This window comes from Medicago sativa, chromosome 7 (genome assembly GCF_051527215.1).
Source record: "Medicago sativa cultivar Bolivia chromosome 7, Bolivia_mono, whole genome shotgun sequence".
Classification (NCBI taxonomy): Eukaryota; Viridiplantae; Streptophyta; class Magnoliopsida; order Fabales; family Fabaceae; genus Medicago; species Medicago sativa.
The window spans coordinates 60,538,211-60,610,299 of record NC_140755.1 but is presented as its reverse complement, the minus strand read 5'-3'; the positions used below and the strand labels follow the sequence as shown (position 1 = coordinate 60,610,299).

Here is a 72,089-nt window from a genome sequence, read left to right as displayed (position 1 = left end):
TGATAATAAGGGTAACAAATAAAAATATGTGTATATGATTGAAAAACATGTGTGGGAGGAACGTGTGGAATCACTGCTTTGAATCTCAATCAGTACCCTTTTTTTCTTAATTATTCATGAAAGCTTCAAATCTCATGCACTCTAGTATACACAAGAATTTATTTATATTCTTTTGACTTAATTTCTTGAAATACAAAAGTCATCTAGTATTTTCATTAATTCAGACCAAGTCATGTCAATACATTTCGTGTATGTTTGATTTCACTTTTGAAAGTGTTAAAATTGATTCTAGATGGATATAATTGATTTTGAATTATTTCAATGTTTTCTAAGAGAATTGATGTGCCTACAAAGAATAAATTTTGACGTTAAGTTACAATTTATAGTTTTTGACTTCCAATGTTATTTTTTTTTATTCCCAAATTTATTGTTCAACTCATGACATGCACCGAGAAAAGTAGTAAAGATCACAAAAATGTCGCTCTATCTATGCCACCAATAAAAGCATAAACAAGCAACAAACAAAGGCAAACAAATACACCCTCTCCCGCCCAATACTCTTGGGCAATGGTAGATGACTCGATCGATAGGCTCTGATACCATGTTAAAATTTTGTGTCTAATTCATCTTTACAAAACTAGATTGTAAGGTGAGAAGTTCCCCATCTTTATAAACTCTTATCAAGAGTTTTATTTATCTCATGTGGGACTTGAGTTTTTTCCAATAACATAACGTGGAAACTCTAAAATAAGAGAATAAAACCACGACCATTGCCTAATGACAACCGAAGAATAACAATATATATATATATATATATATATATATATATATATATATATATATATATATATATATATATATAATTTACAACACATAGACTACTCTCAAACACCCACTGGCCGCAATACACTCACACCCTCCAAAGTAAATACATAACTACGTCTTACAACATATTAAGACAAGGATATAAGGGAAAAGAAAAAATTCAGATAGAAGCTTAAAATGATTCTGACTGGTGTATGTTGTAACGAAGAACTGGATCTCAAATACGTATCTTCGCTCTCCCTCTTCCTTTATAATTCTAAGCAATGTGAGACTTTTTCAACATGTACATTATCAAGCAACAACACAATATCCACATTGATTTTAAATGATACATTCGTTTCCATCAATTCCCTCTAGCTAAAAATTCAAAGTAGAACTTGTGATTGCAACACTTTCACGATACTACTCTTGTTTTCCGACGTGGAAGATCAGACCATGCTGCAACCAAAAAGCATACAAAAATTTTCTATACCTAGACCAAACCAAAAGCTATAATATCATTTGTCGGGGAGTCTAGGGAAGCCGGAATCAGATCATTGGTCCATGACTATAAGAGAGGTTGATGTCATATCTTCATCCAAAACCTTAAAACATTAGATATATGAGTCACCTCTCTTAAAAGTCCGGCATTTACTTATCTATACGTGATATGAGACTTAACCACTTATACCTAGAATCCAACAAGTTGGAGCATATTAAATTCAGTCCCAATATAATACTCCCTCCGTCCCAATTTATTTGACCCCTTGGCTCATTTCACACAGATTAAGAAAAATGTATAAATAAAGGGGAAAGTGGAATATATTGTATTGGGAATGATAAAAGTAGTATTATTTAGTGTTATATTGTATTGGGAATGATGAAAGTTGTATTGAAAATTGAAATGAGTCAGTTATTTTGGAACACTTTTTTTTAGAAAATGGGTCAGTTATTCCGGGACGGAGGGAGTATCAGTTTAGCACGAGAACCAAATTTGTTTTCAATTGTCAGCCTGCTACCCTTCCATGTCCATCGACCCCTTTATATAATTATGTAAGGGTAGTTAGGACTTTTCAAACCTAAATTTTATGTATTCTCTTTTTTTTTTTTTTTTGAAAGAATTTTTATGTATTCTCTTGTAACTCTTGTTTCATAAGTTTTCGCTCATTTTTCTCTCTCAAAAAAAAAAAAAAAAATTTCGCTCATTTTTTATTTAAATAAAACCCAAGAGAAAGGGTAATCTCTCCTGCAACTGCAAAAAATCCAAATGCCACACAAATGCCTCCATTCATCACTTTCATCATGAATGTTGAAAGCCACAAATATCCATGCTGCATGGGAGCGTGTGCAAGGAGATCCGGTAACAGCCACCAAGGTTCTTTTTCTTACTTTTTGTGGTCCAAGTCCAACTAATATACTGACAAACAGTTCTCCCTTTTTTTTGTTTGTTTTTTTTTTGAGAAAAAAAACACTTTTTTGGTTTACCCTTTAAACTTATTTTTAATAATTTTTCAAAATAGTTTTGTAATTTTATCTAAAAATGTCATTTTAAAAATTATAAATATAATATATTTTTGATTTTTTTTCTGCAATAGATCAAGTATAATCAAATATAGAAAAATAAATTGAAAATAAATATGATTTCAAAATTAATGATATTTAATAATTTATTTGACATAAACTATATTTTTTTTTGACATAAACTATATATTAAGGAACAATAGTGTAAAAAATTTAATTTTTTGTGTTAACGGTGCAAAATAATTTCCATAGACGTCCATTAATTAGATCTTGCTATTTAGATATTTGTACAAATATTTTAAAAAATTGTATTTTTTTTTAAGGAATAAAAAATTGTATTATTACATATTTAAATAGTGACATTTTGATTAAACGTTGGTATAAATTTATTTTACATATTATGAGAGGAAATTTATTTTACTTTGTCAAAAAATATTTTAATAGATTTAATTTACATATGACCATTATATACACATTTTATACATGCATAGTGAATGGTGAGGAATCCAAAACTCAATCAAACACAATATTTTGGTCAAAGTTGTTTGGGATATCGTATAATATTGATATCGTTTGGTTTGAAGATTTGGCCTTTCTTAAATATGAAATCCTTTGAACATAAAAAGGCATAACCAATTGATCTCAAGCACCTAAAAGACTATCTATATGGTCATCATTAACACAATGATCCGGTGAACTGCAGGATTATTTGGATAGCTCTAAATTTCTACGTAGATGTTGGATAGCTCAAATGGTTTAAGATAAAAGTTAAAAAGGATTGGAGGTCTTGATTTCTTAAATATTTTTTTATGTCAAAAAAGTAAGTTGTGAAAATAATCATTGAAAGTTGTTTAACAAAAGGATTAAAATGCTGAATTTAGAAATGGGGAATCTAAAATCATGTTTCATGGGACAAAAATGCTCAATATTTGATTAAGCAGGCAAGGGAAGGCTTGCTCTCATGCAAAATTCTACTTGTTCAATTTTTAATGATATAAATATTCTCTGTTGTGTTGGAAGTCACTAAACTCAAGAAGGATTTGTTAAGTTACAGTATTCAAACATTTTATATATTAAATTGGAAACTGAGATTTGAATCTCCATTGGGAAAATATATTTAATCATTCATGAATTATCCAACAGCTGCAATTTTTTGAAGTACTAAATTTGTTTTCATTCAATTAGTTACCTCTAGCTAGTTTTGGTTGGATAGCATGAAACATCACAATCATTTTTTCATTTACTCCCCTCCGTCCTAAATTATAAAACGTTTTGAACATTTTATACGTATTAAAAAATGTAATTAATTTTGTATGACAAAGAGATATTATAAGTTGTTTTACAAAATTGTCCTTAATAAATGATATGAAAAAAATAAATTATAGAATTTAAAGAAGAGAGAGTAATAAATAGTTAAATATATAATATGAAAAAAAACAATAATGATTCATTGATATTGTAAAATAACTTATAATTTGAGACAGTTTTTTTCTTCTCTAAACAATTGGACAGAAGATTTGAACGCACAACAAAATAAATATATATCATATAGTTATTTTAAAAAATAAACATTAGTTAATTAATTTTTTTTTTCTTTTGAATTTTCATTTATATGAGTGTGGCCAAATCTTATATCCAAACTCTTGTGACCACGAGCTTCTTATCATGTAAAAACAAAATCAGGGTTTAGGAGAAGGTTCAACTGGTCCAAGCTAAATGACCCCTTAGCAGAATAAGAATCCTAGAATATTTAGCCTGTTCATGAAAATGCAATAGAAAATTCCAAATTTGATTAACATTTACTACAAGTATGACAAGTAGAACCTTTTGATGAGAAGGTTGTTGGAGTTTGTCCCAAACAGCGGTCTCTGTATAATTCGCCACTGATTGGTCAAATAATTGCTCAAGTTAATTGACTTTGAGGTAATCATCATAACCAAAGTAACACCTAATTGAAATTAAATTATGTTTTGCTTGTTTTTTGAGGGGATGTTTTGGTTGTTGTTAGTGAGTAAAATGATTAATTAATTTACTATTCAAATTCTAAAACTACTATGTAAATCTTTCATTCACACCCCAAAAATGATAAATGCATATTTGGATGAAAACATTCAACTACATTTTGAAGTCTTTATATTGTGATAAAGTTATCAATTAACTTTTTTATTTTTTTTTTAATAAATTATCAATTAACCACTTGGTTGTTAAATTTCTTTGTTGGGCAACCAATAGAGAGACGAGTCTAGCGAAAATAACTAGTCTCATTTAATATGTCAAACTAAGGTTGAGATTCGCCTGATTGAGAAAAATGTTCATATTTAATAACTGACAATATTTTAAATATGAGATCGTCTGATATGAATTAAGTTTAAAGGAGAACATTATAAGATTTAGTAAATTTTAATTTTAATAAAATATATTTTATTTGTATTATTATAAAATCCAATTTTATTAAAAACGGTAATTGTCCACCTTTGGATCATTACTAAGAGGTTCATATTAGACACACCCTTAAATATTACCTCATCTACGGAATACGTTGAAAATCAAACATAAATATTTGTTTATCATGACTAATCATTTAGGAATCTTGAGAAATTCAAATGGTGAATTACATAGACATGAACTATAGAAAATAAACTTTCTTCAAAAAAAAAAAAAAAAACTATAGAAAATAAACTCGTGATCACATATTTAAAAGACAAGAACTTACGTTCATATATCTAGTCTTTGGACCATTTGGACCACACCAGTTTGGTGAAAATTCATATATCTAGCATCATGTACGTAACAAGCAACACACATTTGTCTTTAATTATATTAGAGAAATGGTTAAAAGTTTTCTTGCATATTAGACTAGATATACTCTTGTATGCTTAGTAAAGCAGTTTACGAACCAAAAGAGCAAAAAATAAAAAACAAGTGAATAAAACAACATACTAAGTTGAAAAAATTATCTTTTTAGAGAATTATATTTAAAGGCATAATGATACTTGATATTAACATCACGAAAAAGTTTCTGTCGTCGTTACATAAACTTTCTGAAAGGAAAAATTAACATAAAATCCATTTTTTAACGCCATAAAATTACACTTTTCCACTACAAATGTACATGAGAAATGTACACAAATACTAAGAAAGACGACATGGGTTTATAATATTAAATTTAATAAATAAACATTCTTTAACAACCACTCATGCTTTATTACTATTTGTTCACAAGGAAATTCCTGAATCTTAAAAAGAACAGTATAAATGTGCTTAATTTGACTATGAAAACCAAACCAACCAATGATTCACAAATTTGATTAAGACCAGTCAAAATTCGATTGAGAAAAAAAAAATTGCGTTGAAATCAACATTCAGAATATCTATGATTTTGGTGTTTGCGGTTTTCAGTGTAGAACATTATATCCTCCAAATCTTCTTGACAATGAAACACCTTCATCAAAAAAAATTATATACTATAAACACTTTCATTCAATTTAAATGTCTCACCATTAGAAATTAAAAAAATATTCCATAGATTTGTGATAAGTGATAACCAATGAACATACATCATTTTTCATCTACTACAATAATATTCATTCTTAATTTTGAACTTACAATATTAATATTCCTTATAGTAAACATTCTCATACAGACCATAACCTAAACCTAATAATTAGAAGAAAAATTAAACTAAAAAAAAGGAAGAAAATGAAACATAAAAATATAAAGATTAAAACCTCAAAAAAGTGGAAAAATAAGAATCTAAGTAACATCGCTAGGGTTTTCATTCTATCTTAAAATAAATCAAAGTACTAAACCATAGTATATGTGGAGTTTCAAACTTTGTCTTGAGATTAATAATAGTAGGGAAGAACAATAAAAACATAGATTTCAAAAGAGAGCATAATAAAGTTATGTCCTATAGTTGGAATTTGTAGTAGCTGAAGAAGTGTTATAAGCTGTAGAAAGATCTGTCCAAGGTGAATTAGTAGCACCACCACCAGCAGAAGCATTCCAATATTGTTCACTATTAGGATTATTATTATTATTATTGATGTTGTTTTTGTTGATCATTCCCAAGAATTGTCTAGATTGATTCTCTTCCATTTTCACACTAGAATTATTTGATAATACCTTAGACACACCACCATACGCATGGGATTGATCATTAGCACCACCACCGCTACCACCACCTTCAAATGGATACAACAATCCATGTGAAGAAGAAGCTTCTAAAGTTGACAAGAAGGGAAATTGATGAGTTTGTGGCATCCTCCATTGCTCAAAATTGCCAACAGGTAAAATCGAAGTAGAACCACCACCGTTGACACCACCGTTACCAACGCCTCCACCTAAAGAGCTTCCGATATGGAAATTTAAGTCTCCAACACCTCCCATTGGAGTAGAAAAACCATAGTTTAGTCCTATTTCACTTAGGTGATCACCTAGATGATGCAAAGGAGCCATGAATCTCATCGGTGGTGGCGTTGGGGAACTGAGTACCGCAGGAGAGTTGTTTGCAGAGCTAGTTTGGCGGTCTGAGCTTGCCGGCGACTTGGAGGTGTTGTTGCTGCTTGATTTAGACCTTTTGTTTCTTCGACAACCACCTCCAACCGGGACACTTCTAAGGGCACCACCCTTTGTCCAATACCTTCGACAAGCCTTGCAGAAGTGGCGTGGCTGCGAGAGACTATAGTTGTTGTAGTAGCAAAACTTTGTGTTGGTGGAATCACACCTTGGACATTTTTGTGATGGTTCTTGCATAGGTATGTTTGCCATCCTTGCCCTATCTGCCATCGAACCTGGTCTGATCGAGCCTCCATGAGGTTGCGATGGTGTCAGGTTCGATGGTTGAGGCTGTGGTGGTGGAATAAGTAGAGGACTGTTGACACTAGTGTTGGCCACTTGATGATTTTGTTGCTGCAAAAAAGGAAATAAAAATTAATGGTAAAGATACATAAAATCAAATATTTGGTATATTCAAGAGAAGGGTATAAACAAAAGTAAAGCTCGAATATTTATCTTTTGAGTTTATTTTTTTTTCTTTCTTTTTGAAACCTAATTGAAGAACCCTTGTTGATTTACCTGTTGATGCCAGTTGGCTGGATCCATATATGGTGGGAGAGAAGTATAAACCATGGTTATTCCTCTTGGAGCTTTATCTTTTGTAAAGGTTGAAAGGTTTCTAGGGAGAGAATAGTGAAGAGAATCACTTCAACAAGTTAGAGAGAGATTGTGTGTGTGTGTTTTGTTTGTGGTTGAGTTGAACATAGAAGAGAGAAAGAAAAAGCAAGAAAGAAAGAAAGAAAGAAGAGAGGGATCAAAGGGTTAAGGAGGTGGTGATGAGAAGCTAAAAATAAAGGAAGATGCTTTTGAGTACTTATATATAAAATTTTGTGTATATTTTTTTTTTCTAGTTAATTATTTTCCCTCCCATTCCCCGATAGCTCTCTTTTTGTTTTATTGCTTTTCAGGATTTTGAGAAGGTGATGTTTCTTAACCCATAAGCTTCTTTTTTGATGCCTTGTAAGTACAGTGTCCTTAGAAAAAGAGATTGTTATAGTGCTTCTCTCTCTCTCTCTCTCTCTCCCTCCTTGTGCATGAAAAAAGCTAAGTATTGAGCTTGATATGTCATGTTTTATTATAATAAGAGAGAAAATAAAAAAATAAAAAAGATAGGGTTGTGTGTATGCTGACCAACCTATACATTATGCTAGCAATTTGAGGTAGAATGGCCAACATAAACTTTAATTATGATTCTATTATAAAATAGTATAACATTAGTTGGTGAATGAATGATAGATTAAGGTAAAGAATGTGGTTCATATTTTTAATGATTTATTTTTATTTTTATATATATTGGAATTGTAATGAAATAAATAAAGGTGGTCTATTTGTGCTTTTAGTGTGTCCCGACCAAGTGAACCTTTTCTTGGTCTCGTCTGTTCCCTTCCCCACTCTTCAATTTCTTTTTGCATGGAAATATTTTTCCTTTGCAATTCACGCGCCACCATGTGAACATACCAGTCAAACTCATTTTTAACTTTTTTCCCTCATAATATATAGTAAGCAGGACCGAACCTTGGGGTATGCAAAGAACTCAATGGAATTAGGCCTCCCTAATGTATGAGCCTAAAAAAAAAAAAATTAGGCCTCTGAGAATTGGGTTCTCTTGCTTTTGGTGTTAGGTGGGTTTTTTTTTTTGGAAGGGTGGTTTAAGGTTTCTCATGTATACCGTAGTGATTTTCACCTTTAGGTGTACCACATATATACAACATCTTGTATTTATCTTTTAAAAAATTTAAATAGAACATTGTTCTTTAAAAAAAAAAATACATTTTTATTTTATTACGGACCTCTTTTCACTTGCAGAGCCGAGCCTCCGAATTCGTAGGAACTACCAGATAGTTAATAGCTAGAGTAAGTGTAGGTACCCACCAAATAAAATTACTATTTAGCTTGCAATTGTTCACCTAATGGATAATAATAAAGGGTAAATTAGTTATTAATGGTTGGTCAATGATTGCATCAATGTGTTGTATCCGATGTATAAAGAATGGGTAAAATAAGAGTGGTGATACACAAACCACCATATGTGGCATACCTCTTTGTACACCCCTCCACTTGTCAAAAAAAATATATAAAATATTCAAAAGACTGCCAGCTCAAAAAAGAAAAAACAAAAAAAAAATAAATCTGATGCTCTTATCCAATCATGTTGTATCCCTCCCTCCATCTCTACAGCCACTGTAGACCAAGATTTTCGGGTGTCAAGTCATTAATTGGACTTGAACCTTCAATCTACCGGACTTGCTCGATTTTATTCTTGGGAAGGGAAAAAGAGATTGAAAAACCCTTTTTGGATCCGGGGGTTGGTTACGATTCGGGAAGGTGTTAGGCACCCGCGTCGTTCACGGTACTCCGTGAGAACCTCTTTCTAACTTTATTTTTTATTTGAAAATTTCTTGCTTAAAGTCTAAATGAAAGAATGGAGGGAGAAGAAGTAGGAGTTTTTTGTTATTTTTATTTGATCGATTTGAAAGGAATAAAGCCTCTGCCTACGTACCCTTAAAAGGGATCAAAACCACCGTAGTTCACTCTTAAAAAATATTTTTGTGGGTTAGGTTGATTTTAATTATTTTTGAAAAATGGTTTTCAAGAAGGAGATTGAGGGGCCTCAAGGCACTAGAAAAAAAAATAGAAGTGAGGTTGTTTCATTTTAGTTAAGAAATTGAGTCTAAGTTTAATTAAGATTCATTTAGGAATTTGATTAAGAAAATAAAGGAAAAAAAATCTCTTGGATTTGGATCCAAGGTTTATTAAGAAAATGATTTGACTTTTGCTTATTTGATTTTTTTTTTTTGAGTAAAAAGATTTTTCTAAACTAACGGAAAGTTAGCGTAACAACGGAAAAAAATAAAGCGAGATAAAGCGATAAATAAAATGGTGTAGTGTCGGTGTGTGCAATTACTACGCTATTACATACCATCCTAGGGGCATTCTAAAGCAAGAAATAAAAAGCTCAAAAATAAATTACATCAACGCCTAAAATACACACTAAGATATTGGAAAATAAATAAATTGCAAGAATGATAAAAAAATGCATGAGACTATACTAAAATTAAAGCAATCATAATAAGATGATAAGAAACTTAAAAGCATTGCATGGATTATCAAAAGAAAGCGTGGTGTCAAAATATTAAAGAAATGCATGAAGTAGAAAATTGAAATATTAAAGCAAAATTAACAAAAGATATTGTGGAGTAGAAACATTTAAAATGCATGAAATAAAGCCTTTTAAAACACCTAAGCAAAATAAAAGCCCTAGAGATTAAAGTATTTAAAATGCTTGGAGCAAAACCCCCAAAGCGAGTTTTAAAATGCATAAGATGATTTTTGGGTTTAGAAGCCTATAATGAACAAACAATATGATAACACTATGCAAGATGCGAAGTATTTTTCAAAAGCCTAGGGAAAAAACTAAAAGTAAAAATATGCATGGGATGAAAATTTAGCTATCAAATGAATTAGATAAAAATGCGTGATATATTAAAAAATGATTTGAACAAAACATAAACAAATGCATGAAGGCATGTATCAAAATTGAGCAAACTAAGTATGATATGATAAAATGGTTCGACTTAAAAAATGCATGATAGTGTACCTAAAATCCATACGTAAGGAAAAGGTTTTTCAAAGAACATGGGGGGTACAGCAAGTAGCACAAGGGGTTCAACCAGTAACAGAAATAACAACACAATAAAACAAAAGAGAAGATAGCTGGGCCTAGCAGGAAAACGAAAATAGGCTTATTGAAATGGGTAGGGTTTGGATATGGAGCAGATCCATGGGTTATTGAAAAAATGGGTTAAAAAATGGAAGAGGTATAAAAAGATGATGTTGCTGTGCTTTCCACTCACTTATGCTCTACGTTCCTCTTTCTACCACTTAAAAGAAAAAACATGCTCTCATCTCCCTTTAAAACAGCTCACCGGAGAAGAAGAAGTAATGGCAGGCGGAGTTGCTCCGACGTGGTGGTCGGCCGGAGAGCCGCCGCGTCGGAGATTATTTTTTTAATTTTCTTACATCAAAAGCTCGTTCTTCTTCTTCTCTTAACGGATCCACAAATATTTTTCACCAAAAACCACACACAAAGCATAGATCTACTCATTTACATGCTGAACAAGGATGAATAACAACAACAAAACGGTTACCTTGGCCTTAGATCGGAGAAATAGAGAAAGATGAGACCGGAAAACTTCTAGCTAGCTCAGAATACTTCGTGTTTCCATTTGCTCCTTGCTCGATCCGGTTCTGTCCCTTTGTATCCGATTTGGTATGTTGTAGTCTCCCCTCGGTTTGCTTCCTTCTACTCGGTTCCGAAATGATTTTGAAACTTAGAAGTTAGAACAGTACTTGGACTGGTTCGATCTGTTTGAGATTTGTGTGAACCGATTTGTTTCAATGATATTTGCGGGGAGTGGGTTAATGACGAATTGATACTTGGTGGTGTGGATTTGGTTAATTGAAGTGTTGTTTTATTGAATCCGAGAAAAGAAAAAGTAATGTTGAATTCGATTGATGTTCTTGATGAAAGTTTGAGAAAAAGTGTGTTTGATCTGTTTTGATACTGGAAAATGGATTATTGTTTGTATTGATGATTTGGAATTTTGAAGAAGATTTGAGTTTGCTGATGTAAGGATGATTGTGTTTGTGAAAACGATTCTGGAAATGTTTATGTGACTGATAGTGAAATTGTTGTGGTTCTTGAGAAAGAGAGAAGTTTGATCTATATTTTTAATGGCTGCCGATTTTTTGTGTTAGTGTGAAAGTTTGTGCGGAGCCTCCTTTGCCAATGATTGGCAACACTACTTATAGTAAAAAAAACTAGGTTATGAAAGATGAATGGACTAAAGACCAAGTTACCCTTGAAGAAACTTGGAGACAAAGGAAAGAATTAGATGCTTCTTGGACCAATTAACAAAGGACACATGGACTTAAGACAAAACAATTATTAATAAAACAAAATAAAAATGACATTAAAAGCAAAAAGAATAAATGGTTAAAATGAAATAAAATAAAATAAAATAGAATTGTAAAATAATATAAAAGTGATAAAAAAAAATGTAATAAAATTTAAAGCTGTCGAAACTTCGACTGAGACGACTAAAAATCGCGGTGTTTTTAAAACACGAACAAAACTTTTTAAACAGTTTAATCATACGGACAAAAGGAATTTACCTAAAAAGGTCTATTTATCAAAGAAATGAATAAAAGACTTTAAAAGCACGCGTAAAAATTTAAAATGTCTAACAAACAAATAAAGCGATTTCAACTAGATAAAGCGCGAACAAAATTTTACTTGCAAGACAAAAGACTTTGAATTACTAAACAACGACTGAAGAAATTTTAACTGGTTAAAGCGAATAAAAAAAAGAAATTAAGCCGTTTTGAAATATAGACAAAAATGGGTAAAAACAGAGCAAAGTGGTCAAAATTTGGGGTATGACAGATGCCCCTATTTAAGTTTCTTCGTCACGAAGATTTGAAAGAAGACTTTTAAATCGATGGGTCGAAGAGACTTAAATACTAAGTACACCGAATTTTGACCAGTTGAAAAGCTGAGAATGCAATGAATATAATGATATGAATGCAAACGATGCAAGTATGAATGCGAAGTTGACAAAAATAAACTGACTGGGGAATAAACTGATAGGTATCACTGGGGAGAAAAGACTGTCTATTACCGACTTCTGTGGTAAAGACGAACATACAGAAGATAAAGCTTGAACGGAACATAAAGCTCAGACGGAAGATAAAGCTTGGACTGAAGATAAAGCTCAGACGGAAGATAAAGCTAGAGACGGAAAATAAGCTTGAGACGGAAAATAAAGCTTGTCTATTATCCACAGTCCGTGGTAGAGACGAAAATACGGAAGATAAAGCTTGTCTATTACCAACTGCCGTGGTAAAGACGAACATATAGAAGATAAAGCTTGAACGGAACATAAAGCTCAGACAGAAGATAAAGCTTGGACTGAAGATAAAGCTCAGACGGAAGATAAAGCTTGAGACGAAAAATAAAGCTTGAGACGGCAAATAAAGCTTGAGACAGAAAATAAAGCTTAAGACGGAAAGTAAAGCTTGTCCATTACCGACAGCCCGTGGTAAGGACGGAAGTACAGAAGATGAAGCTTGTCTATACTGATTAGTATTGATAAAGTGATTATTGGATGGGATCTACCACTTGAACACAAATTGATTGGTGACATTTATGAATTAAACACCTTGAGGATGACCTTTTTATGTATTGGATTAGTGACGCCTCTTGAACATAAGCTGGGGACGACATATTAAGGGAATGACAGGTAAACACAAGCTGTCCGTGGTTTGGGACTGACCTTTTGAAGCAAAATAAATGTTTGCGAGAATCCACTCGGCTTTTGATGAAGGGTTTGCGAGAATCCACTCGGCTTTTGATGAAAGGTTTGCGAGCATACACTCGGCTTTTGATGAAAGGTTTGCGAGCATACACTCGGCTTTTGATGAAAGGTTTGCGAGGATACACTCGGCTTTTGATGAAAGGTTTGCGAGAATACACTCGGCTTTTGATGAAAGGTTTGCGAGCATACACTCGGCTTTTGATGAAAGGTTTGCGAGGATACACTCGGCTTTTGATGAAAGGCTTGCGAGAATACACTCGGCTTTTGATGAAAGGCTTGCGAGAATACACTCGGCTTTTGATGAAAGGTTTGCGAGCATACACTCGGCTTTTGATGAACGGTTTGCGAGGATACACTCGGCTTTTGATGAAAGGTTTGCGAGAATACACTCGGCTTTTGATGAAAGGTTTGCGAGCATACACTCGGCTTTTGATGAAAGGTTTGCGAGGATACACTCGGCTTTTGATGAAAGGCTTGCGAGAATCCACTCGGCTTTTGATAAAAGTTCGCCGGAATCCACCAGGCTTTTGATAAGAGTTCGCCGGAATCCACCAGGCTTTTGATAAGAGTTCGCCGGAATCCACCGGGCTTACAGTGAATGACATCTCTGGACCAGACACACTGGGGTAGACGCTTTTATGAGATACAGTTGAAATAAGACACGAGGTGGTAAATGCAATGATATTTTGTATGCATGCAATATGTGCATGAATGTTTATATGCATGAATATATGTATGAATGAATGTATGAATGTATGACTGTATATGACAGGTGAACTTGATGAAACAAAAGAGGATAGGTAAGATGAGAGATAGATTGACACCGCAGTACAAACACTCGGTAATCTTCATTGGGGATAACATTACTGGAGATGAGTTAAACACTGTCAGGGTAAAGCTCATACTCAGACCACTGGTGGGGGAACAACCCATAACCACACCACTGAAGGGAGAATGCCCCATAATCAAACCACTTGGAGACAGAATGCCCCATAATCAATCCTTTTGGGGAAACAGCTCATCAATCAACAATTTGGCAGAAGTCGCCATCTCTAAGGGATAAAATACATCAATCAAACCACAGATGGGAGACACCGTCAATCAAACCATAGGCAGGAGTCGCCATTCATCAAGTCACCGGCAAAAGTCGCCATTTCTCGGGATAAAACCCATCAATCAACCATTCTGGCAAAAGTCGCCACTCGTAAGCCAGCACAAAGTGCATTCTTTCCATTTGGCCCACTTGAACTGTGATACCTCTGTCTTTTTTCATTTTTTTGTATTGTTTTTCTTTTTTTTTTTTGAAAGTCCCTAACTTTTGCCTGGATCGCCCTTTCAGGTTTTCAATCCACCGGGAGTATATATATATATATATATATATATTTTTTTTATGCCCCTAATTTTTGCCTGGACTGCCCTTTTCGGGTTTTCAGTCCACCGGGACGCTCATTTTTGGCTTAAGCCGCCCCTTCGGGTTTTCGACTTAGCGAGCTCTTCTTTTTTTTGTATTCTTTTTTCTCTTCTTTTTTTTGACAGAGGTCATCGCACATCACTTGTTCATAACTATCTTGCAGAGTTTAACTGTCCTTGGGACGAATGTTGATGTATGTTTCTACTACTCATAAGTTCAAAGAAGATGTACCTGTTGTTTATGCTTTTCAAAAGACAATTAAAAAAAAAGTTTTAAATTTTTGCTTTGAGTATTCACATCAAAAATAGAAGAAAATTATGCAAACAGAATAACTGAGAATTTCAAATAAATGGGCACAGGCTCAAATTAGATGTAAACGGAGTGGTGGCATGCCAAAGGCGTGGCTCCACAGATTTTAAAAGTTTTGGAAAATGGTAATTATATGGAAAAGGTACATTGAACACAATAACCACTATGCTCTCTAACAACTTTGAATTCCACTGTTCCGAGTCTTTGATTTGCAGATGCTTCATGTCGAAGGTCTTTTGACAGTTGAAAATGCCCCAGATGAATCATATCTGAATTGATGCAGTTACCTTGCCATAAGTCGGAAATCTTTTGTGGGCTGAAGTGCCCCAAGTGAGTCATGTCCGACCAGATGCAGTTACTTTGTCATGATCCTTAACTTTTGCATAGATCGCCCTTGCGGGTTTCAATCTATCAGGATAAACATTCTTCTCTTTTTTTTTTTTTTTTTTTTTTTTTTTTTTTTTGTATGTCTCTAACTTTTGCATGGACCGCCCTTTCGGGTTTTCAGTCTATCGAGACGCTCTTTTTTTTTTGCCTAAGCCGCTTTTTCAAGTTTGCGACTTATCGAGCTTTTTCATTTTTTTTCATCATTTTTTTTTTACATGTCTCTAACTTTTGCATGGACCGCCCTTTCGGGTTTTCAGTCCATCGAGACGCTCTTTTTTGCCTAAGCCGCCTTTTAAGGTGTGCGACTTATCGAGCTTTAACTTTTTTTTTTGTGTTTTTACAAAGTATTTCTTGACTGCATCGGTATTCACAGGACACACAAGTTCATCACTATCCTTTGTAATTAGGCATACATTGCCCCTAGAATCAGGTAACACATTTTTTAGCACAAAGCCACTTTCTTGACTTTCACGGGGACGAGCCTTCTTTGTCAAATACTTGCTTTATCCTTTTGACAGAACTTTGACCTCCATGTGGGGCACTGCTTTTATATTGTATATTGAGGGATGGTGGGGGGGTTGCCCCTGTTAAAGTGTGCACTTGAAGTACAATATCCCTGCAGGCAGATGGAAGCATCTCGTGCAAGTCTTTGTACATGAAAGTCCTCTTCTGGACAATCTTTCTTGATATTTGCAGCTTCGATGGACAAGATGCCCCAGTAGGCGAGAAATCACATTGGAAACTTCTTCATCATCCTTCTCTTCAGTCTCAGATACAAGGAACTCAAAGTCGAGAGAGAGCACATGGTTCAAGTGTTCAACGGGTTTATTAATGCATGATTTGATTATTGATATAAACATTTTGATTATGCATACATGTGGAAATGATTTAAAGAAAAAAGATTTTTTTTTTTGGTTTTTTGTATTACCATTTTTCCAGAAAAAGCACAAAATAAAAACAAAGTCGGGATCAAAGCGACCTTTTAATTAATGATGACAATACATAAAACAAAAAGCCCTAAACAAGTTCACTTCCATCTCGGGTGGGACGAAAGGATTTTTTTTTTTTGAAAAACATAAAGCAACAAACAAACATATTAATTAAACAGATGAGTAGTAAAAATAAACATCAACAAAGACCCAAATGAAGCTAAACATTCCATGTACCAACATCAGTTCCAAGATCCGATAACGGATTAACTTGCACCTTCAGATTCAAAACTCTTCAAAAGGTATGAGATTTTTCTGGATCAACTTCTGAACTATCTTCTGTAATGCACAACAATGCTCAATATCATGACCTGGTGCCCCTTGATGGAAAGCACAAAAGAGGTCGGGCCTATGCTGGGCTGACAACTTTGCTGGCATTGGCAGAGGTGCCTTGGGATAGACCAAATTCCTTTCAAGCAACTTTGGAAACAACTCTGCATACGTCATGGGAATAGGGTCAATCCGTTTCCTTGAAATCCATTGTCGAGGCTGTTGTTGATATTGCTGAAACTGGGGTTGATAACCCAAACTTTGCGGAGCATTTGTGACAGGCATAACAGCGGCAACAGGGTGATAAGCCGGATACAGTGGTTGAAGTTGACTTTCTGCCACACTCATTTTCTGGTCTTCCTCTTCTGAACCATTAGTGGGAACAACTTCTTTGATCAAATGTCCTTTTCGAACCCAATCTTCAATACGCATGCCCGCGGTCATCATATCCGCGAAATCGCCAGATGCACTTGCAAGCATATGCTCAAAATAGAACGGATCCAGTGTTTCCAGGAAAATCTCGGTAAATTCTTTCTCTTCTAGACGTGGACGAACTTGTTCAGCGAAATCTCTCCAACGTTGGGCATAAGCTTTGAAGGATTCATTATCATTCTGAGTCATGGCCTGTAGTTCCTTTCTGTTTGGGGCCAAGTGCAAGTTGTAGTTATATCGCTGGACGAAAGCCTCACACAAATCACTGAAAGTTTTGATATCATCATTGCTCAGACCCATGTACCATATCAGTGCAGCACCAGTCAAGCTATCTTGGAAACAGTGGATAAGGAGTTCATCATTGCCTACTTGAGCAGACATCTTTCTCACGTACATCACCAAATGAAGCTCAGGGCAAGTATTCCCTTTGTATTTCTCAAAATCAGGGACCTTGAATTTGGGTGGTATCACGACATTGGGAACCAAGCAAAGATCATAAGCATTTTTCCCAAACAGTTCTTTCCCACGAAGAGCTTTCAATTCCAACTGTATTTTGTCGAACTTTTCTTCGAGTTCAGCTATCCGGTCGTATGCAACCACATTTTCTAAGTGATAAGTTGGCCCACGGCCCTGCTGAATAGTATGAATCAAAGGTGATGAGTAAGTCATAGTAGCTTGAGGGAATAAAGGACCCGGTTGAGAGATAGGCTTTGTCTGTTGCACAAAAGGAGTTTGATCCTTAGAGATATCAGGACAAAATACTTCACCCGAACTTAAAGGTGTGCTCCAGAGATAACCTTCCAGCATAGCATGTTGAGGAGTACTAGCAAACACTGTTGAAATCGGAGTAGTGGAAGCAACCGTCTGAGCTTGAGTGCTGCCAACTGGAAGAGATAATGGCCGACTCTGTGCAACCGTCATCAAAGATACTAAGTTCCTCAAAAGCTCATTTTCGGCCCGGAGGGTTGTCACCTCTTCACGAAGCTTGTGGTTCTCTTGTTCAAGATGATCCATTCTGATTTGCTCGAGTGTTGTAGATACGAGTAGACTGATGGATTGACCTCTTATTGAGAAGACACAATGTGAGACACAGACTAGAAACTATGGATGCAAAATGATGCATGATATGTTTATGCAAAAAAATATACAATTTTTTCATCGAAGGATTTATCAAGGTGAATTGTAAACATCGTAAAGGAATATGGTTTCATTTGAGAATTGTAAAGATATTGCAATAGGTTTCCATTTCAAAAGGTAAGAACGAACCCAAGAAAGAAGTTCTTAACAAAAGCAAAAGCTTAGTTGAGATTTTTGAAGTTGTATTGCTCGGTGTTCATTCTTACAAGGTTCATACCTTTGATGTTTACAAAAAGCTTGGCTAAATTCTTCAATATATTTTTTTTTAATGGATGAAAAAAAAAGGTTTATGGATGAATGCATGTATGCATGATTATGCAAGGAATACATGATGAAGTTTAAGATATACAATGATGGAGCTTAAGGATAAAAACGCCATTTGGTAAGGACTAAGGTTTCCATTGCACAAGTAACAAGGGTTCTACCAAGGTTCCCGAATTACAACCGCCACAGAACTTTATCGGATACCGAGACAACACTCGGTCCAACAACGTTCGTAGGAAAGTCTAGTTCGAGTGTAGCATTGCAAGTAGACTAATACCGAGACATCACCCGGCTTAGCCACCGCACTACATCCTAAAAAAGCCAAGATGGGTTAAGGGTTACTAAAGGTCCTTAGCGTACAAATGGAAACTTAAAAGCAATAGAGTCTAAGCGTGACAACACCCGCCGACATATATCACTTTAAGCTCCTCCGCTAAGTGTGGTTATCTCACGTGTGACAAGACACGAGAATACTCTCGGTATGCCACTATGAGTCTACCACCCCTATCTTATGTTTCACTCGAGCCCGGGTATATAGCTTATTTTCTCACCCCTCACGTAACAAAGTAAAAATATATATACAAAATAATAAAGCATAAAAGATAAAGGAAGAAAGGTGGGCTAAACCCGCGTAGGATCCCCAGTGAAGTCGCCATTTTTGTAGACCAAGATTTTCGGGTGTCAAGTCATTAATTGGACTTGAACCTTCAATCTACCGGACTTGCTCGATTTTATTCTTGGGAAGGGAAAAAGAGATTGAAAAACCCTTTTTGGATCCGGGGGTTGGTTACGATTCGGGAAGGTGTTAGGCACCCGCGTCGTTCACGGTACTCCGTGAGAACCTCTTTCTAACTTTATTTTTTATTTGAAAATTTCTTGCTTAAAGTCTAAATGAAAGAATGGAGGGAGAAGAAGTAGGAGTTTTTTGTTATTTTTATTTGATCGATTTGAAAGGAATAAAGCCTCTGCCTACGTACCCTTAAAAGGGATCAAAACCACCGTAGTTCACTCTTAAAAAATATTTTTGTGGGTTAGGTTGATTTTAATTATTTTTGAAAAATGGTTTTCAAGAAGGAGATTGAGGGGCCTCAAGGCACTAGAAAAAAAAATAGAAGTGAGGTTGTTTCATTTTAGTTAAGAAATTGAGTCTAAGTTTAATTAAGATTCATTTAGGAATTTGATTAAGAAAATAAAGGAAAAAAAATCTCTTGGATTTGGATCCAAGGTTTATTAAGAAAATGATTTGACTTTTGCTTATTTGATTTTTTTTTTTTGAGTAAAAAGATTTTTCTAAACTAACGGAAAGCTAGCGTAACAACGGAAAAAAATAAAGCGAGATAAAGCGATAAATAAAATGGTGTAGTGTCGGTGTGTGCAATTACTACGCTATTACATACCATCCTAGGGGCATTCTAAAGCAAGAAATAAAAAGCTCAAAAATAAATTACATCAACGCCTAAAATACACACTAAGATATTGGAAAATAAATAAATTGCAAGAATGATAAAAAAATGCATGAGACTATACTAAAATTAAAGCAATCATAATAAGATGATAAGAAACTTAAAAGCATTGCATGGATTATCAAAAGAAAGCGTGGTGTCAAAATATTAAAGAAATGCATGAAGTAGAAAATTGAAATATTAAAGCAAAATTAACAAAAGATATTGTGGAGTAGAAACATTTAAAATGCATGAAATAAAGCCTTTTAAAACACCTAAGCAAAATAAAAGCCCTAGAGATTAAAGTATTTAAAATGCTTGGAGCAAAACCCCCAAAGCGAGTTTTAAAATGCATAAGATGATTTTTGGGTTTAGAAGCCTATAATGAACAAACAATATGATAACACTATGCAAGATGCGAAGTATTTTTCAAAAGCCTAGGGAAAAAACTAAAAGTAAAAATATGCATGGGATGAAAATTTAGCTATCAAATGAATTAGATAAAAATGCGTGATATATTAAAAAATGATTTGAACAAAACATAAACAAATGCATGAAGGCATGTATCAAAATTGAGCAAACTAAGTATGATATGATAAAATGGTTCGACTTAAAAAATGCATGATAGTGTACCTAAAATCCATACGTAAGGAAAAGGTTTTTCAAAGAACATGGGGGGTACAGCAAGTAGCACAAGGGGTTCAACCAGTAACAGAAATAACAACACAATAAAACAAAAGAGAAGATAGCTGGGCCTAGCAGGAAAACGAAAATAGGCTTATTGAAATGGGTAGGGTTTGGATATGGAGCAGATCCATGGGTTATTGAAAAAATGGGTTAAAAAATGGAAGAGGTATAAAAAGATGATGTTGCTGTGCTTTCCACTCACTTATGCTCTACGTTCCTCTTTCTACCACTTAAAAGAAAAAACATGCTCTCATCTCCCTTTAAAACAGCTCACCGGAGAAGAAGAAGTAATGGCAGGCGGAGTTGCTCCGACGTGGTGGTCGGCCGGAGAGCCGCCGCGTCGGAGATTATTTTTTTAATTTTCTTACATCAAAAGCTCGTTCTTCTTCTTCTCTTAACGGATCCACAAATATTTTTCACCAAAAACCACACACAAAGCATAGATCTACTCATTTACATGCTGAACAAGGATGAATAACAACAACAAAACGGTTACCTTGGCCTTAGATCGGAGAAATAGAGAAAGATGAGACCGGAAAACTTCTAGCTAGCTCAGAATACTTCGTGTTTCCATTTGCTCCTTGCTCGATCCGGTTCTGTCCCTTTGTATCCGATTTGGTATGTTGTAGTCTCCCCTCGGTTTGCTTCCTTCTACTCGGTTCCGAAATGATTTTGAAACTTAGAAGTTAGAACAGTACTTGGACTGGTTCGATCTGTTTGAGATTTGTGTGAACCGATTTGTTTCAATGATATTTGCGGGGAGTGGGTTAATGACGAATTGATACTTGGTGGTGTGGATTTGGTTAATTGAAGTGTTGTTTTATTGAATCCGAGAAAAGAAAAAGTAATGTTGAATTCGATTGATGTTCTTGATGAAAGTTTGAGAAAAAGTGTGTTTGATCTGTTTTGATACTGGAAAATGGATTATTGTTTGTATTGATGATTTGGAATTTTGAAGAAGATTTGAGTTTGCTGATGTAAGGATGATTGTGTTTGTGAAAACGATTCTGGAAATGTTTATGTGACTGATAGTGAAATTGTTGTGGTTCTTGAGAAAGAGAGAAGTTTGATCTATATTTTTAATGGCTGCCGATTTTTTGTGTTAGTGTGAAAGTTTGTGCGGAGCCTCCTTTGCCAATGATTGGCAACACTACTTATAGTAAAAAAAACTAGGTTATGAAAGATGAATGGACTAAAGACCAAGTTACCCTTGAAGAAACTTGGAGACAAAGGAAAGAATTAGATGCTTCTTGGACCAATTAACAAAGGACACATGGACTTAAGACAAAACAATTATTAATAAAACAAAATAAAAATGACATTAAAAGCAAAAAGAATAAATGGTTAAAATGAAATAAAATAAAATAAAATAGAATTGTAAAATAATATAAAAGTGATAAAAAAAAATGTAATAAAATTTAAAGCTGTCGAAACTTCGACTGAGACGACTAAAAATCGCGGTGTTTTTAAAACACGAACAAAACTTTTTAAACAGTTTAATCATACGGACAAAAGGAATTTACCTAAAAAGGTCTATTTATCAAAGAAATGAATAAAAGACTTTAAAAGCACGCGTAAAAATTTAAAATGTCTAACAAACAAATAAAGCGATTTCAACTAGATAAAGCGCGAACAAAATTTTACTTGCAAGACAAAAGACTTTGAATTACTAAACAACGACTGAAGAAATTTTAACTGGTTAAAGCGAATAAAAAAAAGAAATTAAGCCGTTTTGAAATATAGACAAAAATGGGTAAAAACAGAGCAAAGTGGTCAAAATTTGGGGTATGACAGCCACCGTCGTCGCTCCGGCCACCTTCGCCGGCGTCTCTCCTGCCAACGTAATTTTCTCCGGTCATCATCTCTCATTCAACTAGTTTTTTGTCTACCACTCTCCGGCCGTAGTCTTTACCACCGGCCACCACTCCGCTCGTAGTCTCCGACAACCTCTCACATAGAACCAAAACGCAGATCTGGGTTTCTGACGAACCAAAACGCAGATGTGTTAAAAAAATCGAACCAAAACGCCGATTTTTGACGCGGTGATTGTAGAGGAGAAGGGAAAATGGCAACGACGGTAGTTTAGATGAGGGGAGAGTGAGAGATCGGTGGAGGCGACGACAACGGTGACGGCAACGGCGGCCAGTGGTGGTGGTGGGTGGGTGAGAGGCAGAGTGAAAGAGAGAGAAGGAAGGGAGATCGGGTGGGTGAGAAAGAGAAGAAAGGGAGAAGGAAGGGAGAACTAAGAGAGAGAAAAGGGTGAAATTACAAAAATAGCCATGCCACGTGGAGGGTGTATATTGGGGTGTACATGGAAGGGTGTACATGTATCTTTTTCCGTAAAATAATCCATGTATTATAGGACGAAAAAAGAATAAGTCAGTTTGGAAAAATTATGGACATAATTTATTTTATAGATCTGAAAGAATCAACATGAAAATAAAAGATTTATGTTAAACAAATTGTAGTTTACGTCTTGTTATTTTTAGAATATCTCTTACTAGAATACTAGATTTGAAATTGACTTCATGCTTAGGTATTAAGGTCTCTACAAAGTGTTTGCAGCCACCTTTGTAGGGTTTTTTTTTATTAGATCAAATTTGTTAGTATCTCAAGCAGGTTGATTTGGAAGTATTACTGTGTATGGAAAAAAAATATATATCCATAAATATTCAATAATATTCTATCACATTCTTTCAAAAATAATAATAATCTATCACATAATAAACCCATGGAATAACATAAATGAACTTGTGGAATATCATGAAAATTTAAAGAGTACAATCAAAATAGTTTGTCACATTGTACAAAATTTACTTTGAACATAAATTGAAATGTCACATGCATAACTGATAATAGACTTATTGATAATGTAAACTAAATGTAAATCTACTGTGAAATTAAAGTGGCATGCCAATTACTCATGCTCTTTGTCTTCAAACTCCTCTTCAGGAGTTGTCATCCTATTGTCCACCCGCACAAAGAGTAGAGTGCAAGTAGTTATATGGGAACATACGAAGTGAGTAATCATTTCAAAAATATAATCAGATGAGATAAAGCATATCAAATACACATAATTGTTATAAAACAACAAACAATCACACCACATGCAAGACCATGAGTAATGCAACTGTCTTGATGAGTATTTGGCAAGTGTATCAAAACTATCGAAGTAATAAATAATTCGTATCCACGAAGACTATTGTTAACTTCTACTAAACAATTTCATTATCAATAAGGATGTATTAAATTTATATTTTTGCCCTAGGCAGTTGAAGTTGGGTTCATAAAACGTAAATGAAACGAAATAATTTGGTTCAAAACTTATGTTAAAACAGATGACTAAGCCTGCGAATCCTCTATTTTTCGTGTGTATAATTTATCTCTCTTTGCTCTCAATATGAATTCAATCTTTACGACAGATTAACTAAGTAGTTTTGATCAATCTCTTGACTCAAAACCCTTTCCTAAGTTATAACCTTTTAATCTCTTAAACCGATTGAATAACTGCGGAAGCGATGCTCACGTTCGTTAATCCCTAAGTCATAACTCGCAACTTCCTATCTCTAGTTTCATATGTAAAGTTACAAAATTACTATTTCTGGTTCAATAGCTAGGGCTAGTAGTCAATTAATACCTAAGATTGATTCTTGTAATTGAAAGAAGCTAGTGTTCGTAGTCATACAAACAATTATAAGAAAAGCATTGAACATAAATAATTTTGAATAAAGACTGAATTTCATTGATAACAAAGAGAGTTTCAACTACATGGTTCACAATTAACAATAGATTCATCATGGCTTAATAAACTTAAAGGATTAGCTACTTATAACCAATACAATCAATTACATAGAAATACGGGAACATATATAAATCATAACCAACTATGAGTTTGTGTGAGATCCACCGCATGCTCTTTAGTTTCCTGGTGCTTTCTATGCTCTGAATTGGTCTAAAAATCGAACCCTCTGAATTCACATCTGGCTTTTATAGCTAGTGTTCAGTAACACTCCAATCGTGCCACGTTGGGAGGCAATCTTGGCACAATTCCTTCATTAATCCTATGTGGCTGCATACTTTGGCTTCAGATCGTGGCATGTTTCCAATACCATCGTGCCATGATTTTTACAATAGAAAACTCAAGTCTCACGCTCTTCTAGACGTGCCATGATACAGGTCCATCGTGGTTCGATTCTTCCAGTAGCTCAACTCTTCTCCAAAATGTGTAAAACTTGCCCATTATCATGTTTTATGCTCTTATCACATCTTGAGTTGATTTCACCATATATAGCATGCATTTGACTCTCTAAGTGTTACAAAAAGTACATAAAATGACTAAAAACAATAGTGTTGACGTACAGTCATCATGTCTACTCTAACACGTGGATTTATTTTACTCCAACTTAGTGCAAGCAAAGAAGCCACCTCTTGCGCATCGAATAAGAGAGTCTATTGCACATGTACCAGTGAAACAGTAGGAACACCCAAGCGGTGTTCCACATTTCATATAACACATTTCTACTAGTAGTCTTTTGATGACAGATCTTCTTACATTATTTTCAGTAAGTTTTTCAGTCATTTTAGTAGCGAGTTGAGTTAATAAAGTGGAGTTTAGGGAAGTTTCTCAGGGTTTAAGGGACATTTTGTAATGTTTACATATCAAGTCATGTAATTCTAGGTCTTCCCTAAACCAAGCAACTCTTAGGTGTTTTGTAAATATTCTCTTGAAAAATCAGCAAAATGTAGATTTTTCTCTGCGCGTTTGTGGGTAAAGCCCAATTTTTCAACACAAACCCGTCTAGAAACTTGCCTATAAATACAAGAGCTTTCATTCACAATTTCTCATTCAGATATTTACAGTTCAAAAGGAAGGCAAACACTTGCAGCATCAAAAGGAGGATTCTCTCTCTTTAGTAATATGTTTTATTTCTTTTGTAATTTGTATTTAGTTGTCATTAATTAAACGCCTATTAATTTGGGTTCTAAGATGAATGTCTGTTTAATTATTGGATTCTTTTAATTTATTTCTTTTAGTCAGTTAAGTTTAAGATATATTTAATCTTTGTATGCAACATGCATAATGATTTCATAACCCTAGGGAGTGGGACATACTTAGGAAGTGTGACTGAACTTAAAGTGGGTCCATATTGGTGTTTGACTAGCTTACATCAGAATCGTTGCATATGAATTTATTCTTCCCCCTTAGTAAGATAGGGTTAGGCATATTCATTTAATCTACTAAGTATGAGTTACGATAAGTGGTGAAGTTCTAAGATTCGTGTGTAAAATTGGTTCCTTTAGATGACAACATAGGAATATATACTCTATCTATGCTTCAATCACATGTAAGAGTGTAAGTCCCCACTTATATTTATTTGTAGAGCATATGGAAACCTAGAGGATTGACGACCATTGGCCATATAGCCTACATAACCTTTAGGGTGATTGAGGAGCAATGATGACGGAGCATCATATGATATTTTTTATTATGCTTTTAGTACTTTTCTTTGCTATTGAAGACAACTAGATGATAATTAAATAAGTTGTCAATGGTTTGAGGAACATATTGTATTGTTTTCACTCGAGTCGTTGTAATTCACTTTTATCCTAAATCATGCAACTCCATAGATGTTTTAAGTGTTTTGTAGCAAGAAATCATGTAAATCGACAAATCAGGACATCACGTGAAGGATCAAGGATATGAAGATTGAAGATCAATGGTTAATTCTTAGAAAGTATTTGAAGACAATACAAAGTGAAGAAAATTCATTTCAAGTTTCCAGGAGTTTCCAGATGGAAGAATGTTAAATAAACAGGATGAAAATGCAAGATTTCACATAGGGGTTGCCTCGTGCGCCATTAGTGAATGGTCATGCGCCCCTATATGTGCCAATAACGCATGGCTACGGGCAGTAATTGCCTAAAACTTGTTTTTCAAGCTAAATTGGTGGAAAATCCCAAATTTATTCTTTTAACCCCTAAGCAATCATTTGCTATAAATAGAGACCCCTGCACACATTATTATTCATTCAGAAAGTTTGCGCTTCAAGGCAAGGTCGAACATCAAAGATCTAAGGGAGGATTCCATCATCCTCTTGTTCTCTCTAGGGAATGTTTTTCTATTGTTTTGTTTTGATGTTTGTTGTCATGTGCAACTAAACCTCTTTGATTAGGCTTCTTAGATGAACCCCTTCTTATTTGTTGGATTCAATTAATAAAGTTTTCTTTCAGTTATGTTTTCTTGTGTCTGATTTAAAATAGTTCTTGCATGTGCTTAATGCTTTTTCAATTGAGAATCTGTATCGGTAATCTTGAAAATTGATCCATACAGAATTAGTAGGATTGACAACCTGAAAGTATTTATTTGTTCGCGGTGGTTATAATGACTTATTTAATAAATATGTTAATGAAATTCATGTTTGAAATCTAAAGTTTTCTACCATCTTCTTTAGGGAACACCACAATATAACTAGGTTAACTCGGAATATACGTTGTCGTAAGATGTTTTAATGAAGTTTTCAAATATTAGATTCAATAAATCATCAGTAGTCATTACATAGCTGATTGTTTACTAAGTTAATTCCAATAAAGACGAAGCGGGGATTCAAGGATTCCTTAATTGACGTTATTTATCTGAATCACCAACCTAATCTTGCACTGGACAGGGCAAATTAAACCCTGCAACTCTATTCAAATATCTTTTAATTTTACTCTTTGAAATAAGTTTTACTAATTTCTAAGTTGAATGACAATCCCTGTAGAGAACGATAAACTTACTACTTTATTACATGTTATGATTTGGTGCACTTGCCAGTTTTGTCCATCAAGCAATATGACATCTGCAAGGACGTTAAAATCCTATGAATTAATCACTTAAATAGAACCCTTACTTCATAATTGATAATTATTTGCATTAATGCCAACAAGAAAATAGATGGAATTCGAAGAATCCTAATCGCCGCTAAACTCTACATTAAAAACCATTTATTTTCGACAATAAACTCAACTGTTTTGCGCTATCAAATCAATCTTGTAAACTTCCCCTATTTATTTTCTTTTTAATTTACCGTTTTTACAAGTTTAGTTAGTTGCCTAGTCGGAACGACAAACCCTGTGGAGAATAATCTAATTTAATGTTCTAAATAAATGATTAAAATATTATAAAAAAATATAGAAAATATGAATAAAATATTGTGCTGGGATTAGACGTCGTCAACTATTCATTCAATTCGTTCTCTTGATCGATTATATACTTTCTAATTCCACCTATTCATCATCGTATGTTTCCATGTATGAAAAACGACACAAAATTCATTGTATCAATTAACTTCCGATGCAAAACAAAATAGCTAATTAATTTAATGACATATGATCGGACTGTGTACATGATTGTAAACATAACCCTAGAGATTAGAATCTATAAATGATTTAATTCGGATCTCTTAGATAGAAAGTCAATGTCTCACACTTTATAAAACAAAAGTTTGTTTTTGGATTGTACGTCGAAAAAAGCATTAAATATAATTAAATAATAGACAATATTGAAGATCGATCGTATATAATGATCAATAACAAGAGTATTGCATTGAAACCCTATTTAACTAAACTTATTCACAACACAAAGAGATAATTAATTAGTTACCCATGAGTGGAGTAACTAGTACAAAGATGAATGAAGGAGAAACATCCAGATACTTGAAACCAATCTCTAAATGCCCTACAGTGATGAAGAACAATCTCTCTTTATCTCTCTTTAAAAAAACAAAAATTAGTGAGGGAAATTTAGTGAGGGAAAACATGAAATCCCTCTCTAATTATGTCACTAATTTCCCTCTCTAATGTTGCTTTTCCTAGTAGATCTCTCACACTCTCTCTCTCTCTCTCTGTACCCCTTGTCTCTAAAAACAAGTGTATGGAACTAAAATGTGATATAGAAATATGTTTTACAAAGCTATTTACAGAGGACTATAAAGTATAGTTTCATTGGGTGACGATGGAATAACATATGATGTTTTTAACTATGTTTTTAGTGTGATTATTTTCATTTGAAGACAAATTAGAAGTCAATTAAAGGAGTTGTCATTGGTTTGAGGAACTTTTTGTATTGTTTTTAGTGTTTTGTAGTGATAAATCATGTACATCGACAAATCAAGAGACCACGTGAAGGATAGAGGATATGAAGATTGAAGACAGTGGTTCTTAGGAAGTTTTGAAGACAATACAAAGTGAATAAAACTCATTCCAAGTTCCAATGCATTTCAAGGCGAAAGAACGTGCGAAAAAGGGTCGAAAATAGCTGAAAACGCACCTGAGGGGCTGCCTCATGCGCCCCTGCAGATGGAGCAGTTTTAGCTGCTGTCCAATGCACCCCTGCGCCCCGTGCTATGCACCCCACACATGGAAACAACCAGGTAATATAGAGACCCTCGCATACTATTTTATTCATTCAAAACTACTGTTTAAAAACTTGGAATTACTAAGATCGAGTGAAAATATTGCTTAATTTTCAGGTCGTTTTTAGTGGAAAACTATATTTTCACTCTCTTAACCCCCTAAGTAATCATTCACTATAAATAGAGACCCTCGCACACTATTTTTTTCATTCAAAAATCTAGCGGAACAATGAAAGGGTCAAGCATCAGGAGATTCAATGCAGAGGATCTCCATCCTCCTATTGTTCTCTATAAGGCATGTTTTTCTATTGTTTTGTAATGATATTGGTTGCCATGAGCAACTAAACTTCTCTGATTAGGGTTCCACGATGAACCCCTTCTTATATTTCAAAAAATTGGAAGGGCTTGGTCACTTGTTAAACAATGATGGTTTATGGTTTTATATTTCAAAAGAATAAAAAGTTGCATTTTAATTTAAAAGAGAACTGTTTTTTTAAAACAAGGTAGGTTCATTGTTTGAAATTGGCTCACCGAGCGAATTTGACATTTCCATAATTAATATGAATTCTAACATTTTGGCTCCTTGGGGTTTTCAATTCTCGGTTTCTTACAACGTAGGCTATATTTGAACAAGTGTATGTACTCAATTTCAAAAAATTGCCTTGATCATATATATATCCATGTTATAAAACATATCAAACAAATACTAGGATTCAACGTAAAATGTCTGAGTTAAAACACCAAAACTTGTCAGCACTCATTCATTTGTAAACAATAGAAAGTTAAACTCACATTGACTAGTTCTATATAGGTCAAAGTTAGGCATGTTATAGAAAAGTAATGAATGAAATACACTTGCAAAAAGTAGCAAGTATTTCAAATTCATGCTAACATACCAGAAAAGCCATAAACATGTACATTTTTCTTTGCAATCACCAATTTCTGATCATCATCATCATCATCATGAATTTGTTGATGATTTATAAAAAATCTCAAACACTCACGACTTTATGCAATCATTCATCAGTCAAAAAAATTCAATTAAAAAAACTATCGGATGAATATTATTTCGAAGTCCATTAATTGTTATGGAAGCTTCCTTTGGAGTATATCACTACAATCTTTAGTCAATGCAACAATTTCATTGTCTTTCAGTTTCCTATTTTTGGTCAACAACTCCTTCGTTGCATAGATTGACATTTTCTCCAAGGTCTCTACATAAGCTTAACACTTCAAAGTGATGTTGTTTGTGGATTTTTATTACTTAAACATTAATGTATCTATACAAAACTAGTAAACCTTCCAAAGTATTTGTGTTTGGATTATCGACACTCTAAAGTATTTACTGATAGAATAAATGACAAATTTAAATTTATTGTACTCATTTTTAAAAATAAAAAATCTGGACATAAACTACAAGCTTACACTACTGATCAATTAAAAAATAGACCATCGTAAAACTGAGTGAACAAAACTTATTTACATATTTTGTCAACAAAAAAAACCACTCCCTCCATTTTTTTAAGTGTCGTTTGAATACGAATTTAGCGTTTTTATTTAAATGACGTTTTGGTATTTTAAGGGTATAATTTGTCAACTATATCATTTCTAAATTACTTTTATCTTTTTCAATAAAACTAATTAATGATATGTATTTGAAAAAGTAAAAAAAAAATATTTAAACAATTTTTTTTAAATATTATATATTTGGAAAACTAAAGTTTTTTTAAAACTTAGTTTTTTTTTTTAAATAAAGTTAAAGCCTTACTTTCAATCATAGTAGTCAATCTCGTATAGCGGTGCGTAGCGGCCGACCCCAAAAGTGGGAAAGCGGGATAGTGTATAAGGGTAGGACAAATAGCGGTCACCGATATTCGATTATTTTTGCACAAATTACATGATTAATAAGGGTATAAAGTATAAACAAACTTATATATTTCTAAAAAAAACTATATTTAATATAAAACTAAATATAACACTCAAATCTCATGAGACATTCATAAAACAAAACACAAAAAAAACAAAAGATAGAGGAACAAATAAAAAAAATCATAAAAACAAGAGAAAACATAAAACAAAAGAAAACAGAGGAAGAAGAAAAAAACACAGAAACCATACAACAGAGTCAATTTGGTTTTAAGAATCACCAAAATCCCCTAAAATCAATTTAGAAATTTGGAAACCATTCAAAATATTTTAAAAATAGGGCCAATTTGGAAAATTTCAACTAAAATCAAATAGCGGCTGAAGCGGCCGCTATAGCAGCTGAAGCGGCAGTTATCTCATTCCGCACCGCTAGAACGATTAGTGCAATGATTCCTTGCTGCTACGCTACGTGCGGCTGCTATACCGCCACTATCAGCCGTTATTGACTACTATGCTTTAAATTAAAGTAATTGAAAGAAAGTTAATTTTTTTCTTAACTTTTGATTATTGTGAAGTTGAAATAATTTTTATTTTGCTTTACAATCATTAAAAAATATGTGTACAATACTTAAATTATTGATAATTGTTTGTTATGAGATAGAGATAAAGTTTGAGCAAAAAAAAATTGTTGGAGAAGGAGAGAGTAACTAACAATTGTTTGTTATGAGTGAAAGATAACACATTAGATTTATTATGTATTATGAGAAATTTTATGCAAAAAAATAGAAATTTATTGGTGGATTAAATGAGGGTCTAATAAGAAGAAGAAAAAAAAAAGGTGCAAAAATCCACTTCTTTAATTTGGCATTGCTATTATAAAACGACACTTAAAAAGGTACGGATGGAGTATTGTTTGTAGTTTATAGGCATTAACACAATAAAAGAGTATCCACCAGAACACTAGCATACAATAACACATTTGCACTTCATTTAATTTGCTTACAAAAAAATTACCCTCTTCTACTACAATGTTTTAGAGGCACTTCTGATACAACTTATCATTAGAACAATTAACCAAAAATTGGATAATTCAACTGGTTTAAGATAAAGATTAAGGAGTTTGAGTTCCTAGCCAAACTTGAAAATCAGGAAATTTACCCCCTTTCATGTGCTTTGATTATTAAGGAAACTAAATTTTTGGTGGTGGCAGGGATTTGAACCCCTGACCTTACATATTTTATGTATTGTCCATACCAACTGAGCTAAGCTCACGTGGACAAGAAAACTAAATTTAGCATGGGATACAAATTAAAAACATACCTGATTCCTTAGTCAAAGAAAAACAATTACCTATATTTTTTTTTGTCTAAATTCAAATTCGTAATTTATCATATTCCATTTCTAAAATATCCCCATATCCACAACTTTGAATGTTTAAAATATATAAGTTCTAATTATTTCCAAATCTATATCTTTGTTGACTGAATTGAATTCAAAAGTTTTATTCCTATTCTATTTCTGGTTTATTCTTAGTCATACCACCAAATATTGTTTTTTCCGTTAGAAAAAACACTTTTGATTTAAAGATACAATTTGTTTAACGAAGTAATTGGGCTCAAATGATGAATGAGCTTCATGGAGCGATAAATTGTTCAAAAGAATTTGAGATCGATTCGAACCCCCTTCTCCCAGTTTGTGAAATCAATTTTTTAAGTAAAGCCCTAACATAGCCTGTTTTAATGGCTTAGATTCATGGCATCATGGTTGAAGGTCAATATTTCTTTCTATTTAACGAAACTTTTGACCATTTTCATTATGCATTCATTATTTCTTTGCTTTTGTTTTATGTTTTGTTGTTTTACTTTACTTGCACTTTTATGTTTAAATACAGTGGCAGATTCTGAATCGATCTTGTCGAAAAATATTTGGGAACTAATGACTCTAATGAATTCAAAGGTTCTTTTTACTTTCTTCCTCTTCATTTATTGTTTTTTGTACTTCATTCTTTACATGCATTTGTTGTGTTAGTGGCAAAATACTCTTTCCCCTTATCCTATCTGTGAATATTACGATAAGAATCCATGATAGGTCCTAGTGTTAAGGATTCTAGCCAAAGTTACTTTCATAGCTTTTGGGGAGCAATTAAATCTGCTTTTCTCCAAACTCTTTTTATGATAGTTTAGAGTTGTTATTTATAAACGTTGCTAGAAAAATTTATTCCTTTGTGTGTAATCCTCATTTTGTTTTGAAGTGCAACACAATATTACCTTTTGGTTTTGTTATGTTTTATTTCTCTAATATTTTTTTTAATTGAAGGTTTATACATGTGTGAGTGATGCTACCATCTCACAATTTCTACCAACATCATCCCCAAAATTCCAGTATTTAAAGGAAAAGTTAAGTTCATATGAGCTATTTGAAGAATTGGCCAATAAAATCGAAAGGTTAAAACAACAGGTGTGTTCAAATTAGATTAAATTTTCTTTGCTTGTGTTGTTTTACAGGTAAAGAAACTTTAATCTAATTTGCACACACATGTTGTTTTATGCTTCCGAATTTATTGACTAATTATTCGAATAGCTCATATGAACTTACATTTTCCTTGTAATGCCGGAATTTTGGGGTTGATGTTGGTATAAATTGTGAGATAGCAGTATCACTCGCACATATATAAACCTTCATTAAAAATAACATATCCGAGAAAGAAAACATAAAAAAACCAAAAGGTAATATTGTGTTGTACTTCAAAACATAATGAGTCATACACACAGAGTAATAAATTTTTCTAGCAATCTTTATAAATAACAACTCTAAACTATCCTAAAAAGAGTTTGGAGAAAAACAGATTTAATTGCTCCCAAAAGCTATGAAAGCATCTATAGATCTACTGGTAGATGAAAAAACCCCTGATACTTTAAAAGAAACCTTGAAAAACCATAATTATTTCAATACTTCAAACTTTATTAATTTCATTTGCTTCAAAACTGTATTACATTTACAATGAATATTTATAGTGATTCTAATATCACGTTATACCATGTTTAGACATCAGCTGTCTATTTGTAATTTAAGCAAAATACTTATGCAAATTAATATTATTCTTGATCTACTCTTATTTACCCTAGTTCTAGAATATCCATGTTAATTCTGATAGTGAGAATCATTTTATTTGTATACTTGATGATATTGATATTGAAATAAAATCAATTTTTTAATTAAAGCCCTAGCATAGCCTGTTTTAATGGCTTAGATTCATGGTATCATGGTGTCGGCCTATATTTTTAAGAGCTATCAATAAATACGGTCAAAGGGAGTTTGACTTTATAATCGAAGAAATAAAGGTTTTGTCCCTACATTCGTATCGAAGTGTAGAATCTATGAAAACACATGTTTCGGTTCGACTGACAAAACGCTATCGAAAATCAGTTTCTTTGGATAAGGATAAGCAAACAGACTTCTCCAAAGGCGCATTCGAAATTCAAATTGCATGGATAAGACTTGTCAGTTTTCTGCAGTTATCAGTTTGAATTCGAATTTAGGTAGTTATTTCTATTTGTATAAATAGTAGTTTTTCCTAAGGAAAAGTGGTCACAATTCAATCATACAAAAACTTACACTCAAATTATCCGTATGGAAGCGAAAAACGAGTCACAAGTTGCAATGTATGAATCTGTGTACCAATTTACATTCAATCAATGCAATTTATGTTTGTTTTCTTAAATGTCTTTACATTTTACTTGTTTCTTTTGAGCAATTCATCTTGTTTTTACTTAAAAAATCTCGATTGGATTCAACTGGATTGAATTCGATTGTTTACTGTATTTGTATTTATCCTCATCTTTCTTTATCAGTTTTTGTTTCATTCCCAGTGAAGAAACACAGGGTAGCCATTTTGGGTATGGTGGCCTAAAAGCTCATGCCAAATCACTAGTTGGCAATGGTGGAAATTTTACTTTAAAGTGTAATGCAAAAAGGTATTTGCTGGGGGTAAAAGGCGGGAACTTCATCGAAGGAAGTTTGTCATAAATTTTTTCCCTTAGAGTTTGGGCGACATAGCTAACTGTCCTTTTTAAATGCAAAGGGTCATATGCAGTTTGAAAGTATTTTTGAAAAGCTTGAATTTCTCGAATGTGCGTACCTTTGCTCTTCTTTGTCCTGCTCTGCACAGTGTTAAAAGCAAGGATTAGTTGAGGAAGCAAATTGTCGAGATTCACTCGATTGGTCTGGCGCATATAATAATCTCGCCACCATCGAAAGAATGCCTCAGTGCATGCATATGATAAAGTAAAAGAAACGGGCTTGAAAACAAGAGTTTGTTTCTCAGCATTGCACAAAATTGATCTCCAAACTTGCTCTATCAGTGGTTTCCTCAGGTCATCCAAACTTTTATACAAAGAGGTTGGTTTTGGTTGAACCAAATCGAATTGTTTGGTGACATGATTTGGCTGATAGCCATACACCCCGTATGGACTACCAGCCGTTATTCTGCTGGATAAAAATGTAGGAGTAAAATAGGCTTCCCATATGGCATTTGTCTCCGCCTCATCTTCGACAGAAGTTGCTGGAAATTCTCTTGTAAACCAGTTGGGCCCTCGAGATCTGATGGTGAATGGGGCCATAGTAGGAGTAAAGATGTAGCATCCTAGAAGGGCATTAAAAGCAATGGAAAACAAGTCTTGAGAAGTCCTATTGCCATATTGAAGCATGGCCAAGCCTATGCCTTTGATAGACTTATCCTCATATGCCTTCGAAAGATGAGTAGGAAGGGTGATAGCCAGCTTTGTCCTAAAAGTGGCCAAAAGCCACAGTTGAAATAACCAGATGGGTCCAGGTATGATTAAGCTACTTCCAGGCTTGTATTCCTTGATACTAGCTACTGCTTGGTTTAAATTTTCATAAAGGGATCCTAGGATGAGTTTGCCCAGGTAGATATCCCTCCCTTCATGCAGTTGGATGGCTAGGGTAATAAATTTCTTGGGAATCTGGATAGACTTCGAACAAAAGATGAACATGGACAACCAATAGTTCAAGAAAGCAATGTGCTCTAGATCAGTCACTTCAGCATTCGAAGTATCATGATGATCCATAATAAAATTGCCATATGCTGGTCTGGTAAAATCAAATGAAAGCTCTGAATGGTGTTTATTAGGGTTAAAAGTTTGGCCAGTTGGTTTTAGGCCCGTAAGACCAGCAACGTCTAGTAGGGTGGGTGTGAGCATTCCACACTTCAAATGTAAGCTGTTGGTCAAGGGATTCCAGAAATGTAAAGCTGCAATTATCATTTCATTATGATAGCTAGGCCCTTGTCGAGACAGTTGGATAAGGTCAAAGATTCCTATTTCCTTCCAAAATTGACCTTTCTTCTTTTCCATTTTGTCCAACCAACATAGATACTTAGGGTCAGTTTTTGGCTCGGTCCTAAATTTAGATTTTAGGAAACTTAGGTCATATGGACCTTTGGTGAAAATCAGAGGAGATTGTTTTTCAACACAAGGAAAAACGGCGTTGAGACTTTCTAGGTCTTCGTTGTCGTGAGGAAACGACCCTAAAAATGCATGTGATGATTTAGGGCAGGGAAGGATTACCTGGGATTTCCAGATTTTATCTTAAGCCTCCTTAATATCTGGTTCTTCTATAAACTGAGGAGCCCCGATAAGAAGGTCTTTAGAGAAATTGATAGCTTCAACATGGGTTGAAGTTTTAGAAGATGATCCTCCTGCATGCGGCATGATGAAATTGTTGAGATGATAAATGAAGACGACGAAAAGAAGTTTCAGAAAAGTTGAGATTTTTAAAAGTTTTAATGGAGGTTTTTTCTTTTCTGTGGAGAAGAAGAAGAAGAAACAGTGGCAAATATTGGGAAAGTGAAAAGTTAGAAAGGTAAAGGTAAAAAGTGTTTATTATATAACCTTTTGATCTGAACATGTGTCAACATCCTACGTTGACAGTTTTTATCTAAGTGGTAGTTCCCAATGACTGGAAACGTGACCCACTAATTATAAGTAGAGACACTTAACTTCTTTTGAATTGCTTCTCTTTGTGGAAGTGACGTCATGTGTTCTATCTCGACCAAATCAAAACCTGAATGATGGGGTCAAAAACATCTTTTTCTCCCCATCAAGAAGATGTGTCGAAAATGACGTTTCTGGGGGCAATTTGTTGGCCTATATTTTTAAGAGCTATCAATAAATACGGTCAAAGGGAGTTTGACTTTATAATCGAAGAAATAAAGGTTTTGTCCATACATTCGTATCGAAGTGTAGAATCGATGAAAACACGTGTTTCGGTTCGACGGACAAAAGGCCTATCGAAAGTCAGTTTCTTTGGATAAGGATAAGCAAACAGACTTCTCCAAAGGCGCGTTCGAAATTCAAATTGCATGGATAAGACTTGTCAGTTTTCTGCAGTTATCAGTTTGAATTCCAATTTAGGTAGTTATTTCTATATGTATAAATAGTAGTTTTTCCTAAGGAAAAGTGGTCACAATTCAATCATACAAAAACTTACACTCAAATTATCCGTATGGAAGCGAGGAACGAGTCACAAGTTGCAATGTATGAATCTGTGTGCCAATTTACATTCAATCAATGCAATTTATGTTTGTTTTCTTAAATGTCTTTACATTTTACTTGTTTCTTTTGAGCAATTCATCTTGTTTTTACTTAACAAATCTCGATTGAATTCAACTGGATTGAATTCGATTGTTTACTGTATTTCTATTTATCCAATCCTTTATGAAGATTACATTTTCTTGGAAACAACAAAGCACAAATATGCTCTTAAGATTTACTGGTTGATCTTGCAAGTAACTATTTTTAAACCAGCGATTGTTTACTAAAAATCAGTGTAAACACATGGTTAAAGGTCGATATTTCTTTCTTTTTAACGAAACTTTTGACCATTTTCATTATGCATTCATTATTTCTTTGCTTTGGTTTATGTTTTGCTGTTTTACTTTACTTGCACTTTTATGTTTAAATACAGCGGCAGATTCTGAATCGATCTTGTCGAAAAATATTTGGGAACTAATGACTCTAATGAATTCAAAGGTTCTTTTTAATTTTTTCCTCTTCATTTATAGTTTTTTGTACTTCATTCTTTACATGCATTTATTGCGTTCAGTGGCAAAATACTCTGAATTTTTTTTATCCGACCCTATTGCCAAAAAAAATTCCAAATCTGACCCCCTTTCACATTTAAATACAAATCTGACCCCCTTTCAAGTATTTTTTTTGTTTGGTTTGTTGTTTTCCTCATTACCGCAGTTTCATATTGCGGTAATGAGCCTCCTTTCTGACACATGGCAGGTTGGTACAGGGTGCAGCAGGTTTGACTATTTTTTTATTCATTACCGCAGTTTGGAATTGCAGTAATGAATTTTAATTTTTTTTTGTTTTTCCTCTTTTTAACACTATAAAAACACCATACTATTCATCCAAATTCACAATCATTTTTGCTTACATTTTTACTTCTTTTGCATAGTAAAAATAGACATTAAAACGACAAAACTACTTAATTTTTTTACTCGACGATTAATTTAAAAACATTTCACGTTTGATTGGTTGAACACATAATACATAACGATATTAACTACCGATTTTTAATGGTCGGACAATTTCTCCTAATATGATCGGGATGCCAACACAACCCGCACAGTCTCGGCGTCGGTGTCCTTTTTTCCACCTCCTCGTCCATTTCAGTCCTAATCTGAGTACTATCGGGTCGACCTTTCTTTAGTCTTCGCATGTCTTGATTATGGCAAAGCTCGGGACCTTCGTATGGGGCCAATAACTCTTGTCGTGGACTACTTTGAATGCTGTTGTAGATGGCGTAAACGTTCTCATTTTTGAACACATCTGGAATAAGGGTTGTGTAGTCATGGTGAAAAGAAGAACACACAACTATGACATGGGAACAAGGCAAATGTAAGGCTTGATATTTCCCACAATCACACCACCCTGCTTGTAGGTTAACATTGAAAGTTTCCATTGGTCTTCCCTCCCTGTAGTTGACGGTCTCACGAACAGAGAAGGTATACATCTCTCGGTCAAACTGTTCGACATGATTAGTGTTTTTAAATTAATAAATTAATATTTATTACAATTATCATTAATATTTTTATTTATTATTTATTATTTGCATTTAATTTTGAAAAACATACATTGGCCCAAAAAGAGGAAAAAGAACAAAAAATTAAAATTCATTACTGCAATTCCAAACTGCGGTAATGAATAAAAAAAAGTAAAAAAAAAAAAAATCAGTCAAACCTGCTGCACCCTGTACCAACCAGCCATGTGTCAGAAAGGAAGCTCATTACCGCAATTTGAAACTGCGGTAATGAGGAAAACGACAAACCAAACAAAACAAAATACTTGAAAGGGGGTCAGATCTGTATTTAAATGTGAAAGGGGGTCAAATTTGGAATTTTTTTTGGCAACAGGGTCGGATAATCTTTCCCCTTACCCTCTATGTGAATATTATGGTAAGAATCCATGATAGGTCTTAATGTTAGGGATTCTAGCCAAAGTTACTTTCATAGCTTTTAGGGAGCAATTAACTATGCTTTTTTGCAAACTCTTTTTAGGATAGTTTAGAGTTGTTATTTATAAAGGTTTGCTCAAAATTTTATTTCTTTGTGTGTAATACTCATTTTGTTTTGAAGTGCAACCTAATATTACTTTTTGGTTTTGTTCTGTTTTATTTCTCTAATAATTTTTTTAATTGAAGGTTTATACATGTGTGAGTGATGCTGCCGTCTCACAATTTCTATCAACATCACCCCCAAAATTCCGGTATTTAAAGGAACACAAGTAAAGAAAATTTAATCTAATTTGCACAGACATATTATTTTAAGCTTTCGATTTTATTGGCTATTTCTTCGAATAGCTCATATGAACTTACATTTTCCTTATAATACCGGAATTTTGGGGCTGATGTTGGTATATATTGTGAAATGGCAGCATCACTCGCACATCTCTAAACCTTCAATTAAAAAAAAATTCAGAGAAATAAAACATAAACAAACCAAAAGGTAATATTGGGTTGATCTTCAAAACAAAATGAGTATTACACACAAAGGGATACATTTTTCTAGCAACCTTTTTAAATAACAACTAGGAAATATCCTAACAAGAGTTTGGAGAAAAGCAGATTTAATTGCTCCCTAGAAACTATGAATGTAACTTTGGCTATAATCCCTAAAAGTAGGGCCTATCATGGATTCTTACCGTAATATTCACTGAGAGGATAAGGGGAAAAAGTATTTGGCCACTGAACACAATAAATGCATATAAAGAATGAAGTACAAAAAAACTGTAATTAAAGAGGAAGAAAGTCAAAGAAACCTTTGAATTCATTAGAGTCATTAGTTCCCGACTATTTACTTGCACTTTTATTTTTTAAAAATAAAAGTGCAAGTAAAGGAAATTGACAATGATAAATAATCCCTAGTCTAATGGATATTTTTGAATCATAGGTCCAGACCTGCAACACCGACTCCAAGCACATTGGCTTTTCAAGGAAATATGGTACAAGGAAATCTACCTAAATGGGGATGCGAGTGAAGAATGGAGATACAACGGAAGAAGAATGCATTTGTTATGACGGAAGAAAATTTGTAAGATTTTGATTCTATACTATGATCAAATCATAGGAAATAGTAGTACTCTTCATTTTGCTATCTTCTTTATTATATTTTATTTTTGAGGGGTTGGGAACTTGAACTTTGTGCTGCCAGCCACATTTTTCTCTTTTTCATTTATGATTTTGATCTTTATTTATATTAAAGTTCATATATGATATACTATTAAGTAATTAAAAGAATCTTAAAATCGTTGGATTATAGCAAATGAACAGTGGTGATTTGGAGTAACATAATAAACTTACTCTTAAAGTTAACAGATATCTCCTTTTATATATAAATATAGGGTTATGATAGAAGACACCTTTTATGACGGTGTCTTTTATCAAGTTACTCTATGAGCATTTGCGAAAAGACACCAACTTACTTTTAGGAAGGTGTCTTTTATCAAAGTTATAACTAAAAAGTGAAAATCACACCTTAAGGTGTGACTTGATAAAAGACATCACCAAAGGGTTGCTTGTAACATAACCCATATATATATATATATATATATATATATATATATATATATATATATATATATATATATATATATATATATATCCCTTATTATAAAAGCTTAATTTGCCAAGCTATCACTAAACCCTAATCAACAAAAAATTTTCCTCCTAAGCTTACATTAACTGGCAACTACTCATCCATCCCTTAACCATTGGCCTTCCATATCCCTCAATGGAGTAAATACATCTATATTCTCAAAGAAGATTTTCAAACTCCCCAATTAGCATTATTATATACGTGAATCAAGGCCTTGATAGCTGAAAGGATGGAATACATTAATGCTATTGTATACTCCAATGTTGTGAAACTAATCCATCTCCATTTTAAGAGTGCATTTCTTCTTCATAAACCCAAATTTGTAGCTTCCTTTCTTCCCAATGCAATCCAATCTCAAACTTCTCTTCCGCCTAACGATGCCTAAATCGATCATGGTTAGGAATTTATTTATTGCAGAACATGTATCAAATGTAAGCTTCCTTGATTTATTTCACCATCTCATTCTTTCTCTAACATGTTGTTGCTCTACCTTCTGCCTTTCCATTGTCAAATACGAGTTTTCCCCTCACCAATTTGTTTTTACACATGCTCTTTTATTTTTTCACAATGAATGAGATATCAGAGGAAGAGAAAGCGAGAAACAGAGAGGGATGAACTTTAGGATTGACAATGGCTATCATCAACGTTAGACCATGCTCTCTCATCGCAATCTTAACCCGTTAGACTACTAAGCGGACCTCCTTATCCTTATGTTGCATCCTTTATTCTTAAAACCAGTGTTGGAATATGTTGCGATTAGAGAGCATGTTCGAGTTTTTTGAAAGGTAGTATTCTTTTTGTTTCCTTTGAAGGTTTATAGTATAATTCAAATCCTTATGTTTGTCTTCAAATGGTTTCTATCTATTAAAAGAATCCTAATTTCTCATTCCCTCTCTTTATCTTTTGCCTCTTCCCCTCATTCACATTGTTCATCATCCTTACCTGAGTATTGGTTCTCTTTAAAAGAAGTGAGAATTGAGTTTTTGATGTCAAAGAAGACAGGGTTTACTGGTTGAAACCCCTGAGCAACCTCATCAAGGTTGTCACGACTTCCATAGTCTCCAAGTGTGATTAGTTCCATGTCTTGCTCCTCCTCGTAGGATGAGAAATACCTTAAGCTTGGTAGTGGAACAGTTGTTGCTTCTCTAGCTTCCCGAATACGTTTTTGGGTTGATTTTTCTGTCTTGTCTATGTCAGGGTCAAATAGCAAGGTGCCTGAACCTGCTGATGACAGAACATTTTACGTTATTCTTAGCATGTTTTTCAGTAATTTTCAGTAGTTTTTAGCAGCAAAAAGGAAGAGTATTAGAACGATTGCCTATGATTTCGGGACTTTTGTAATGTTTTCTATATTTGGGTCGGTAATTCTAGTTTTCCCGAAACATATCAATTTTAGGGGGTTTTTGAAGTAATTCACGAAGAAATCATGCAAATCGGCAAATCAAGACATATGAAGAATTATCAAGACTTTGGGAAGACTAAGAATGAAGATTCAAGAGGCCTCATGAGACTTTACATAGAGAAGAATTCTGTTCCCAAGTTCCGAGGCAAGTTATTTGAAGACGAAGACCTCAAAACGACAAAAATCGGAGAAACTGGGCCCAATTAGGGCATGGTAAAAAGGCTATATGCGCCTAGAGCATCTAGCATGCGCCTAGGGCATATGTAAAATTGTACTATATGCGTGTAGGGAATGCTATATGCGCCCCAAGCATCTCAAATGCAAGGGGCGTAGGCGTAACTTTATTCGTTTTTGTGGGTTTAGCCCGCATTTTTAACCCAAACCCAGTTAGAAATCTCCACTATAAATAATAGCATTCCTCATTCAGAATTTCTCGTTCAAAACTGTGGTAGTTCAAGAGGAAGGCAACTTTGGAGCTTCGGGAGAATTTCTATCTTTTCCTTAATTTTCTAGGGTATATTTTTATCTTTAGTAATTTATTTTTAGTTACCATCTATAACTAAATCTTTTTAGGTTAGAGTTCTAAGATGAACCTCTGTTTATTTTTGTTGGATATTTATTTAATATAATGTCGTTTATTTTATTTCTTTTTTGTTCGCAATTAAGTTCCTGATTTAGTGATTTATTTCAAAGGAGCGTAACCCTAGATTAGGTACTTAGGTTGTGACAGGGCCTAACATTGTTATTACTATCTTGTTGCTTATATCTTGATATTTATAACATTATGCTAGTAACTATCTGTCTAGGAAGTAAGTGATTATTAACTAGCGAAAGATACCGAAAGAGAGTTGACCCTAGTAGTAAGTACTTAGGAGGTGACTTTACTAAGACTGAGTAATAACTCTGCTGAACCTAGGATGTAACTGGTTAGTAATTAGGGAAACAAGCGTCTCCGGTGAATAAACCTTTATCAAACCATTCTCTTGAAACCCTTAGTAAGGTAGACGTAGATTAGGGATGCCTATTTGTAGAACTACTAAGAGCGTATAAAGGGTGTGCTATGAGTGTCCTAAGATTCTTAGATGGGCCAACCTAATGGAACCTTGGCCTTCATTGCCTTGGGAAAAACTGGAATGCCAATTTAAGTTTATATTTCAATTACCTTTGAATTAACAAGACCCTGCACGTAAGGATCACCGTGCGATCAGCAGGTGCAGTTAGCCATCGAAGGGATAGACCTAGATGAACCGAGATAGTATAGACCCCGCACGTAAAGATCACCGTGTGATCACCAGGTGCAGCTTGACAACCGACTAGGTTAGAACGTCCTAACTACTTTATCACTTGTATAGTCTACCTAAGATAAATAAACGCGACATTACTGTTAGTTAATATACAACAATATAAACAGGGGGGATTCGAAGAATTCTAACCGCTGCTTAATTTTCTACAACCAAAACAGGTAAACTTGCTCTGTTGCAAATAGATAAAAATCGCAAGCTTTCTAACCCTTAAATTTTATATCGTCAACTTACAAAAATAAGTAACGCAAGTTGTTTAGACGAAACGAAAATACCTATAGATACGATACTCTACCTATCACTTTATTACTTGGCAAAGGATTTTGTACACTTGTTGTAATATCCCGCTCGTCGGTATAGGAATTATATCAGTCGAAGGTGCGCCAGAGAGCAATGTTCATGAGACTCACTACGGTGAGGAATGTTTTACGATGCAGTGCCAGTTAAACACGAGTTAATCATCAGTGTCAATGTAAACACGATTAAGAAGAAGGGCATTTTAGTATTTTCACACAATGAGTATATAAGCATGTTTGGTCAAGAATTATTAATTTGGCATGGTTCCTTCTCTCTCTAAACTTCACAAGAATGGAAATTCTCTCCTCCTTCTCTCTAGAACCGCCCTTATCCTTCTCTCTTCAATCAATTAATTCCAAGTGCATGTATTTAGGATTAAGCAAGAATCATGGTAGTTTCATGAACAAGAAACAATTAGAGGAATGGGTTGAAGCTTGGTTTGGTTTGGTGAGCTAAGAATCATGGATGCATCAAGGATTTCAAGAGCTAGGGTTTTGGATTGGAGAAGGGATAGATGTTGAAGCTTGAGGAATGCAGTAAATCAACATGTGAGTTCTCTAGATTAGAACCTACCATGCGTTTGTGTGAACTTGTGTGAGTTTGTATGATATGATAATTGTATGAATTAGGTTACTAATTGCCCCTTTGTTCGTTAATCTGTTGAATCTGTGTAATTGTTGCCATGCATATGTTCCATACTGTTTTTCATGAATTCTGGGTGTATAGTGAACATTAGGGACTTGATTTTGAGGTTTTTGGATCAAAAGTTCGATTTCTGCAGGTCTGGACTGCTGAATGTTCGCTTAATCGAACGGATGTTTGCTTATGCGAAGGAATGGCAGAACCAAACCAGAGCTGTTCGCTCAGAGCTCGCTTAGGGTTCGGTTAAGCGAACTGGGTCAGCACAACACATGTTGACCCTGTTCTGAAGCCCATAAATGGCCGTCCGAGGCCGGTTTCTTGCAGTTCTTTTCTGACGTTTAAACCCCTCAATATTGAGAGTCTAATGTGCATTAATACTTAGAGTTTTACCAATAGAAATGCATGGGAATTATTAACAAGTTCAACGGTGAATGGCATACGAGTGAAACATGAATTATGCGGGTAGCAATTAAGTCTAAGAATGGGAGAAATCCTAGAGCCTCGACTTAGGTAGTCGAGAATTAGTATGTTATCATGTAGCCTAAGCACATTAGGTATAAGTTATGTATGATCAAGTTTATGCACGAAATGATTCATCGCTAGACGAGTAGGTTACGAACTCGTGGTGATCATCCAAGTAAGTTAATTATATGTTTTCATGTATGAACAAGACTATAAGCAAGATGTAAGTGTCATGTCTCTTGCTATCCACCCCAGGGGGATACAAGAGGTTCACACCAGGGAGACGGGACACGACACTGAGGGAGTCCGATGTACCTTAGCTAGGTTTTCATCAGTCATGTATGCGATTGTACTCGGGGTTACTCCACCCGATACACTCCGTAAAATGAACCAAGATAATTATGTTTGTTCAACGCTAACCTCTAACTTAATATGAATTAATCATTCATTAAAATTATGATACGACAAGTCATGACAAGAATATGTACTAGCTCATGCAATAGAACAAGTTATGAAGATAAATTTTCGACGGTCTTAGTAACTCCCCGATCGTCCAGTTAGGAACATGTCTTGAATGGCTTATGTTTTGGCTTTGATGCATTTAGCGTATCTTGGTATAGCGGTTTTAGGTTCCCTTAACCGCCATGACACGAATATGTATATCAAGACATGTAAGACAAGTTAATAAGAACCTACGACGGATCTAGTATGCACGACCGTCTAGGTAAGCATGACCCACACTCGTATAATCAACCGACAGGTTGTATTGTAGACACGTGGTGACCCTAGGTTTCCCCCGAGGTTACCTATAGCCTAGGATTAGGTAGAACTCACTGAGACATTCTGTCTCATCGCAATCCTTATTTGTTTCAGATCAACAGATTGGTTTAGCAGGATTTAGCAAGCTTGCAGCTGGATGGATAATCAGCAAGTGTTCGTTCGTACCCGCTGCAGGATGTTATGAACTTTAAGGATGTATTCTCTATGTTTTGGTCGAGTAGTAATGTATTGTAGATTATACGAACGTGATTTGTTGTATATATATTATTCATTCGAAGACTTATTGTTGTAAATTTTAATGTATCCTGTATCAAGTTAATGCACATGCTAAACTTTCTAGATACGTTTAGTATGGGCGTTACACTTGTTATATCCAACCATGAAGTTTTTGGCACCACTACTGGGGAATGTTGATATTTTCGACTAAGCAATTCAAATTACTTATTCGTTATATTTGAAAAAAAAGGGTATAATAAGCATAATAATTATAACCATAATTATTATTATTTACAGTTACTTCTAGAAGAGTGTTATTTGGGTATTTTTGTTTGTGATTGTTTTAGGGAACGAATAATGGATCATTCTTCAACAAACCAGTTCAATCATTACAACAAAATTTACCCCATCAGGTATCATATGTTTGATTCTGACTTATAGGATGATGAGCAAGCTAGATATGAATTGATGGCAAAAGTGATAGCAATAATGCATGCTGAAGTCACTCAACAAATTGAGGTGTTCGGAACACCATTAAGGGAGGAATTTAGAGACACATAAAGGAACTCGAGAATGTGGCCGACGAGGTTTGTGAAACTCGCGTCTACTTGAAAGAATACCTTGAAAGGCTACAAAGTAACAAGTTACAAAGTATCGAATCAAGTGAATTTCAAGAAGAAGAGTTAACAACATCTCAAACCGCACACGCAGTCCCTCTCCCTCCTATTCATATTTCTAGTTTACCAACTGATGACACCATCTCTTGGACAATAGGACAGGAAGAGGATAAAAATGAAAATACCCCAAACAAATCCTTCCTTGAAACTATAGTACAAGAGAATGTTGGATACATTCGCACTAAAGTCAAGAAAGGAGAACAATGTGACCACTTGTCAGAAACTCATCTTAAGAAGGAAGTGCTAGGAGTGCCACCGACACTTCAAGACCAGTTCAAAGAGAAGCATGATACCACAATGTTTGAGCCTCTTGATGAAAAAGATTCCATTTTAAGAATAAGTAGACGGCAAATTCTTGATGAAAGTGAGAACCCTTTCAAGCTACCTGATTCCATAAAGCTGTCATATCCCCATAATTTGAAGAGAAAAGACCTTGCTACATTTACTGGAAGTTGTAAGGCAATATTTCAAGGAGGATTACCACTAAAGAAGAAGGACCCTGGAAGTTTCAATTCTATCGGGAAGTTGTCCATAAAAGAAGCTCAGTGTAGCATAGGTAAAGACATAAACTCGATTCCAACATGGCTGATAGGAAAGCTCAAAACTATTATGGTACAACTATCAACCGTCAATCTAACATTTGCAGAAGGATCAATCAAAAATTCAGAAGAAGTGGTGAACGACGTTGTGGTGCAAGAAGAAAAACCTTCATCAAACTTTGTGATTTCATAGACTCAAAACAAGACTCACTTGCTGCAAGAGTCTCAATGTCACTTGCAGAGGACGAGCACATATTCTAGTAAAGCAAAGACTGGAGCACGAGAACACTTAATTCTCCTTGCAAAATTCATGGAGTTCCTTTCGAACAAGAGAAAGAAAAAGGATGATGTGTTCTTCCTTTCATTTAAGCCACCCTAACAGGATCGAGACGTCGACCTAATAGACGTTAAATGAAGCGGTGCATGGGAGGCAACCCATGGGAACCGTCGAGACTTATACGTTAAATAAGCGTTGAATGGGGTAACCCATTATTTTTATTTCCTGCATTTTTTATATTTTTTGCTAAGCTGAGATGAATTGACTAATCAATTTCTTTTTCTGTTGCTTTTCTTTCAAGTATTATCTAATAAATTTTTATTTCTTTTGCATTACATTTACAACCTTTCCTTTTATGCTTAAATTTGTTTTAGTCTTAGGTATTCATTTCAAAGCATTTAAGGCAGAGGCTAGTTTATCCATACAATCAAGAACACAATTTCCTTCTTCCACCAAAGGATGTAAGTTTATGGGGCTTTCTAGTAAAGGTACTTATAAGATCACTAACTCTTTTCTGAATAGCATAACCGGTTAGATTCAGAGCCAAATATTTCCATATCCATTCTAGGTTGTTAGATACTTAAATATTTTCGATATATATTATGAATGTTCCATATGAATGCTATTTTTGCTTGAATTTGCGGTCATTCTTTACGGACGATCGGTTAGGTTATTATACACACGAGGCAATTTTCTTTGCTACCTTGAGCCTTTCAAGCCACCCTTTATATATTCTTATTATCCTTTGTGAAACCACTTTGAGCCCTCATAGGAAAATTTTCTTTCTTTATTAGTGACGAATCGTGGCACAGTCCTACACTTACATGAACCCTGTTTGATTTCACTTGGAGTTAGATAGGTATTATTATGATTGCACATTTTTGAAACTATGTTTGGGGTTGCTCTTTGGAATTAGCAACATTTTAAGTTTGGGGTGGGGTAACAGTAGAACACATTTGTCAGAAAAAAATCAGAAAAAATGAAAAAATGTAGATGACCATGGATTTACACAAAAAAAAAATAGAAAAAAAGAACGAAAAAAAAAACAAGAGCTAAAAAATAGTCTCTTAAAAAAAAGTATCTTTCTGTCAAAAATAAAAAGAAAAATAGTTCTACTATTTTACCCATCTTGTTTGAATCAAGGAAGGAAGGATGGCAGTGCAGTACCCTAGGTTAGTGAACTAACTCCAAGTTCTTTTGTTAGCATATTTTCCCAAATTTATCCACCCTTAACATAAGCCAAGTTATAACCCTCAAAGTGCTCTATGTGTGTAAATAATCTGATTTTGATTGTCTGTTTAGAATTGTCTCAAATTTATAGCATGGTACATTAATGTGACGACTGGAGTGGGCAAATGGCGTGACCAGCCCTACTGGCTTTAGGAGATACATACATGTATCATGGAAAAGAGTATGGCTATGAACAGATGTTACTTTTACCAAGCCACAGGGCCGGCCCTAGGCATAGGCCGGAGGTGAGACGGACTAGGGCCCATGCCGGTTGGGGGCCCAAAATATTTTTTGAGATGGGGGTGTATATATAAATTTTTGAATTTTTAGGGGTATGTATAGCAGATTTGACCGAAAGGCCCGAAACATTGGACATAATGATGGATTGGGCCGAGGCCTGTTACTGTTTTTATCCCTTTTGACACAATTTACTATATATACCCTCTTATTACACAATTATTTCTATATACACCATCCCTTAAAAAAATTGGTTGTTCTTAATAATGTGCCAAAAAATTTATTATAAAAGAAATTGGTGATACTTTTTAGGCTCTTTGTTCCTAATAATGTGCCTCACTAATTTTAAAAACATTGGTGATATTTATTATCCATGAAATTGAGATGAATTTATAACAAAACAAATTATATTTTAGTTGAAGAGAGGTCTACTAGAGAAATTAATCTTAATATTGTCTTTTAAAAGTTCCAAAAAAATAAATTATATCATTATAGTAATGTCAACTTTCTTGAATTGATTGAATGAATTGCAAAATTGAATTTAATTATGTATTGATATACTTTTTCTATTTTGGTGTTATTATTCTTAGGTGTTAGAATTTAAGTCACTATTTTTCAGGTGCTAAAATTTCAGTCTAACTCGCAGATGTTATTTATTTATTTATTTTTACAAAAAATCACATATGTTATTGTTCTCTACTTCTATAATATTTTATTTTGTTTTGGTGTCTATGGAGTATTTGATTTTTACAAAAACTCGCAGGAGTATTTTATTTTGTTCTTCTATATATATATATATATATATATATATATATATATATATATATATATATATATATATATATATATATATATATAATTATAATTAGCTCCATCTATGTTGGTCAAATCTTATATTTTATAAATGTTTGTTAAATCTACATTGGTATACATATGGTACAACAATAATTTTTTTTTTAGTTTATTGGAACTTGAATCGTTTTAGATTATATAATCTAAAAATACCAAAACATGATTTGGAATATCTAATATGAATGAGTGTAAAACTGGAATTTTAAAAGACACGCGAGAAAGACAGAAGGTGGGATGGCAAAAACCAAGAACAACAACATCCTAATCATATGGAGCATCCTACGGAGGATCACCCTTATGAAATGAAAGACTCATTGAAATAAGACCAAGTCATTTTCTTTTACAAAAAGAAAAAGACATATTAATTTTATTAATGTTGGTTCGGTAGTATATAATCTAACTTTCGTTTATCATGGATTTAATCTATTCCTCTAAAAAAAGATTTGCACTTAGTTTTTATTGATTTGGAGAAGACGTATGATAAAATGTTTAGAGAGATATTGTGGAAAGCCCTAGAGAAGAAAAATGTTTTGATTGTTTTAAAGATATTAAAAATATGTATCAAGGAGCTTCGGCTAGTGTGAGAACACATGATGAGGTTACCGATAATTTTTCCATAACAATAGGATTGCTTCAAGGTCAACCCTAAGTGCATATATTTTAATTTAGTTTTGGATGTATTTACGGAACACATCCAAGAGTTAGCATCGAGATGGATGCTTTTTGAATATGATGTAGTCCTGCTTGGAGAGTCAAGGAATGAGTTGAACGAGAGGTTGGAGACAAGCCTTAGAAGCATATAACTTCCACCTGAGTAGAATAATTACAGAGTATATAGAATGTAATTTCAGCAAAAGACGAAGTAGTTATACCTTTAAGGTGAAAGTTGGAGATCACATGATACCTCAATTTACACAGTTTAAATATCTTGGATTCTTTTCTTTTTTTTTTTTGCTAAGCAAGGAGAGAGGACAAACATCAGGAGGCATCACCGACATCTCAACTAGGTTGGCACCCCGGGATACCTCCATCCTATGCCGCCAATCTCTGAAATTTTATTAAAGAAAGGAAAAAATATATCAAGGGGGGGGGGGGGGGGGGACTAGGCCAAGACCCTCCTAGAAAAGAAATAGCTGCCTGCAACTAGCTAAGGTAACCTATAGTTGGGCAAACCAACTCTATCACGATAGAAATCAAGATGTAACTCCGTCGGGAGCGTATCCAACCAAACTGAACCCAAAATAATATGTCCCATATTCGCTAACCTGTCAGCACAACAATTATCTTCGCGAAAGATATGGGATGAGATGATCTGAATACCAAGGCTACGAGCATTATACCATCTGTTTCGAAGAAGAAAAGGAACTAAAGAGGGATTCGAAAAAGATAATAAAGCACTAGTTGAATCACTTTCCATCCAAACATTACGCCAACCATGTTGAGCCGCATGCTCCATAGCTAGAATGAATGCCAAAACCTCCGAATGGAACACGGAGGTAGCACCAATGTTACAGACAAAAGCACCAAGAAAAGAGCCACGGGAGTCCCGGAAGAGACCCCCACAGGCCGCATGACCATCAAGCACGGAACCATCAGTGTTAACCTTCAACCAAGGAGAAGTGGGAGCCTTCCATAATACAGGAACGATGTCTTTCACGGTACGGTAGTGAGCAGGAACCGCGAAAGAATCAAGAAAATCAAAATCAGAGTACAAACAATTCCCCACTGAAGCTTTACCTAACATGGCGACCAAGGAATGGATTTTCACCTTTACGGCTTTGACATTAGCTGCCGTCGAAGAAAATCTGATAGAATTACGAGAGAGCCAAATTAAATGAAACTTATGAATGACTGCTGCAAGATAAATGTCTGCAACCTGGGAAGAACACCACATGGGAATACAAGACAAGAGGGAAAGCTCTGAAGCACAATGAATCACGCAGTTAAGCTTTCCACCAAGCCAAGCCCAAAGATCCATTGCAAAAGGGCACTGAAGAAATAAATGATCGGAAGTTTCATCCATAGCCAAGCAAAAGCAACAGGCCGAGACCAAATACAACCCCGAGTACGAAGGTTCTCATCAGTAGGCATCTTTCTATGCATCCAACGGCAAAAGGTAAATGAATGAGATGGAGGTATGCACCCCTTCCAAATTATGTTCGCCCAAGGCATATGAGGAGCTGGCGGCTTAAGAAATGCAACCACATTCTTGGTAGATAAAGTATCGTCTGTAGAGTGAGACCAAACAAGAGTGTCCGGAAGAGGAACACACGGGATTAAGGGCAGTCTGTCAGTCACCTCATTCACCCTAAGAGTCGGGGGCAGATTCCAGCCACCATCAATAATAATTTCCGACACCTTTCCATTGAAACCAACATGAAAATATGGATCAATACCAAATAAATCAACAATAGGAGTACCCAACCATTTATCATTCCAAATAGAAATTTTTTCACCGGTTCCCAGAATCCACTGAGAATTAGAGATGACCGTCCCAATATGAATTTTGATCCCAGACCAAACAGAAGATTTAAAGTGATGACTAACAGGTTTACCATTCGAAAAAAATTGATGCCTGAGGAGGGCTGCTCATTGCGAATCTATAGCTAGAAGATTCCAAGCTAGCTTCAAAATAAGAAAATCATTAATCAAGCGGGTTGGCTTTAAATGAAATTTTTTAACCAAGTATCCAACATCCAGTCCCCTCTCCGCACACGGACGACTGAGACAATTCCAAGAAACCGTGCAAACTTTTCTAGTAAGAACATCTCCGCTCCAAATGAAATTTTTTAACCAAGTATCCAACATCCAGAGCAGTCGTCTCGGCCACAAATAAACATGGAAAGAGTAAACTAACATTCCGTGAATAATATATTTAACAAGCTGAACACGGCCCATGATTGAGAGAAGAGAACCCTTCCAAGTTGCAAGCTTCGGTTTAATCCTGTCTGTGATCATTTGAAAGTCAGCAACCTTCGGCTTTCCTTGAAAAATAGGGCACCCTAGATAGATAAATGGAACGGTTCCCACAGTAAAACCCAACAGAGCAGCAATCATCTGGACAGTAGTAGCAGTCATAGCACATGCGTAAAAGCGACTCTTGGCATTATTAATGTTTGTCCGGAAACCTCTGAATATCTCTTAAAAGTATTTAGAAGTCCTCGGATATTACGCTTTGTTCCTGTACAAAAAATCATAACATCGTCAGCGTAAAAAATGTGAGTTGGAAAAGAAATCCCACGGCAATAAGTCATAGGTGTAATTTGGCCATCAGCAGCCCCCTGGATAAAGCTCGACTGAGCACCTCCTTCGCAAGACAGAAAAGAAGAGGAGACAATGGATCCCCGTGCCTAACACCACGAGTACAAGAGAAAAAACCCACAGCCTTGCCATTCACCAGCACAGAGAGCCGAGCTGATTGCAAAAGCAACAATATCCAGGTCATAAACATTTCATCAAACCCAAACCATCTAAGGATCGCAAGCAAAAAATTCCAGTCCAATGTGTCGAAAGCCTTAGCAATATCAACCGTCAGAGCTATATTACCACCGTACTAACGCTTATCTAGTAAATTAATAGCTTCAGATGCCAGAATCACGCATTTAGAAATTTTACGATCACAGATGAACCCACGTTGCTCAATAGATATAATCCTCATTGTAATAATAGCCAACCTGTCTGCAAGGATTTTAGTGATAATTTTGAACAGAAAATTAGCAAGAGCAATAGGGCGGTAGTCCCCCATTACTCATGGACCATGCACCTTCGGAATGAGCACAATGAGATTATGATTAACATTATTAGCAAGCACACTAGAAGTAAAAAACTCTTGAACCGATTAAACCACATCAGCACCCACTATGTCCCAATAAGTTTGGTAGAAGTGACCACCATACCCATCAGGCCCCGGGGCTCCATCCCCATTAAGAGCAAACACCGCATCCTTGATCTCTTCGCGTTGAGGAATCTGAAGCAGCATGCCATTCTCATCAACAGACACCAAAGAAGGAATAGTTTCCGAAATCAAGTCATTTTGTATACAATTATTAGCAACAGTAAAAATGGATTGAAAATAATTTATTATGTGTCCCTCAATGTCAGAAGGTTCAGTAATAACAAGTTCACCATCTTGCAAGAAAGTAATAGAATTTGTTGCATCTCGGATTTCTGCTACTCGATGGAAATAAGATGTGTTTCTATCACCATGAATAAACCTCTGGTCTCTAGCTTTCTCTTTCCAAATATCCTCTTGATGATTCATTGCCTTGGTTAGGAGAAGTTGAGCCTCAAGCTCCTGAACATAGTATTCATCAGAAAAACCATCAGAATCAATAATTTGTTGAATACGGTTAAATTCATCCATCGCCAACCGGACCTGCCTCTCAACTTCCCCAAAAACCATCTGATTCCACTGCTTAAAAGCTTGTTTCACGTGCTGAAGCTTTTCCTGAAGCCGAGCCATGCCATGCCCTTTAAATTTTTTTTCAATTTTCCATTACAAGCCTTCGACAGTCTTCATGTGAGGTCCAGGTTTTAAAAAAATTGAAGGTGCTCCCACGATTCAAATTAGAGAAATCAACCGATAAGAGAAGCGGATGATGATCTGATTGATGCTTCGCAAGAGCTGAACAAGAGGTGTTACGCCAAAAATTAATCCACTCCTCATTACAAATAGCCCTATCAAGACGGAGAGCTACATTTTTTGAGCCAAACCTGCCATTAGTCCAAGTGTAAAAAGCACCCAAAGTAGGAAGATGGTGTAACAAATTTGTTGGAACAAAATGTGTTTAACAATGAACCTTAAAGAGTTTTGATGATAACAAGGTATTAAAAATTGTAAATTGGACTAGCTAATATTTGTTCAAGTGTACAGGACCACAGTTAAAAAGTTACATCATTAATTGGTTCTGAATGAGCAAATAAAGAGCAAAAGAAAATGAAGCTTAGACGCTTCTGAAGGCAATACGCTCCTAAAGACGGAAAACGCTCCTGAAGTAAAGCCGCTCCTGAAGTTAGTAAAGTGCTTCTGAAGAATAGTGCTCCTGAAGAATAGTGCTCCTGAAGACAAGAGGTCCAGAAGCCACATCATGAGAAGCTGTATCAATTAGAAGCTGCATCATCAAAAGCTGCATCATCAGACGCTGCCTCATCAGAAGTCATTTCACCAGAAGCTGAAGATCAACTGGATTTACAAAAGATTCAAGGATTGAAGAATCATCACTGCAAAAGCTGTCTATTGGATTCGAAAACACAACAAAAGATTAGTGGAATTTTGCAACGGTCATTTCAAAGGTGTTTGAAGGCTTGTGCTTGCAATTTGGACGAAAGCGTTGACATTGTACTTTGTACGAACTGTACAACCACCTTCTCCACTACTCTGTTTTGTGTCCACGCTACAAGACAAGAAAACAGCTCCAGAATACGGCTTCGCCTGCATAGATGTTCCTTTGGATAAGGAATGGATTTCAAATTGGTTTTTCATAGGACAACAACCAAATCAGGCAAAAGATTATTGGTGAAAGATCAAGTTTCAACAACGACTCTTTGATGTGCTGGCAATTTCACAATGTCTCTTTCACACCTCTATATAAAGGAGTGAAGACTTAGAGAATATGCAATGCAAGAACACTAATGTTGAACGAAAGACTCACAACATTTTTACAAGTGCCAAACCTCTGCTGAAATTGTTCTGCATTCACTTAGAATTTATGTGTCTCAAAGTCATATCTTAGAAATTCTTAAGTCATTGAGTCTGTATCTGATTTGTATTGTGAGCACCTCTGATTGTATATCAAGTGTTCAACCTTAAACAATTTTCTGTGTAATTTTATTTAGTTAGAAGTCTCTTGCAGTTGTGCTTGAGCAGGGAAGTCTCTTGATTGTGTTCTTGAGCAAAGGAAGTCTCTTGCTTGTGTGCTTGAGCAAAGGAAGTCTCTTGCTTGTGTGCTTGAGCAATTGTAATCAGATATTACTCTTAGTGAAATCTCCTTGGAAGTGCAAGGGGGGCTGGACTACTTCCGGATTGTGGAAGGAACCAGTATAATTGCTTTGTGTCGTTCTTCTTCTCTCTCTCTGTTTTATTCCGCTGCATTTAGATTCTGATAACCACTTCAGAAGCTGTTTCACTTAGCTTCTGACCAGTGTGTTCAGTTTTTAGGAGAAACGAAGAATTTTCCAAAACACAATTCAACCCCCCTTCTTGTGTTTTTTCTCACCTTCAAAATTTGCATTAGACCAATTCAAAAAATCCAAACACGATAAAGGTGGAGGAGTCATATGACCACGCTTCTCATGAGCACCCAAAACCGCATTAAAATCACCAATAAATAACCAAGGACGGTGAAAACACCCTTGCAGATGAGTTAAGTCAGCCCAAAGAGTACGACGCTTCAAATAATAAGTGCTAGCATACATCACAGCAATATAGACAGTTGACTGATGACAAGAAATTTCTAAAGCTATGCATTGATCAGACACAAATAAAATAGTTGAGGAAACATCATTGCCCCAAAGAACCCATAAATTTGGCAGCATATTTTCTCTAACATTCAGGCAATATTTCGAAATTCCATTGCTATTCCAGTACCAAGAAGGAACATGATCAAAAGAAATCTTCGGTTCCACAATAAAAATAATTAATGGTTTATGAGACAGGTAAAAATTCCTCAAGGCAATTTTAGATTCAAAATTACCTATACCTCTGATGTTCCAATAGAGGACATTCATTGAGAAGGAGGATGTGTACCCTTTGCACAGGTGTTGTACGAAGCCTTTCCTAAAACTTGCTTTTTTAATGCTTGCTGCTGCTTTTTGGATAACACTTGTGTGAAGCCTTCTTCTGCCATCCGTTGATCATACTCACAAATACGAGCCCATAAATCCAAGTCATGTTGTACATTTTTCGTGACCTGAATTTCCTGGGGCTGAATAGAAACAGCATGCGCAGGTGTGGCATTAACCTCATGAATTTCTTCACGTGAATTCTCTGTTGGCACAATCGGTCTGGATATTTGTGCTGAATGTTCCAAAGCCATAACATCAAAAGATGAATGTTGTTGTAATGCGACACTTGCATTATTTTGTTGTGATTCAACTTCTGTTGTGATTTCCTCAACATTTTCATAAGTGAAGGTTATGGCCTCAGGCTCTTTGTGCATCTGTAAATCAGTTTGCATTTCAACTTGAGAGACCGGAATGGAAACATCCTCGACCTCTTCCTCCTGTCTGGCTGTGGCTTCCATCTCTACTTGTAATGGAACAACATCTGCTTGCTGCGTTGTGCGATCAGTTTGTGTTTCGACTTGAGGAACCATAATGGAAACATCCTCAACCTCTTTCTGTTGTATGGCTGAGGTTTCCAATTCTATTGGTAGTGGAATAGCATCCGCTTGGGGCGTTGTACGATCAGATTCAATGTTATTGATCTACAGTGCTTGAAAAGCTTGTGACGAGCCAATACCGTCAGGGTTGTCCTTGGACTGCCATTTTTGCGTCTGTTGCTTTTGTGATATTATACTCTCCTTCTGTTTATCAGTCACGTGGGTATCCTTAGCCGGTTGCAGCCACCGACAATTAGTGATGTGGTGCCCAATATTTCGGCAGTGGGTGCAAAACGAAGGCAATCGCTCATAAGTAATTTCAATGACAAACGAGTAGCCTTCCCTCTCAATCAATACCTCATTGAAGACATGTTTTGACAGGTCCATATCCACCAAAATGCACGCATAATGTCCGAAGACGCGATTTTGAGTGGAGGAATCAACAAGCAGTGGTGTTCCAACGGCACTTGCAATTTCCTTTAAGGTACGTTCCATCCAATATTCCTGGGGCAACTCGTGTAATCTAATCCATACTTGAGCATGAGTTTGGCGTTGTGTGCGTGCACTAAAATCCTTTGACCATTCAAAAAGCCGAAGCAAACCTGGTTTAAGATTCAAGGTTCCCTTGGCCTAAACTGATTGCAAATCATCATATGAAGAGAAAGAAAATTCAAAATAGCCTCTGCCAAGAGGTTTCATCTTCCATGGACCAATATTCGACCAGAGTTGTTGAAGCTTTGTCAGAACTTCCCTCGAACCATAGGGTTCGTCGCCCTTGCTCAGAATGAGTCTGCCACGGAGATGACGTTTGCATCCCTCAACTCCCCTTGTGCATGTTTTCTGAGAAATCTGAATGGAAAGAGTTTCGCCACGAATAACCGGAGTCGGTAGTGGTTCAGAATTGTCTGTAACAGTCGCAGAAACAAGAGCTTGCGCAAAGGATTTTGATTTTTGTGGTGGATTCTGGTGCGATGAAACAATTGCAAAGGAGGAAGGCTTCCCCGTAGAAGCCAATTCAGTTTGCCAATCGAAAGCCATGGCTGGGCTCACGGCGGTGATCAGAAGCAAACCCTAGCATAGCGTTTTTTTCATGTTGCTGAAATCTTGGATTCATAGTACAAAATGACGAAGAAATAATAACATATGTAAATCATCATATTCAAGTTGAGTGGTTGAAATCGAGAAGAGTCTCAGATGTTTAATTTAATACAAAAATATAAATCAAGTTGAAGGAAAAATTCTATCAAATAGTTGTCAAACTATGATGTTGTATGGAACATAGTGTTTGACGGTTAAGAACCAACACGAGAATAAAGTAAGCGTAGTGGATATGATGATGTTGCATTAGATGTGTGGTAAGACTATGATGTTGCATTCAGGTAACACATATAATAGAAAAGATGACATAAAATAAGTTTTAAGTGGTTTGAGCATGTAGAGAGAAGACATGTAGATTCTATAGTAAGAAGAGTCGATCATATAATTGCAGACCTAGAAAAACTATAAGAGAAACTATTAAAAAATATTTAGAGATTAATAAGTTGGATCCAAATATGATTTATGATAGAACATTATGACGTAATTTGATCTCTGTAACCGTTCTCATTTAGTGAGATAAAATTTGATTATTGTTGTTTATTGAATTTATACTATATATAAAGAAAGTATACCGTTTTGGGCTGACTTTTTCTCATTGCCATAATAAATTGAACTCATCGGTTATTGTACATGATAAGCGTATGAAATGGGAAGAGAAAAAAAAAGTATAACGCCCATCGTGGGGCTCGAACCCACGACCAAAAAGAAGTATAACGCCCACCGTGGGGCTCGAACCCACGACCACAAGGTTAAGAGCCTTGCGCTCTACCAACTGAGCTAGACGGGCAATTTGTTAGATGAGCTAATTTTATAACTTTTTGGTGTGTTTAGTTCAGTATCTTATCTAGTTAACCAGCAAAGATAACATCATAATTGCAAACTTTTCTGCAAGTGTTCAATAAGTTTTTTTTATAGATAAATGACATGAAAAAATCATTGAAATTTATCTTAAAAAAAAAAAAAAAAAATCATTGAAATTTAAACACCTAACTAGAGGGCTTACGGTTTTGGACATAACATCCGAACTACCAATTTTATTATTTTTGTTCAATTGAGTTAGAATTTATGGAGTGTTCAATGAGTTTTAACTTTTAAATAGTTTAACGCTTTCGATAAGGTAAATTATACAATCCTCAGTAAATTTTTGTACTCGATAACAATATTTAAAATGTTAAAAATTCCTTTTTTTTTTTTAAATATAACAAAAAAATACCTATATACAAACTGAACGTGCCTAATATATGCACAATATCATTAGATTACAATTTTCAAGTGCTCATTGTTTCTGATAAAAAGAAGTGATCATTGCTTCAATCACACATTCCATGAATGAAAATTACCAGTAAAGGAATTAAAGACTAAATAAGGTTGACTCTTTATTTGAATGTCTATATTTCATTGAGAGTATGTCTGATTCAATACCAATTTCCCATGCATCTCAATGCTCCAATTTCACCCTATTTTTATATGTTTTCGTCGCTAAAATAATCTTATTACACACAATCTACTGGTTAGTAGATAATAAATGTGAACATCTCTCACGATCCCATCTTAATATTATGGCTAAAGTGCAACTTTGGCCCCCTATCTTTCAAAAAGTTGCGATTTTGGCCCCCTAAGTTTGAAAACTACAATTTTGGTCCCCTATGTTTTAGCCCATTTGCATATTTGGTCCTTTTGGTCAATTTTGACCAAGTCAACGCATACGTGGCATGCCATGTGTGTAATTAATTAATTAAAAAAATAAAAAATCGAAAAAATCAATTTTTAAATTAAATAAATGAAAAAAATAATAAAAAATTCTGGAAAAATGAAAAATAATAAAAAATTCTGGAAAAATGAAAAATAGTAAAATATTTTGAAAAAATGAAAAATAATGAAAAAATAAAAAAATTTAAAAAACGAAAAAATATTACAAAAAAATGAAATAAATTCTTGAAAAATAAAAATATTAATAAAAATGATTAAAAAAACGAAAAAAATTTCACAAAAATTCATGGACAATTCCAAGAATCACTTATTCGAAAAAGTAATGTCATGGAAACATTCATTTCCCTAAAGAAGAAATATGTACCAAATTTGTGGCCAAGTTGTATTCTCGTCGGTGTTTTTGTGTATACTTTTTTCATTTCCTAGCGCCTTTAGAATGTCAAATTTTCAACATTCGAAAATTCTGGAAAAAATTTGAAAAAAAATTTTCGAAAAAAATAATGTCAAATTTTCCAGATTTTTTTAAAAAAATTCCGTATTTTTTTTCGAATTTTTTAAAAAATCTGGAAAATTTGACATTATTTTTTTCGAATTTTTTCTTTATTTTTTAATTTTTTATTATTATTTTTTTCATTTATTTAATTTAAAAATTGATTTTTTGGATTTTTTTTCCATTTATTTAATTTAAAATCTGGAAAATTTTTAAATTTTTTCATTATTTTTCATTTTTCCAGAATTTTTTAATATTTTTTTATTATTTTCATTTTTCCACAATTTTTTAATATTTTTTTCATTTATTTAATTTAAAAATTGATTTTTTGATTTTTTTATTTTTTTAATTAATTAATTACACACGTGGCATGCCACGTATGCGTTGACTTGGTCAAAATTGATCAAAAGGACCAAATATGCAAAGGGGATAAAACATAGGGGACCAAAATTGTAGTTTTCAAACTTGGGGGGCCAAAATCGCAACTTTTTGAAAGATAGGGGACCAAAGTTGCACTTTAGCCTAATATTATTTCATTATTTGTTTTAAAAGTCTTGCCAACCAATGCCCTCATAACATTGATTATAGAATCTACAAATAGAAATTTTAACATGGAAATATAAAATGTTACTTTTAATCAAATAATGATTACACACATTTTACACCAAAATTTACTTTTTTCAAATGCTTAACTAATATTCTTGTGGCACTGGTTAGGATTCTCCATGTTTTAAAAGCGTAACACTTCCACTAGACCCAACTTATGTTGGCCATGAAATTCCCTACTATTAAGCACACAAACATGAAAATTATTTCTATAAGAGCCTGTTTGGTTTGGCTTTTAAGAAGCAATTCTAGCCAAAAAGCAATTAAAAGCAGTTCTAGCCAAAAAACAACATGTTTGGTTTGGCTTTTCAGAGAAGCAATTCTAGCCAAAAAGCAATTATAAGCAATTTTCCATGAAGCTACAAATCCTAACTTCTAGCTTTTCTAGAATCAATTATAAACAGTAAATTGTATATTTTATTATTACAACCTATTATTTTTCCTTTATTGCCTTTTATCAATTCTCCTTTAGCTATGTCTATTTTAGTAATTATACATTCAAAAACAATTTTGATCAAAATCATCCAAACAACATTCAGTTTGTTTAATCAATTCTACATAATTGTATCCAAACATAAATCAATTCTCTCAGAATCAATTCTGTCAGAATCAATTCTATCAGAATCAATTCTCTCAGAATCAATTATATTCAAAGCTGAACCAAACGGGCACTAAATAAAAGAAGGGAAATTAGTCACTTTAGTCCCTGAATGGGGAACGATTCGTCAATTTAGTCCCTGAATGCAGATAATATGCAAAACAGTCCCTGCATGGTCAATTTCAGGGACTAAAGTGACTAACGAAGTCTACATTCAGGGACTAAATTGACTAACGGAGTCTGCATTCAGGGACTAAATTGACTAACAAAGTCTACATTCAGGGACTATTTTGCAATTTATCTGCATTCAGGGACTAAATTGACGAATCGTTCCCCATTCAGGGACTAAAGTGACTAATTCCCCATAAAAGAATCTTCTACAGCCTAGCAGCAAATGGCCAACATTTGTTCCTTAATTATTTTTAGTGTAGTGTAATTCTCCTTTTTCATTCTTTAAGTCTCGTTTATTAGATTAATCTAACGATGGAAGTTTACATGACCATGAACGAAGTTACATGATTAAAAACAATCCAATGATTCATTTGGTTTACATTTATGAAAATGTTTCGCATCACAAGGAAAAATTGGGCGGAAAAATTGGGCAACAAAAAAAGATGTATTTAGCCTAAAATTTGATCAAAATACATCAACAGTTCCTAATTGATCAAAAACATCAACATTTCCTAATATATAAGACCACAAACGAGTAATTTGTAAAAATCTATTTTTTTTTTTTTCTTTTCTAAATAACCTACTCAACATTACCTTATACATGAAATAAAACGTATTTAAAATTTTTGATATTTTTATGATACGATAATAACAACTAATAAAACTCACATTTTATCATAACAAAAAATCAGAAACAAAATTTAGAAAATCAAACCAAAGAAGATGCATCAGGTAGACCTTGTTGAAGATCACTGTCTCTATTTGAGCCGGAGCTTTTAACCGTCGCATCGGCCGCGACCGGTGTAACGGTTTTGCGACAAATCGGACAATTGTTGTGATCATTGAGCCACAGATCAATACAAGAAGTATGAAAAGAATGCTTACAAACACTCAGCTGCCGAATTTCTTCACCGTCGGCGAACACCGACAAGCACACCGGACACTCTCCGCCGATCTTCGCCGCGTGTTTTTCCTTCTTGTACACTTCACCGGTAGGAACAGTTTCCACGTCATGGCGAGAGTGTTCTGATGGGAGTGATATCTCGCCGGAGAGTTCGTCGGTGGAGGATCTCCGGCGACGGGATGATGATGAGCATCCGTATGCGAAGATGAAGGTGTAGATCAAAGCGGGAATGGAGACGATCGCGATAATAGCGAGGAGAAACTCGAGAGGAGATAAATCGAAGGAGCTGGACCCGCCGGAGAATTGTGGTGGTGGAGGTGGTGCTGGGAGGACTGTGATTTGGAAAACTGAGCTGGGTGCACCGGCGAATGGTCTGAACGGTGGAGGTGGTGGTGCCGGAAGTACAACGATTTGGCCGGTGGATTGTGGCGGAGGAGATAAGGGAAACGGTGGCGGTAACGGTGGCGGAGTTGAGATAATAGAAGGTGAGTGTTGCATCGTAGCAAAATAGAGAGAATGATTAATATTTATTTATTAATAATAGTAGCAATAGTAATGTTACATGTGATGAGTAAGGTTTTGTTACATTTTTTTGAGTATTTAATTTATTTGTTTATATGAAAATAATAAAGTGGTTGAAATTGGTTGTTAGGAGTAGAGTGAAAGGGACTAGGTTTGGAGTGTGGAATTTTGATGTGAATTTCTTTGTAGCAATAATTGAATTTTGGGTAAAGTTTGTGTGTGATTTAATGATGAAAAAGATTGGGAATGGAGAAAATTTTGATGGAATGATGTCAAGACAAAGGACTAACATGTGGACCCTTTTGGCACACTATCTAGTTTCTTTCTTGTTGCTTTCTCTAGCCTTCGTACCTTTCATTGTATATTGGCTTAAATATGTTTTTCGTCCCTGCAAATAGGGGTCGCTTAAAATTTCGTCCCTGCAATCGCTAATCCTTTTTTTTTGCCCCTGCAAAGTTTAATCAGTTAAAAATTCGTCCCTTGACCAAGTTAATGACTGCCACGTCATCAAATTAACAAAATGGCATGGGAATTGACGAAAATACCCCTGGCTTATTTTTTTTTGTTTTTTTTTTTCCTTCAAAAAAAAAAATTCAGTTTTTTCCCGAATTTTTTTTACGATTTTTTCCCGAAAATTTTTCAGTTTTAATTTTAACAGTTTTTTTCCGAATTTTTTTTTGACTTTTAAATATTTTTTCAGATTTTTTTAATTTAAAAAAGAATTTTAAAAATTTTGAAAAAAAAAATTTTTTTGAAGGAAAAAAAAATTAGCCCAGGGGTATTTTCGTCAATTCCCATGCCATTATGGTAATTTTGATGACGTGGCAGTCATTAACTTGGTCAAAGGACGAATTTTTAACTGATTAGACTTTGCAGGGGCAAAAAAAAAGGATTAGTGATTGCAGGGACGAAATTTTAAGCGACCCCTATTTGCAGGGACGAAAAACATATTTAAGCCTTGTATATTTTATACTACTGTTGCTAATACAAAAAAGGTTGGTGTCATGAAGTTAATTTTTTGAGATTTTTTTAATCTTAACCCTATAATTACATTATTTTAAGGTCATGCTAGCTAAGCAATTAAAAATAGAAAGACAAAGTTAGTATTAAATATAACATTTTTTTTTTCAAGTTTTAAAAAGTAAAATACACAATTTTTAAGATAAACATTTCTTTTTATAATGTCTTAACCAGTGCTCTCGAGGCACTAGTTAGCATTTTCCTAATTTTAATCAAGGTTCAAATTCAATGTTTTAGACTGATTTGTGTTTGACTCTTCATTATCCACTTGACACAAACAACTTTGTTTTTCATAGCACAAGTGGTGTATATTTTAGGGTTAAATATGTTTGTGGTCCCTATAAATATTCTAACTTTTCGTTTTAGTCCCTCTAAAAATTTCTTCGGCTTTTAGTTTATAGGAACGAAGGAAAATTTTAGAGTAACTAAAACGAAAAATATGGTATTTTTATAAGGATCAAAAACATATTTAATGTTATATTTTATTTTAAATAATACTTGCAACGTTCACTTTAAAACGTTCTTTTTAACATTTACACTTTTTTTTCCTTCTGAAATACATGTGAGTCATACCATTTTAAAAATGAGTCTCACATGAAATAATGGATGTATTTCACGCAATAATATAGCGATGCTGAAAAAAAGTTTGTTAAAAAGAGTATTGTTAGGATTACTCTTGTTTTTCTTAGGTGGTATTTTCTTTTTTGACCTGTTAAATCTCTTCTGGTCAGCTCAAATTCATTGTAGTTGCTATAGATTATTTTCTAAGTGGATGGAGGACAAACCTATATCCATCGTTACTATAAGGGTGCAAAAGTTTGAGTGAAAGAACGTTGTATGTAGCCCCATATTCAATCATCACTAACAATGGGATCCAATTTACAAGTTAGAGTTTCTAAGACTTCTGCAAAAATATCGACAGTAATCTAAAGTTTGCCTCTATTGAGCATCCACAAACGTACGACTAGGTTGAGTCAGCTTACAAGATCATTCTTAACAGACTGACAAAGAGGTTTGATCAAACAAAACTAGAATGGGTGGAGGAGCTTATTGGAGTACTATAGGAGTAGCAGACTACACAAAAATCATCAACTCAAGAAACAACGTTTAAACAAGTCTTACGTATATGATCAGCGGCGGAGCTGGAGAAAATATCGAGGGTGGGCCAGCAAAATATACTCTAATATATAATCTTTATCAATATAACATAACTAAAGTAAGCAAAATCTTAATTCAGAGCTATACATATTTGGGAAACAAGTTTACATAGAAATGTAGCATGCATTCTCATTCCAAAGGGATTTTAGAAAAACACCAAAAACAATACTCGGTGCCATAGTTTTAAAAACCGGACCGGCTATCGACTCGGTAAGGTCGTTGGGTCACTGGGCCATTGGTTCAACCACTGGGTCGTTGATTGAACCGCATGACTGAATCGGATTAAATCGAATAACTCAGATGTATAACCCGGTCACGATAAAAAATGTGTTCTTGTATTACACTAAGCTGGATCAGATTAAATTAGATCACTCAATCTCAAAAAAAATAAAAAAATAAAAATTATAGAACCAACCAATTGACAAAATCATCAAAATTAACCACTATATGCGCTTTTCATACCTACACAAATTCATACCATATTTAAATAAATATTAAAATTGTATCCTTATTTTAATAAATATATTTAGAGAGAAACAACAATATTAAAAAATATATATTTTAATTATAAATACAATAAATTAGGAACATTAACAATATATTATAATTTAAAATAATAGTTAAATTAACAACTTCAATCATGTGAGTAAGTTTCTTTGTCATGGGGAAGGAGGAACATTAATATATAATGGACAAAAGGCAAATTTAATCAAGAAAAGGCTTGTGGTGTATTGGCTAGAGAGTCTACCTTTGATATACCTTTGAAGGTGTTGGTCGCCAGTTCAACTCCTCATTTTTTTTTGAAATATACATAGAAGCACGGTCTAGTATGCATTGACTCGGGGTCGCCAGTTCAACTCCTCATGCCAATGTTGAGATTTTTTTTGAAATATACATAGAAGCACGATCTAGTATGCATTGACTTGGCCGGTTTGGAAAAACCGCCGGTTCACTGGTTATAACCGAGTTTGGCCGGTTCCCACCGATTCACAACGGTTCGACAACATAACCTATCCAACATACAGTTCGAACCGATTTCCCCACCGGTTCACGGTCGAACCGGTTCGATCGGCCGGTCCGGTTCAGTTTTCAAAACTATGCTCGGTGCAAATATGCAAGAAAGCAAAATCACTGATGGCTGATGCTTCAAAAGTTTAATTGGAAACAATTAGAACATTCATTGCAAATGAACACATTTACCAAGAATCTAAGTAACAAAACACAACCTTTATAGCTCAAACACATGAACCACAATTGAAGCACCTATATCATGATTTTTCATATGTAACCTTCATATGGATTGGAAAACAAACAAACACCTTTAAATTCTAAAATAAAAAAGAAAATCAACAATATTCAAGAAATTACCTTTCCATTTGGATTGGAAAAACAGAGTGAAAAAGAAAAAGGGGTTTTGTTTGATATTCTCTGAATGAGAGAGAGAAAGGAGTGCCAGAGTGAGTGGTCGGCACCGCCGGTCTCGCGGTCGGATATCGGTGAGAATCGGCGTTGATTTGGATTAAAGGTTATATGAGTTTGTAGATAGGTCGCGTTTTCAAAGAGGGAGAAAAAGTTGTGTCTAACGTGTAACAGAGGAAGGGGAAAAGGCTAGAAATGCTGGGTGGGCCATTTGGGAAAAAAAAAAGTTAAGCTGAGGGTATTTTTGTAATTTTCCTATAGGAAATTTTTTTTTGGGGTGGGCCGTGGACCACCTCAACACATACAAGCCTCCGCCACTGTAATTAAGTTGAGGGTATTTTTGTAATTTCCCTGTAGGAAAAAAAATTGGGTTGGGTCGTGGCCCACCTCAGCACATATAATAAGCAAAAATATAGAATGACACAGTCACAAACAATATAGAATCAAATTTACATGAAGATATAGAAGAGGAGCACCATATAGTAAGCAAAAATCAACATTTTATATTCATTCATTAAATGATGTACGTGGTCTATAATAAAGATCATATACATCATTAATTAAATGAATCTAAAATGTAGATTTTTGTTTATAATAGTCACCAGAAAATGTATACCGCAATGAGTTGCAATGCAAGATATTGCTAATTTTGATATATTTCTAACTAAAATTTGTTGCAACCAACTCCCTTAGTTATAGAAAGTGTTAGTTATGACTTATGATACTGTATGGTAGGGCACAGCTTAGCTTAGAGTAATCCATCATTAAGATAGTATAAGTACTTGTAAGCTTCACAGCTTCATGTTATGTGAAAAATCAATACAATTCAGTCCATGTTGTCTCTCATTTTCATTAATTTTTCTTTGTTCTTTCTCAATCTCTAATTCTCACAAACATCATTCTTTGTTTTTCCTTTTCAAGCATCTCCTTCCCTAAATTTCATTTCATTAGTATATATATTGAACATCTTAGTCCTAAATCTCACAAGGAAAATATATATCACGTGAAATACATGAAAGTTTTATCCCTCGAGTTGAATAGTTAATATACAATTAACTAACTCAAATATTCATAAAAGAAATAAATTATTTCAAATTGGAATTATCTTTCTTCTGGTTTTAGGATTATCAATATGCAACCAATTTTGCCTTTACAAGGGCTATATGACTGGTGGTGGTACCTATTAAGGATTTTTCCCAAGGGCGTTCGTTGTTGTTGCCATCAAAACTGAGAGTTCTTGTTGTACTCTTCCATAACATCAATCTTGTTTTTGTGGAAAATACTTGTTGTTTTTGAATCAAGCACGGAGTCGACAAGCGGAATAACACACATTGTTTTGGCCAGCGGAATAACACACATTGTTTTGGCCAAGACAAACGCACCCTCCTCATCTTGCAAGCACATAACTATACATGTTTAGTGCAGCTGGTTCGAAAAAGAAGCATCAATATTACATTTGACTCGACCATGTTGCAACCTCTACCACCGTACCTGGTCCATAATGGTTTGCGCCTCATGTGCTCTGTATGTTCCGAGCAAAAATGTGAGAAACACGATTTATTACGATGACATTGATTATGATGATGATCTCCCTTTGTCTGAAATATTATCCCGAATGTCAAATTTGGGAACATGTAGTACAGGAGTAGTAACTATGATGTCGCTATTAAGAAGAGGCATACTACTTCTACAAGACCAGTTAAGAGGCCATTTGATAACAACTGATTCCTTGTAAATTTCTGTTAAAAAATCAAAGGTTATATTATATGTTAATCAAGTTAAAGATAAAAAAACTAGATACTCCTTTATTGAGGAAAGTTTAAATGCCAAGCAAATCTGCTGAAAAATCATTTTCCTCGCTGAAGGAAGAACTTTCATTCATAGAAAAATCATTTGAGGAATGCAAGTTCTTCATTCAGCAAGGAAAATGATTTTTCAGTAGATTTGCTTGTCCTTTCAACTTTCCTCGACAAAGGAACATCAACTGGCCTTGTAGCAACAAAATGCCTCTTCTTAATAGGAAATTCATAATTACTACTCCATGTTCCTAGATTCGACTTCTGGGATAACATCTCTGAAAAAGGGAGATCATCATCATAAGCAGCGTCATCATAAGACATTGCGTTCTTCACATTTGAAAGACATGTATTTTTCTCGGGCGATGTGTTGCATTTAAAAGTTAAGCGCCCGTCATCACTACTGCCACCACCAACACCACAAAATTTTGACTTGTGTTGTTGTCAAAATCCCGACTTAAATCCTAAAATCCAGGATTTTGCGACTTTCTTCACCTTCAACGACTTAAATTCATAGTAGAATTCCAAAATAGACAAAGTCCATCGATTTTGATTGCGATTTTACGATTTCTTATAAACTAAGTCATTTATGACTATATACCATTTATAACATATATTTAGTATTAATTTTTTTGGGTAAAATCCATCGATTTTGATTGCGATTTTACAATTTCCTATATCGATTCTACAAAAGTTCTTGAGTAAAATCCTTCGATTTTGATTGCGATTTTACGAGTCCCGATTTTGCTATTACCTTTCGACTTGAAGTAAAGTCCCGATTTTGACAACCTTAATTTGTGAGAACTCATAATAGCCATTTTTGAACACCACATAAAAAACATGGGAAGAAAAAAATAAAATCAAGAAGCTTCCTTTAAAAAAAAATTCTAGATAAATCATCAAAGTGATACTACGTATTTACCAAGGTTCTAAAAAGAGTTTGTTTCCATGAAAACAGCTGCAACAAAAAGGTATATGTTGTTTCCGATACCATTTTTATTCGTTTTAACATAGTGAAAAAAATCAAGGAAATGATTACGACAAAATACTTTTACTCTCCATTACAATCATGGAAGGTGGTAGGGAATAACTTTATTGCCTCATTAGTTATTTTTTTATGCATTTGTCTCTTTTAAAAATAGTAAAACCTGGGTTTATTAGTGGTTAATTTGGTTTTTAGAAGAAACAAATACAATTATGAACAGAATCAGAGTTATGAAATTAGGAAGAAAAAATGAAAATTAAGTTATTATACAATGTTGCAACTAATTCATACTGCAATAACCGTAACTTGTGACACAACATACGTAACAGTTGAATCGCTAAAATCTTTCACGTGACCATGACCTTGACGACTATTTAAAACCTAGATAGTAGCACTTTCAAAAAAGAAACGTAAATGTTATGAATCAGTGATACGTACATCGGGAACGACATCGACATATCGACACTAGCATTAATTGGAAAAACGGCATGAATAAATGTAATCACATGAGTCTATATCATGTCGGTGTCGGACACAAATATGTGTCGGTTTGGTGCTACATGGCTCAAATAATAGACACCAAGAAAATATATGTTAAAGATCGAACCACAATCAGGGTACCAAATGCATCCATCACTCATGACACATCATCAATTATTGAAAAAAAGTAGAGATGAACAAGTCTTCTGGCCTTAGAGGCACTAGTGGGCATTATGTTCCTGAGGATGCAAATGGCTAACAAGGAAGCTTTAAGAACATGGTTCTCAGAGCTAATGTATCATATTGACTTGGTGGATCTCAAGAGGAATCCAATGCGCCATTTTCCTCATCGGCTCATCTTGCTGATGACATTTCAGAAGTCTATGCATTTCCAGCTCTGGAACCTAATGCTCCTAAGGCCAGAAGACTTGTTCATATCTACTCCAGAATCTCAAGCCTTTGCTGAGTTTGTGTCCACTGCTAAATTTTAAAACTTCTCAACATATGTCAGAACTGAGTTAGCCTCTCAGCGTGATGCTCAGACCCATATCCAAGCTCAACTCCAAGTACAATCACAGAATCAAGCTGCAATGAAGAGTCAGTTAGACAACATCCAAAAGCTTTTGACAATCTTAGAATCTAGGCAAACTTAAGAAAACCCTTTTGTTTTATCTTATGCAGTTTTTCGTATCTTGTCTTGTATTTAAATTTTTCTATCTATCTTATAATACAAGTATTTCTTTTTGTTCTTTCAAAAAGAAAAAAGTATTTCTATTTAAATTTTTCTAAGTATCTTATCAATACAAGTATTTCCCCAAGTATTTCTTTTTGTTGATGACAAAAGGCACAGTAGAAGTAGTATTTTAATAATTTGTTAAAAAAATATTCTTGCAGAATTTATATTGCTTCTTATTGCTTATATGATCATGTGCTTAATTAACCATGCTTAGACTCGGGTTACAAACCACACCCTTTGAGTTAATTGAATTAACTAGGACAATTGCTCTCTAAAATACATAAGTTTGTCGTCATACAAAAAAGGGAGATTGTAACACCCTGATTTTTAAATAATAATCTATTAATATTATTATTATTAGATTAAATAATATTAGTATTATTATTAGTATAGATCGTTTGATATTATTAATTAAATTATTTTCAACTATTGAATTATAGGTAATGAGGAAGTAGATAGGTTTGCTAGTTGGTTAGAGAATGAGAGAAAATAATTTTAGAAAGAAAATGACGTTTTTGGCGAGAATAATGAAGTAAGGTGCAAACAATAGTGCATTAGTAAAATTGGGTAGAAAAGAAGGTGCAAATAGTAATTTGTGTAGTGTTTTAAAGATTTAAGCAGAGGGAGGTGTAAACAGCAAAGTTGTGTAGTTACAAAAAGAATAGTAACCAAATTAGAGGTGCATATAGTAATTCTATCAAAGATTAAGTAAAAAACTAATTCAATTGGTAATTATAAATAGAGTAGAGCATTAGAAAATTAGAGTTACAAAAGAAACCGAGAAAAAGATAGCAAAGGTAAAAGAAAAACTAGAGTTGTGGAGAAAAGAGACAAAAGAGGCATAAAGAGAAAGCTTAAAGAGAGATTCAACCGTAGGAATTCACCAAGTTGCAGAACTTTGAGGTAAGGGGCAATTTTATTCAATCTAAGAGTTGTATATTCATGTGGGTAGCGATAAGTCCTTGACCTCCAGTGTTTTTATTTATTATTGTGATGAATTTTTGTTATATCATGTTATTTTATGTTGTTATAAGTATTTTTGACGAATCTTTGTTAAAATCAAGCAACAGATCATTGGTGATTTGATCAAGCTTCACAACGACTCTTTTGATGTGCTGGCAATTTCCAACGTATCTTTC

At 34.4% G+C, this 72,089-nt stretch overlaps 6 protein-coding genes and 1 non-coding gene across 7 annotated transcripts; all 7 read right to left on the bottom strand.

The window, feature by feature from the left end:
• Window positions 1–5,852: 5,852 nt before the first annotated feature.
• LOC146907339 (dof zinc finger protein DOF3.6-like) lies at window positions 5,853–7,898 on the bottom strand. The gene is made up of 2 exons (XM_085726542.1): window positions 7,402–7,898; window positions 5,853–7,236 (listed from the first exon to the last, which is right to left on the bottom strand). Exons 1-2 carry the CDS (start codon window positions 7,453–7,455, stop codon window positions 6,229–6,231), a joined length of 1,062 nt encoding a protein of 353 aa, XP_085582668.1. The 5' UTR covers window positions 7,456–7,898; the 3' UTR covers window positions 5,853–6,228.
• An 8,617-nt stretch (window positions 7,899–16,515) lies between these two features.
• On the bottom strand, window positions 16,516–18,071 carry LOC146907338 (uncharacterized). The gene is made up of 2 exons (XM_085729081.1): window positions 16,629–18,071; window positions 16,516–16,572 (listed from the first exon to the last, which is right to left on the bottom strand). The coding sequence occupies exons 1-2, from the start codon at window positions 18,069–18,071 to the stop codon at window positions 16,516–16,518; spliced, it is 1,500 nt and encodes a 499-aa protein (XP_085585207.1).
• A 33,014-nt stretch (window positions 18,072–51,085) lies between these two features.
• Window positions 51,086–53,683, bottom strand: LOC146907337 (uncharacterized). The gene is made up of 6 exons (XM_085729080.1): window positions 53,497–53,683; window positions 53,243–53,352; window positions 53,111–53,119; window positions 52,796–52,995; window positions 52,237–52,480; window positions 51,086–51,928 (listed from the first exon to the last, which is right to left on the bottom strand). The coding sequence occupies exons 1-6, from the start codon at window positions 53,681–53,683 to the stop codon at window positions 51,086–51,088; spliced, it is 1,593 nt and encodes a 530-aa protein (XP_085585206.1).
• Window positions 53,684–53,776: 93 nt separating this feature from the next.
• LOC146907336 (uncharacterized) lies at window positions 53,777–54,400 on the bottom strand. Its single transcript, XM_085729079.1, has one exon. It carries the CDS (start codon window positions 54,398–54,400, stop codon window positions 53,777–53,779), a length of 624 nt encoding a protein of 207 aa, XP_085585205.1.
• A 2,260-nt stretch (window positions 54,401–56,660) lies between these two features.
• Window positions 56,661–58,295, bottom strand: LOC146907335 (uncharacterized). The gene is made up of 3 exons (XM_085729077.1): window positions 58,005–58,295; window positions 57,615–57,887; window positions 56,661–57,362 (listed from the first exon to the last, which is right to left on the bottom strand). The coding sequence occupies exons 1-3, from the start codon at window positions 58,293–58,295 to the stop codon at window positions 56,661–56,663; spliced, it is 1,266 nt and encodes a 421-aa protein (XP_085585203.1).
• Window positions 58,296–59,069: 774 nt separating this feature from the next.
• Window positions 59,070–59,142, bottom strand: TRNAK-CUU (transfer RNA lysine (anticodon CUU)). Its single transcript has one exon. It is a non-coding gene; the product is annotated as a tRNA-Lys (tRNA).
• Window positions 59,143–62,359: 3,217 nt separating this feature from the next.
• On the bottom strand, window positions 62,360–63,960 carry LOC146907333 (RING-H2 finger protein ATL33-like). Its single transcript, XM_085726423.1, has one exon. The coding sequence runs from the start codon at window positions 63,330–63,332 to the stop codon at window positions 62,640–62,642; it is 693 nt and encodes a 230-aa protein (XP_085582549.1). The 5' UTR covers window positions 63,333–63,960; the 3' UTR covers window positions 62,360–62,639.
• Between the last annotated feature and the right edge of the window lie 8,129 nt (window positions 63,961–72,089).

Bases quoted from the DNA above. Each gene is read 5' to 3' on its own strand.
- LOC146907339 (XM_085726542.1), bottom strand. From the start codon at position 7,455: ATGGTTTATACTTCTCTCCCACCATATATGGATCCAGCCAACTGGCAT. The intron at 7,237-7,401 runs GTAAATCAACAA...CCTTTTTTGCAG, and splicing joins CAGCCAACTGGCATCAACAG to CAACAAAATCATCAAGTGGC.
- LOC146907338 (XM_085729081.1), bottom strand. From the start codon at position 18,071: ATGGATCATCTTGAACAAGAGAACCACAAGCTTCGTGAAGAGGTGACA. The intron at 16,573-16,628 runs GTTCAGAAGTTG...TTGAATCTGAAG, and splicing joins GTTGTGCATTACAGAAGATA to GTGCAAGTTAATCCGTTATC.
- LOC146907337 (XM_085729080.1), bottom strand. From the start codon at position 53,683: ATGGGGGACTACCGCCCTATTGCTCTTGCTAATTTTCTGTTCAAAATT. The intron at 52,481-52,795 runs GTTAGTTTACTC...TAAACCTGTTAG, and splicing joins AAATATATTATTCACGGAAT to TCATCACTTTAAATCTTCTG. The intron at 51,929-52,236 runs GTGACTGACAGA...TTATTTCTTCAG, and splicing joins CGACTCTTAGGGTGAATGAG to TGCCCTTTTGCAATGGATCT.
- LOC146907336 (XM_085729079.1), bottom strand. From the start codon at position 54,400: ATGGCTCGGCTTCAGGAAAAGCTTCAGCACGTGAAACAAGCTTTTAAG.
- LOC146907335 (XM_085729077.1), bottom strand. From the start codon at position 58,295: ATGGCTTTCGATTGGCAAACTGAATTGGCTTCTACGGGGAAGCCTTCC. The intron at 57,888-58,004 runs GTTCTGACAAAG...CAATCAGTTTAG, and splicing joins AACCCTATGGTTCGAGGGAA to GCCAAGGGAACCTTGAATCT. The intron at 57,363-57,614 runs GTATTGATTGAG...CAAGCACTGTAG, and splicing joins CAAAACATGTCTTCAATGAG to ATCAATAACATTGAATCTGA.
- LOC146907333 (XM_085726423.1), bottom strand. From the start codon at position 63,332: ATGCAACACTCACCTTCTATTATCTCAACTCCGCCACCGTTACCGCCA.